Source organism: Capricornis sumatraensis, chromosome 19 (assembly GCF_032405125.1).
Source record: "Capricornis sumatraensis isolate serow.1 chromosome 19, serow.2, whole genome shotgun sequence".
NCBI classification, from domain to species: domain Eukaryota; kingdom Metazoa; phylum Chordata; class Mammalia; order Artiodactyla; family Bovidae; genus Capricornis; species Capricornis sumatraensis.
Genome location: NC_091087.1, coordinates 25,256,073 through 25,325,406, shown reverse-complemented (window position 1 = coordinate 25,325,406; position 69,334 = coordinate 25,256,073). Strand labels below are relative to the sequence as shown.

Genomic DNA, 69,334 nt, shown 5'->3' with positions numbered 1-69,334 from the left:
CCTCCACTCAGACCTGGTGTCCTGCCTGCTCCCCATCCTCCATCTCTGCTCCAGACACCTGCCCTCCCTCTGTGGACACAGCCCACAGATGTGCTGATGGTCCGGTCATGGCCCTACCTCCGTTCATCCAGGAGTTTCTTAAGGACCTGCCTGGCATTGCTCACCTGGGTCCTCAGCCTCTGGTCAGCCTGGCGCCAATCAGGTGCTTCATAAACATCCGCTGAGCTAGAAGCCCCATGTGTGGCCGCAGCTCTCAGTGTCCAGCCCATCTCCCGGGGCCCCTCCACTCCAGTGAGCTCCCCACACCCAGCACATGCCTGCCCCTTCTGGGGCAATGGAAAAGGGTGCTGCTGTTAGGCCTATGGGTTTGAGTTCAAGGTCCTCCTTCTCTCATTTTTTTGAAATGTTTCTCATTGGATATCTCCCACTTTCCTATCTGAAGGGAAATTCCAGAGGCTTCTCTCTAAGTGACTGCTAGTCCCCTGGGTACATCTCAACAATGGCTTTCTACTGAGGTCCATAAAGTTAAAGCTATGGTTTTTCCAGTAGTCATGTATGGCTGTGAGAGTTGCCCATAAGAAGGTTGAGTGCCAAAGAATCGATGCTTTCCAGTTGTGTTGCTGGAGAAGACCCTTGAGAATCCCTTGGACAGAGGAGTGTGACCAGTAAATCCTAAGGAAAATCAACCCTGAATATTCATTGGAAGGACTGATGCTGAGGCTGAAGCTCCAATACGTTGGCCACCTGATGTGAAGAACTGACTCATTGGAAAAGACTCTGAAAGATTGACGGCAGGAGGAGGAGGAGGAGACAGAGGTTGAGAGGGTTGGATGGCATCACCGACTCAATGGACATGAGTTAGAGCAAGCTCTGGGAGGTGGTGAAGGACACGGAGGCCTGGCGTGCTGCAGTTCACGGGGTTGGGAAGAGTTGGATATAACTGAGCGACTGAACAACAACGACTCAAAGGTATCTGCCATCTGCCTCTGGGGAGGCTGAATCCTGTGCTGTGGCAGCTGCTGACCTTTGACACTCCCTGGTGAAGGACAGGAAAGCCTGACATGCTGCAGTCCATGGGATCACAAAGAGTTGGACACGACTTAGCAACTGAACAATAACAATGACCCTGCAATCCCATCTTGGGCATATATGCAGAACTGACTCATTGGAAAAGACCCTGATGCTGGGAAAGATTTAAGGCAGGAGGAGGAGGGGATGACAGAGGATGAGAGGCTTGGATGGCACCACCAACTCGATGGACATGAGTTGGAGCAAGCTCTGGGAGTTGGTGATGGACAGGGAAGCCTGGTGTGCTGCAGTCCATGGGGTCGCAAAGAGTCAGACACACTGAATGACTGAACTGAATATTCACTGCAGCACTGTTTACAGTAGCCAAGATATGGACGCAGCCTAAGGTGTCCCTGTCACAGCCCTGGAAACCCTTCAGGCCCCTGTTCTTCTCTCTCAGTTCCAGTCCAGGCCCCTCCTCCATGGGAAGGTTGGCTCCATGCCTGCATCTCTTCTGGGTCAGAAGACCCCTACTGGGCTGCCTCAGGGCCACTGGGAACCTGGGATCCCCCTCCCCCCGCCCGTCATCTCCACTCTGCCCCACCCCCACCCCAGTCTGGGGTGCATCCTCAGGGCTGTCGCTTCCCAGGCGTCCTGCAGGGGCCTCCTCTTTCAGCTCCTGCCCTTAAAAGGGGGTGATCATCCATCCATCCCCACCCCCTCCCTGGGATGCCCTGAAAGGCTCCATTCAGCATCAGACACAGCATCCTTGTTCACTTCCAGTCCCTTCTTTCCTGGCTTGGAAGCTGCTGACCAGTCTCCCAGGCCAGGAATATCCTCATCAGGTAGGACTTCTAGATCTTTCCAGACTCCCACCTGGATGGCAGCTTTGGAGCCCAGCACTGTGTTAATCTATTCTGTGCTTGCTCAGTGTGGCCCCACCTTGGAGTCATGCTGGCTTGGGGTCTCCCTTCCTCAATGAGGAAGAGTCACATGTGAAGGCAAATATGGGGGCGGGGATTCACAACAGTCCCTACTTCTCATGTCCCCACAGCCTTGCTCTCACCCCAGGGCTCCTCCCTGTGCACCCTTGAAGCCGCCCTTCTCTGGTGGGGGCTGTGTCCCCTCAGATGGCAGCTCCTTCTCGTGATGGCTGCAGGGTGGAGAGGCCAGGACACATGTGTCTTCAGGGGCTGTGGAAGGAGGTCGTGGCCCTGAAGGCATGTCCTGCATCCCGGAGCTCAGGGCTCCCACCCACGGGCCCTGCTGATGTGTGGGCTGTAGAGCAAAGCGTTCAAACTCACAGCTTTGGCATTTCCATATGGGGTTCCCCTTCCAATCTTCTGACCTTAGGGAAGGCACTTGATTCCCAAGCCTTAGTTTTCTCATCTGTAAAATGGAGTTAGCAGCACAATCCACAGTCCCTTTTCTGAAACCCTTGGGGTCAGATATTCTTTAGAATTCAGAATTTTTCAGCTTCAGACAGGTGACACGGTACATCTACTCTCTATGACATCAGACCCCACTGGGGTCTCAAAGCACCTTCTAATCATACATTAGTGTTTCTACAACTGAACTTTTGAATAGTCACAAGTGAAATAAAGATCATAACTTGTCTCGTGTGTCTTCAAGTCAGATTTTGTTAAAAAAGAATTTTTCAAATATTTGTTTTCAATTTTGAAATATTTTCTCCATAGATAATGGCACTCACAGCCCAGAGAGATACAAAAGGTTCATGTTTGAGGCCAGAGGTTTGGGATAAAACAAGTCTCCTGATGAGGTCAAGGGTGATGGGCGGGGAGAATCGTTCTGGAGTGGCTGTGGTCACGGTGGTGGTTTAGTCACTCAGTGGTGTCCAAGTCCTGAGACCCTATGGACTGCTGCCTGCCAGGCTCCTCTGTCCATGGGATTTCCCAGGCAAGAATACTGGAGTGGGTTGCCATTTCATTCTCCCAGGGATCTTTCTGACCCAGGGATCAAACCGGCATCTCTTGCGTCCCCTTCCCTCCTTCTGCTCTGTCTCCTTCCTGCTTAGTGTGGTTGCCCAAGTCCTATTTTGCTTCTTTCTCTTGCTTCTTTCTTCTTTTCTGCATTTTCTGCTTTTTGCCCCTTTTCTGGTCACCCTTGGTTTTCTCGTCTCCTGTGTCCTGACCACCTCTCCCCATCTTCCTTCTTCTGATCTATCAGGACCTGAGACTCCTCCCTTCTCTGCCCACCACTCCCTCCTGCCTCCTAAGGTGCTGACTGCACAGCACACAGCCCTCTGTGTGATTCGGCCCCCCATCTCCCATGGGAGGGGAGTGTACAGGGCACCTGCCCTTTAACTTCAACTAAAATCTCTGGAGGTCTATAATTTTCAGTGGCAGGAGTCTTGAACCAGAGACCCTGGGCCCTGGGCCCCACCTGGGTGTTCCAGCCCCACCTGAGATTGGCTCCAGAATTTGTGCAGGCTCACTAAACACCCGCTGCCTAGAGGCCATCTTAGAGGAAGCCAGGGGTAGATACTGCCCATCCCAGCTACTCTCTGGGGAATCCAAGTAGGAGTGGTGAAGCAACACAAAAACTGTGAGACCCCTGACTGCAGTGTGGGAGAGGGGCAGCGGTGTGGGCCTGCTGCCTCAGTGATCAGCACAGCAGGTCCTGCCTCTGCAGGGAGAGGAGCAGGGCCCCTGCAGCCTTAAGGTGTGTTAGCCTGGGATTTTTTTCTTTTCTTTTTTTCCTATCTTCTGATCAGGAGGGCAAAAATTACTGGGTGACTCTGTTCTTAAAGGGGAAATTTCTCTTTAAGTTCTCTTGGGCAGGTTTCTTTGTAAGGGGGTGGGGGTTGCTGCTTCCATTGTGAAAGAAACTGCATCGCTCGAGTATGAGGGGGCACACACATGTGTGTTTCTGTGTGCTGACCACTTCCTGCTGCAGATTTTTGATTCTCTTGGACTCAGACACAATGTGATCTACAAAATACATATAATTTAAAATTTTTTCTGGAGCTTCTGGTTCCCAAAGATCCTGCTGTCAATTGTAGAGAAAACTCTCTTCCCTTCCATTTACAATGTCCTTTTTAACCTCAACATAAAAATGAAAGAAAATATAACCCCCCCAAAACAAAATCTGCATACTCTAATTGCCCCAGATTTGCCTAGAGCTCAGAACAGTCCTAGCCAATTTCCACCCTCACCCAAACTTGGGTCTCTGGGAGCCCCTCCCACTGACTCCCACCCACCCCTGAACCAGAGCCTATGGGTGTGAGCCAGCCTGTGACACAGGATGTTGGGCCCCACCCCAGTGCCAACTTCCTGTCCCCTAACTCTTAAAGGGGCCATGACAGCACCTGGATGCCTCTCTAGAAAGATATGTTCTGTGAGCATGCTCAGTGCACATGTGTGTTTGTGTGTGTGCATGTGTGTGTGTATACATGTGTGTGTGCCCGTGCGCTCCTCTGCATTGAGACCAAAAACCCTTTACAGTAACTGGTGGCAGTGAAGGCCCCACAAATCTCCAGTCTCAGCCACAAAGCCTCAGAGTCCAGCATCCTGGCATCACCAGGATCAGAGTGGCTCCAGGCAAGCAGAGCTGTAGGGGAGGGGAGGGGAAGGACCCCCACCCCCACCCACTGCTGCCCCTCACTCCTGTACTGGAATGAAGCATGTGATCTTCACCCAGAAGCAGGTGAGGGGGAGGGGGAGGGCTCCCAGGAGCCCTCAGGAAAACTCATCTATTAAAGCAAGGCAAGAAAAATTTCAACATAAAAATTTTCTTTCCCTTCGGCCTCCCCTCTCCCCTCTGGTGTGCACTGAGCATCTGCGCTACGTGTTAACCGCACTCCCCAAGGGCAGAAATGCCTGAACCGCCATAAAGGTGAATTTTCCTTGTACAAGCCATGTAACTCCTTAGACGATAACGCTACTTACTCACTGAGCACCTGGCTGATGTCAGTAACTGTGTTACCAGCATTCTGCTTATTTTACAAGATTCTCGTTTCTCTTTAACAGATCTAGGATTGAGCCTGTGATAAAAAAAAATAACAGTGACTAGATTCCTCCGAACGATTCATATAATATATGGTTTTATAAGATCCATGATTGTAATAGTGTGGCTCTAGATACGGGAAGAAGCAACAGGAGGGAACCATTTCCTGTAGGCTGAAGAGGCTAGTAAGACAGATGGGCCAGAGGATTAAGGCTCATGTTGGACTTCCCTAGTGGTTCAGATGGTAAAGAATCTGCCCGCCACGCAGGAGATCCAGGTTCAATCCCTGGGTCAGGAAGATCCCCTGCAGAAGGGAACCCCTCCATCCCCATGACCTCTGCCAAATATGCTTGCTGGTGAACGTGTTTCTTGTCATAACATGGTTCCACCGAAACTTGCCTGTGGTCCAAATCTCCAGTGATGCTTGTCAGAAACACACATTTCAGGCTTTCCTGGTGGTCCAGTGGTGAAGAATCTGCCTGCAGTCACATGTTCAATCCCTGGTCCAGGAAGATTCCACATGCCTCTGGGCAGCTAAGACCGTGGGCCACAACTACTGAGCCTGTGCTCAGCAACAAGAGAAGCCAGCACGGCAAGAAGCCAGCACACTGCAATTAGAGAGTAGCCCCCACTCAGCACAACTAGAGAAAGCCCGCACAGCAACGAAGATCCACCGCAGCCAAAAATAAAATACGCAAATAAATAAAAAGAATTTTTAAAAACCCTGAGGGATGGAATGGGGAGGGAGGGGGTTCAGGATGGGGGACACATGTACACCCATGGCTGATTCAATATGGCAGAAAACACTACAGTATTGTGAAGTAATTAGCCTCCAATTAAAATAACTTCATTAAAAAAGAAACACCTGAACTGCTTCCAGGCGCCCCCACAGTCTGAGGTCTCCCAGACTCCCTTGTTCCTGCGCATTCCTTGACTTTCCACTTCTTCAGAGTCCAGCTCAGCAGCCCGAGTGGTCTTGCCCTGTTTGGAGAGCTTGTGCTTCCTTTAGAGAATGCAAAATCCTTTCTACTGGATCTACAGAGAGGCTGACCCTAAGCAGGGGAAGGGGAAGAGGAAGCCCAGAATGAGAGGGAGGAGGATTGTACGTCTATGGATGGATTCAAAGTCACATATGGTCCTGCCTCCTGTTAAGTGGCCCCACAGCTCTGGTCTGGTCCCCCAGGGATGAACCTTGAGTAGTTGGAGAGCCCAAGAAATCTGGTATCTAGTTTCAGTTCTACCACAGGACAAGTCACGACCACAGATGAGTCTTGTCCCCAGTCTGAACCTCAGTTTCCCATTTGTAAAATGAGAAAATTGGACTAATGTGGTTTTTAAGCTGTGTTCTCTGGAGCCCTAGGTTTCTGATGAGGCAGTGGGGTTTCAAGGTGGTGCTGACCTCACCTAGCACTTTCTCTAAACAGAGCAGCCTTGCCTAAATCAATCTCCTACTCAAGATCTCACTTGAGACTAAGATTGGAAAGGTTGAAAACAACCCATGTACTCATCTTTAGGATGCTGTTTAATAAGCCAAGGTACAGACAGGAGAAGGGATACTATACAGCTGGAAAAATATAAGGATGCTCTCAAATAATGATCATAAATATCTCCAGGATATGCTAAGCAAAAGGAGTAAGATACAAATCTACGTGCAGTGTGCTATTTTTTATGTAATAAATAAGGGAAAAAATAAAAATAAATACAATTGTATTTGCTTGATTTGTATTAAGAAGCTTGAGAAGGACTCTGGAGAGTTTAGCGGAGCAGTGGTCCTGGAGGGGTAGGGGAGATGAAGGGAGAGTGGATGGAGCCACAGGTAAAACCAGGTTTCTCAATGTGTAGCTTTTTTAGAATATATTTATTTTGAGACATGTAAATATATTATCTTTTTAAGAAAACGAAACTGAAGTTTGAAAAAATGCATCAGGTGGAGAAGGGTCAGGGGAAGGATGGTGAGCAGATGGTCTCCATGTTCTCTGCAGCCTTGATGGACAGACTGGGGGAGGAGCTGAGAGATGCCCACACCAAAAAGAGATGCCTGTCTTCAAAGGCAGAGGGAAGGGAGATGACTTAGGTCCAGGGATCTGGGGCGGTGGGGGGCGCTGTGGCCTCCAAGCCAACCTACTAGGTGACCAGGGCCTCCCCCAGCCCTTCAGCACACACATTTGATGGAGAAGCCCCCAGTGCCCAAGCCTCAGGCCCTTCCCTTGCTCTCTGCCTGGCCTGGGCTCCCTGTCTCCCAAGGCAGCGGCCAGAGGCTCCCTCCTCAGCCAGCCAGCCAGCCAAACCTGCGATTGGACTTGTGCTGCCGCAGAAGGAGAAGGGATTTGATTTGTCAGTTCCCTACATGATTAGAAACTTGCATACATCTTTTCCTTTAATAGTATTCAAGTATTAGACCTATCACTTAATCCCTGTATGACTTTGGCCAAGTTATTCAATCTCCTTGTACCTCAACTTCCTCATCACAAAGTGAGCAGAATAACAGCCCCTACTACACACAAGATCACACATGTGTAGCACCTAGAACAGTGCCTGGTGCCCCAAGAGCCCCGATAAGTGCCGGCCACTGTGTCACTTGGTCCTGGCGCTGGGCTGTGTGACAGGCACTGGCTCAGGGAAGGAGAGGAGCTCTGTCAGGTGGGGGAGCTCAAGGAGGAGGATGCTGAGGTCAGACACAAGACGTCTTATTCCAGCATCGGGTAAGAATGGACTCATCCCTCCTTCCTTCCTTCTTTCCATCACTCCATCCATCTCCTCACCCACGGGAAGACACCAGGGCCTGCGGCAAGCTCTGAGAATAATGAGGTCACAGTGGAGCAGCCCTGACCTCAAGGATCTACAGGAGAGTGAGGAGGAGGAGAGAGAAATCCAGCCAGCACCACCACAGGTGTGTGGGGACCCAGGTAGGTCAGGGATCCAGAGGGCCCTCAGGAGCGGCTCTTCCTTTATGAGGACCAGTGGTGATGGTGCTGTTCATGGGTCCCCACCTCCCCCAGCCTGATGCTGGGCACCCTGTCTATGGGGTCTCAGTCCCCTTCTCAGCCCTTTGATGGACGGGACCCTGATCTCACAGAGGGAGACACGGAGCCAGGAGGGCTGACTGAAGCTGGGTTCTCTCTAGAGCATCAGCTTGTCCTTCCCCGTGACGGGGCTTCCTCCACTGAGAGCTGGCTGTGCAGGAGGCAGGGGCCCGGGGTGAGGGCAGGGCCACAGCACACGCTGTCCTCTGGGGTCTTGACCCTCACCTTGGGGCCACCTAGGAGGTAACCTCCGCCCCGCCCCCCCCACCGCCAGCTCTTCCCTCCCCTGGGGCATCCAAGCCCCAGAGCCAGAACCAGGACTTCAGGTTAGAGATTTCCTTTGGGAAAGCTTTTCCTCTGGGAACCCTGGCTCCTCTGCTTTCCAGGAAGCCTGAAGCCCTGGAAGGACTCGGGCTGGGAGTCACGGAGCCTGGGGGTCACCTTCCAAGCCAGGCAGCACTACTGCCCCGGCTGCCCTGAGCCTCAACTCAGCAGCTGATGAGGGCATCTAGAGGGTCCCTGGAGCTGCCCTCCATTCATGTTAAAGACCCAGCCCCACAGACTGCCTGCCAGAGGATCCCTCAGGCTGGTTCTACCTGCAAGTCAGTAAAATGGTTCAAGGTCTCCACCTGGTGGCCGCTCACAGCCAGACAAGCAGCTGCACCCAACAGGTTCCAAAGTTCATTAACAATCAGCAGAGGTCCGGACTCCAAAACGTGGGCAACAAGGTAAGGGAGAATCCAGAGAGGTCAAATTGCACTTCCCCCTCACCTTTCCTAGCCAGGCTTTCAGGGGCCAGTGGCACAAACGGGAGGCTGCCATTGTAAAACAGACTGAGTGTAAAGCCCCGGAGTTTGGAGTCGGATGGGCCCGGATTTGAATCCTTGGGTTTAACCTCACCTGGAGCCCCTCATCCCTGCAGTGGGCTATTGAGGACACATCCAACAGGGCTGCGCCCTCTCTCTGCATGAAGGCAGCCAAGGGACTTGGAGAGGGTGAAGTGGGACCAGTGGCCATAGTCCCCCTGGTAGTACACAGCCCTTAGGCCAGTGGCTCATCCTCGGCTGCACAGCACAGTCGCCTGATGTGGGAAGCGCTTCTCAAAGCATGGTCCCTGGATCAGCACAAGACATCAAGGGGGCACTTGTCGGGAATGCAGATTCCTGGGTTTCCCCCGCCCAGCCCTGCTGAATCAGAAACTCTGGGATGGGGCCCAGCAGCCCCCATGTGATGCTCAAGTACCAGGGTGATGAAAAGGCACCTTATGTGACTTGAATGTCTTACGCATCAGGATCACCTCTGGAGGTCAAAATACTAACAGGTACCTACCTCACCCCCACGCCCCACCCCAACCCCCACATCCAGGGATTCTGGTTCAGTGAAGCTGAAGAGGGACCCAGTCAGGGATTAAAATAACAACTCTGCAGATTATTCTACTACACAACGTTGGACCTGGGTGTTATCCTCAGGAAACAGTTCCCCTTTCTGGGCATAAATGCAGCTAGAAAGGCAGGTGGAGGTAATTAATTGTATTAATTGTCACATGGACTTCTTCTCAGACTCGTAGACTCGAGACGTTCAGGAAACTGACACTCCTTAACACAGACACCCCTTAAGTGATGGGAACACTTGAGCCCCCATCCCAGTTCATGCTCGCTGCCCTCTCAAGTGCCAGGTGGGATCCACCAATGCCCGGCTCAGAGAGAAGAAAGAAAAAGAGGAGGACCCAAGGGAGTGGAGAAAATATAGAGCTGTTTTATTGCTAAAAATGTATTTTACAAAAGCAACAGAGGTTTTGTTCCGAAGAGACAAAAGGCCTCTTGTCCTCGGGGAGGGGCTGGACTCCACCAGGCAGGCAGCCCTCACTGCTCTCGAATTCTCCTGGAGATGCGGTAGAGCTCCATGGCTGCCCTGGCGTCCTCCACCGAGCTGTGGCCCAGCACGCTGTCCTGCAGACACAGGACAGAGAGGGGACAGGGGATGAATCCAGGCGCCATGGGACCCGGGCCTTCCCTGCTGACAGCCTGAGTCCAGGGCTGCAGTGGGTCAGGGTGAGTCTCCATAGCCCCTGATACACAGGCTCAGCTGGTGGCTGGAGCAGGCCAGGCTTCAAGCAGTTCTCACAGGAGCCCAGGGCGCGGGGAACATGGACACAGATGTCTCCAGAGTGCTCCTTGCTCAGCACGTTGAGAACAGGGCTCTTCAGTGAGGCCCGGAGCTGACACTCTGTCCTCGGTCCCTGGTGCCGCAAGCCCTGCAGAGGGGCCCAAACTCACGCCCATCCCCTGCCTCCTGCATATTCCTGCTCCCCAGACAAGCTGCCCCCCAGTTCCGCAGACTGGGGCTCAGGCTCTCCCCTCCCCAGGCCCCTCTCTCCTGCCTCCTCCACTAAGACACACCTGCACCCTCCACTCAGACTTGCTGTCCTGCCTGACCCTGTCCTCCATCCCTGCTCAGGACACCTGCCCTCCCCGCTCAGATGTGTTGATGGACAGGTCATGGGCCTCTCTCCCTTCAACCAAGAGTTTCTCAAGGGCCGGCGGGACCTTGCTCACCCAGGTCCTCAGCCTCTGGGCCAGCCTGGCCCCAAGCAGGTGCTTCTTAAACATCCGCTGAGCCCAAGTGGCCGCAGCTCCTAGTGTCCAGCCAGCCTCCCTGGGCCCTTCAGCCCTGGTGAGCTCCCAGCACTCGCCTGCCCCCGCCTGGGGCTCGGAGTTAGGGCCCCGAAAGCAGTATCAGCCGCAGCCTGATGGGCTCTGTGTGTAATCGGTGCGGCTCCCTGGGGACACCCGAGGTCTGCGCTATACACAGTTTCCCGAAACGGGCTGGAGGGTGAAGCCTCAGTTACCCACAGGGAAACTGGCCTACCTGAAAACAAACTAAATCACCTTGATGAGCTGCCTTCCCTTCCCTGGCCCTCGGCCTCACCCTACAGGCTTCCCAGGTCAGCGCTCAGATAGACGCGGTGCCTGCCAGACAAGCAGCCCGCACCTTCTCAGAGCACACAGCCTCTCAGGACTACGTGGGGAAGTTGGGGTGAGCAGAGCATCTCTGGGGCCACATATGTGCTCTGGAGGCACTGGGGGACTTTAGAGTCCTGCAGGGAAGGCCAGCCCCCCACCCCCGCCAGGTAACGGGGTGGCCCTCACCTGGATGCGCCGCCCAAGGAGGCGCTGGCTCAGCACGCGCAGGGAGACCCGCCGGCAGTACTGCAGGCCGGCCTCGCGCCACAGCTGCCGGTCGGCGGCCGTGTCGTAGATGGCGTAGCTGCTCATGTTCTCCTTCAGCGCCTTGAAGTCGTGCTTCAGGTCGTGGCCCACCACCAGCTTGCCCTTCAGCACCTGCAGGATCTGGCGGGGAAGACACAGGCCCCACACGTCACCCAGGGCCCTTCCAGGTGGGTCTGGGACAACGCGGTGCCATCAAGGGGGCTGGCCTGGAGCAGCCCCTCCTGGACTTGCTGTGTGAGCATGAGCAGACCACCATCCCTCTCTGGGCTTGGGACATATCTATCAGGGAGAAAAAGAGGCTGGAGCAGGCCCTTCATCACCTTCAACAGTTTAGTTCCGCCCGAAGGCCTATCCCAGCTTCTCTGGTGGTTGCCTTGGGGGTTTCCCTGCTGGTTCAGGTAAAGAATCTATCTGCCTGCTAATATAGGAGACGGGTTCGATCCCTGGGTTGGGAAGATAGCCTGGAGAAGAGAATGGCAACCCACTCTACTTTTCTTGCCTGGAGAATCTCATGGACAGAGGAGCCTGGAAGGCTACAGTCCGTGGGGTCACAAAGAGTGGAACAAAAGTAAGTGACTAACAGTTTGTCCCATGAGCCAGGCACTCACTGATGTTCATCACATACATTGTGTTATTTAATCCTTTCAACAACCCTCTCGTGGCAGGTGGGATAATAACCTCCCAGAGATGCCCACTTCCTAATCCCCAGGACCTGTAAACATGTTACATGGCAAAGGGAAATTAAAGCTGCAAATGAACTTCAGGTTGCTAATCAGATGACCTTAAAAGAGGGGCAGTTTCTGAGGCTTCTCTGGTAGTCCAGGGGTTAAGAATTCAGCTGCCAAATGCAGGGGACACGGGTTTGATCCCTAGTCCAGGTACTAAGAGAAAGCCCACATGCAGCAACAAAGACCCAGAGCAACCAAAAGTAAAGCTAGGGAGAGTTTTTGGATGATTCAGAGGGGTCCAGCATAATCCCAAGGTCCTTCTATGTGAAGGTCCAAGAGATCTGACTTGAGAACTTGACGGTCTGTCTCTGGCTGTGGAAGTGGAGGAAGAGGCTGAGAGTCAGGAACACAAGAAGCTAGGAGCTGGGAAGGACAAGGAAACGAATCCTTCACCAGGCCTCCTCCGGGGTTTCCCTGGTGGCTCACAGGGTAAAGAATCTACCCACAATGCAGGAGACCCAGGTTCGAGCCCTGGGTCAGCAAGATCCCCTGGAGAAGAGAATGGCTACCCACTCCAGTATCCTTGCCAGAAGTCCATGGACAGAGGAGCCTGGTGGGCTATAGTCTACGTGGTCACAAAGAGTCAGGCGTGACTGAGCACCTAACACACATCGGAGGCTCCAGAAATTAATACAGCCCTGTGGACACTTCAGTCTCAGAGGAATGAGACCCCATTGGGTTTCTGAACCACAGAACCGTAAGATGATAAATCTGCATTATTTTAAACCACCCAGTCTATGGTTTTGTTATAACAGCTGTAGAAAACCAGTACAGCTATGAGGGAGGGCTGTGTTTAACTGAATTTTGCAGTTGAAAACCACTGAACTATCAAGAAGTGGAGTACTTTACTCAAGGTGATTCTGATGATTTTTAAATATTTGCAGATTCCTTGACACTCCTCTCAGAATAGACAGAGCCTAGGACTTCCTTGGTAGTCTAGCCATTAAGGATCCGCCTGCCAATGCAGCAGGCATGGGTTCGATCCCTGGTCTGGGAATATCCCACATGCTGCAGAGCAGCTAAGCCCAGGCGACCCAGCTGCTGAAGCCTGAGTGTAGAGGCCATGCTCTGCAACAAGAGAAGCCTGTGCACCACAACCACAGAGTAGCCCCTGCTCATCGCAACTAGAGAAAGCCCACTCGGAATGCAGGAATGAAGAAGATCCAGCTCGGCCAAAAATAAGTCAAATTTTTAAAAGAAAAGGAAACATGCCATCTGATTCCCCTCACCTTGAATATGAGCCGATCTGTCTGATGTCTCACCGGTCGATGGAGCCAGTGTCCCAGGATCCCTGAGTCACCCTGAAACCACCATGCTGCGGAAACCACCCTGAGTTACGGAGTTGTGCCCAAGGAGCCCCAGCCACACGACAGGTGGGTGAGTGATCCACCCCGTAATTCCAACCCCGGGCCGGCCAGGTGCCTCAGCCGATCAGCTGTCCCTGTCCAAGCCCTGCCCAGATTGCAGATGCGTGGGTGACATAAATACTGACATTGTTTGGAGCACTTGGTTTTGGGGTGACTTGCTAAGCATCATTCGATAACTGGGACAGTCACACAGGTAGTTCGTGGCAGGGTCAGCCCTCAAAGCCAGCGGGCATGGCTCCCGTGCCTGCTGGTCATACCATGTTATATGGAAGAGCCTCCTGCTCCCAGTCTCTGCCAGCACCCTGGGCAAGCTGCAGGGGGCTACCCGGAGAGTGCCCCAGCCTGGTGCCCTGCCCGTGTGCCCAGGCCACCCCTCTTGCTTCTGTTCTCACCTCCTTTCCCACGGTGGCCAAATGGACAGCCTCAGTCACTGGCCACACGGAGGCATCACCTTTCCTTCTCTTGGCTGTCCCTGGGGAGGACTGGGTTGGGGGAGTGCTTGGGGCAAGCTGTCCTAGGTGCTGTCTGGGCAGCAGCTCATAGCCATCTCAGGCCCACCTTGGACAGCTCTTCAGCAGCCTTCGTCTTTTCCTCTGTGCCCAGGAAGGAACCTCTAGGTGGCTAACACCTTCCAGTGTCTTGCTTCTGCTTCTAGCTGCTTCTCCAGACATCAAGTGGGACCTTTGACTTGCTCCCCCTTGTGGCCACTTTGCAGAAGAGAAGCCAAGTCTCTCAGAAGTGACTTCCTGGCAGTCCAGTGAAGAATCCACCTTGCAATGCAGGGGATGTGGGTTCGATCCCTGGTTGGGGAGCTGAGACCTCACACACTATGGAGCAAATAAGCCAGCATGTGTCAGCTAGAGAGACCACCCACTGCAAGGATAGATCCTGGATGATGCAACAAAAATCCTGCATGCTGCAACTAAGACATGATGCAGGCAAATAAGTAAATTTTTTTAAAAGTGAGGGGACCTGTCCACAGTCACAGCACTGGAGACAGGGTGGGTCCATCCCACCATCAGCCCCTCCATTACTGAGGTTTTGTTGGGAATGGTGGCTCAGGCGGTAAAGAGTCTGCCTGCAATGAGGAGACCTGGGTTTGATCCCTGGGTTGGGAAGATCCCCTGGAGAAGGGAATGGCAACCCGTTTCAGTATTCTTGCCTGGGAGAATCCCCTGGATAAAGGAGACAATCCATGGGATCACACAGAGTCGGATACAACTGAGCAACTAACACTTCCTCCAGACAGACCCCTGCCCAACCTAGGGACTGGAGAAAAAGCTCCAAGAATGAAGCTGGGCCACTCCTGAGAGACATCAGTGCTTGTCACACTTGGGCTTAGGGATCAGCTAGTCAACCTTACCAAAATCTGGATTCGACTGGGGGATTCTGACTTTCTAACAGGTGGTGCGGATGCTGGAGGTCTGGGGGCCCCCTGAGCGATGAGGGCACACAACCTCTGAGCAGAGGCTGGAGGAGAACACTTCGTGTGAAGGAAAGGGCTCGGGCAGCACGCAGGGGAAGGCCCAGGGCCAGGGGATGTGGCTGTGCTGGGCAGCTGGGGGTCACATACCTTTCCTTGCTGACATCTTTTATGTTTCTGAACAGTGGGCCTGTTTTCTTGTCTAGGAGATGACTCAGATCTAGTTCACACAAGCCCGGAGGGGGCTGTGACATCCCAGAGTCAACCGCAGTAGCCGATCCCAGGCTAAGAGGGCCAAGTCATCATGGGATGTATTCCCGGGAAATTCATCACTTCCTGAGGGTCCCCACAGGGGGGCGGGCATGGTTACATTCAGGACCATGAAACTCATCATGAAGTGGACAAGAAGTAGAAGGATGAAGAGGCAGGAAAAGGAGGAGACCTGTCTCTTCAGCAGAGAGATGTCAACTCTTCAGGACAAAGATTCTGGGACTTGCTGTGTGGTCTCAGGGAGGTCAAGGACCATCTCTGGGTTTCAGTTTCCCTCTTTGAAAAGGGAGAGCCTGGAGAGGTGAGCCCCACGGACTTTTTGAGGCAAGGCAGAGAGGGAAATCCAGGGTGGTGTGGAGGCGAGCTGGCAGGGCCTCCGGGCTGTGTGAGCTGCTGGCTGCCAACCTGCCCTGAATCAGTATCATGAGGCAAATGTGTCCTATGCACTGGGTGGAGGCTCAGGTTCCTGGAAAGAACTGGAGGGGGTGGGGGAAAGGGACATTCATCTATCCGTTCTCATTGCCTGGCTTTGGGTCAGGTACTTTCCACACCTCATCATGAGGCCTCACAACAAGAGTGTTCTTAATGTCATTTTACAGTGGAGAGGGCTGAGGATCAGAGAGGGTAAGTTAACTGCTGAGATGCCGTGTCCAGACCTCCCTGAACTTGTCACTATCATTACAGTTGTTATTATTACCATCTGTTGAGAATCTAGGGATTGTGTTAGCATTATTCATTTCAGAGTTGAACTTAACAATTTCTGTTTGGGGAATAGAATAGATATATGAATGGCTGGGGCTTCCTAGCCCCAGGTGGCTCAGTGGTAAAGAATCTGCAAGGAGACACAAGAGATGCATGTTCCATCCTTGGGTTTGGAAAGTCCCCTGGATGAGGAAATGGCAACCCATGCCAGTATTCTTGCCTAGAAAATTCCATAGACAGAGGCACCCAGAGGGCTATGGTCTATAACGTTGCAGAGAGTCAGACATGACTGAGTGGCTGAGTGCACACACACACATGTGTATGGCTGAGGCCCTTCACTGCTCACCTGAAACTGTCACAGCATTGTTTGTTAATTGGCTATGGGCATGCTCAGTCATGTCTGACTTTTTACCCTATGGACTGTAGCCTGCCAGGCACTTCAGTCCATGGGATTCTCCAGGCAAGAGTACTAGAGTGCGTTGCCATGCCCTCTTCCAGGAGATCTTCCCTACCCAGGGATCAAACCCGGGTCTCCTGCATTACAGATGGATTCTTCACCAACTGAGCTGCTGGGGAAGTCCCATTAATTGGCTATACCCCAATATAAAATCTGTGGAAAATTCTGAGAGAGATGGGAATACCAGACCACCTGACCTGCCTCTTGAGAAATCTGTATGCAGATCAGGAAGCAACAGTTAGAAGTGGACATGGAACAATGGACTGGTTCCAAATAGGAAAAGGAGTACATCAAGGCTGTATATTGTCACCCTGCTTACTTAACTTATACACAGAGTACATCATGAGAAACACTGGGCTGGATGAACCACAAGCTGGAATCAAGATTAATGGGAGAAATATCAATAACCTCAGATATGCAGATGACACCACTCTTATGATAGAAAGTGAAGAACTAAAAAGCCTCTTGATGAAAGTGAAAGAGGAGAGTGAAAAAGTTGGCTTAAAGCTCAACATTCAGAAAATAAAGATCATGGTATCCGGTCCCATCACTTCATGGCAAATAGATGGGGAAACAGTGGAAACAGTGTCAGACTTTATTTGGGGGGGCTCCAAAATCACTGCAGATGGTGACTGCAGCCATGAAATTAAAAGACGCTTACTCCTTGGAAGGAAAGTTATGACCAACCTAGACAGCATATTCAAAAGCAGAGACATTACTTTGCCAACAAAGGTCCATCCAGTCAAGGCTATGGTTTTTCCAGTAGTCATGTATGGATGTGAGAGCTGGACTATAAAGATAGCTGAGCGCTGAAGAATTGATGCTTTTGAACTGTGGTGTTGGATAAGACTCTTGAGAGCCCCTTGGACTACAAGGAAATCCAACCAGTCCATGCTAAAGGAGATCAATCCTGAGTGTTCATTGGTAGGACTGATGTTGAAGCTGAAACTCCAATACTTTAGCCACCTGCTGCGAAGAGCTACTCATTTGAAAAGACTCTGATGCTGGGAAAGACTGAAGGCAGGAGAAGGGGACAACAGAGGATGGGATGGTTGGATGGCATCACTGACTCAATGGACATGAGTTTGGGTGAACTCCGGGAGTTGGTGATAGACAGGGAGGCCTGGAGTGAAGTGCTGCAGTTCATGGGGTCACAAAGAGATGGACACAACTGAGTGGCTGAACTGAACTGAACAATGCAAAATAAAAACTTTTTAAAAAAAAAACAGTGATGTAATAACCCTAAATAAAATATCATATAACAGAAAAAAATAATTAATTAATAATTTCCACTGCTGAACCCATGACAGCCCTCAGTAAAGATTTCTGATTCCAGAATATGGGTCATATAAGGCGGGGATTGTCATAGCATCTTACCCACAGGGACAGGGAGTGCTGGGTGGTGTGTACCATGCCACTCATTAGGGGAATGACAGGCCCAGGAGCAGGAATCTGCCCGCATCCTCTTTCCACTGTGTTTCCCCTCTAGTCCAAGTATTTCCCAGATGGGCCTGATCAAAAAATCACCGGGGGCCCTTGTTAAAAGACAAGACAAGTAGGGCAGGGCCCTACTCCAGACCGGCTGAAGCATCATCACCAGGAAGGGGCATTAGCAAATGTTCCAGGGTATTCCTCCCATCTGCCGAGTTTGGAAATGCCAGCTCTGATGTCTGTCCAGCCCCTCAGAGCCCGCTGCTCCCATCATGCATCGGTCTTTCCATCTGTCCGTGCATTCATGCCTGGGGCCAGGAGAGGTGATCATAAGGCACTCTGAAGAATGCTGCCCTTGTGGAGGTCCCCTACTCTCATCGTCAGGAGTGGCCCTCGACCCCCTCTTTCCTCCTGTCCCCTGCCAGGCTCTCCGGGTGTCCTGGCCCCTAGCTTGGGTCTGCTTCCCACAAGGCTGCTTAACCCATGGAAAACCTGGATGACAAAGTTGTCCTCCTTCACCTGGCTGAGCCCCAGAAAGACATTCCAGGTGTGGGGACCCCAACAGGGTCCTTGACCCAGGCAAGGGCTATGTCACTGGTATAGCTGAAACAACAGCCACCGTGGCTTCCTTTCTTTCTGTTTCCCACCTAAACTATGATGACTCACAAGGTTCAGTTTCTCTATGTGTGAACTCACAGCATCATTCTCATTCTCCAATCCCAGTCATGGGGTGGATGCTACTCACTGTACCAGGTTAACATTAGAAGAGCATTTATTTACAAAAGTATGTCACGGACTTTCCCTGGTGGTGCAGTAGATAAGAATCTGCCTGCCAATGCAGGGGACACCGGTTCAATCCTTGCTGCAGGAAGATCCTACATGCCGTGGGGCATCTAAGCCCACGCGCCATACTAAGCCCCCACGCCTAGAGCCTGCGCTCCACAAGAGAAGCCACTGCAGCGAGAGGCCCACACACAGCGATGAAGACGCAGCGCAACCAGAAATAAGACAAATAAATAGAAAACTTAGGGGTTTTTTTTAAAGTGAGTTACCAGTTATTGACCATCATCATTAGATTAAAACATGAGTTAAAAGAGTGTTGAGGGGCTTCCCTGTTGGTCCAGTGGTTAAGAATCTGCCTTCTAGTGCAGGGAACGTGGGTTCCATCCCTGGTTGGGCAGCTAAGATTCCACGTGCTGAGGGGCAACCAAGCCTGCAAGCCAGAACCAGAGAGACGTCCATGCACCACAATGAAGAGTCCGTGTGTCTCGACTCAGAGCCAAGGCAGCCAAATAAATAAATATTTAAAAAAAAAAAAAAAGAGCATTGACCTGTCAGGTGAGAGCTCTGAATCTGGGCACTGAGTTGTAGCCCAGCCTGCTGTGTGTCCTTAGCAAGTCACTGCCTCTCTCTGGACTTCGGTCTCCTCACAGGTTCCCTCCTGTGCTGACAGCCTGGCTTATGGGGCTCTCTGCAGACCAGGGTTCTCAAGCTTGGAACTACTAATATTTGGGACCCGATACTTCTTTGTTGTGAGTGTGTGTTCTGTGCGTTGTAGGATGTCTAACACCATCTCTAGCCTCAAGCCATTGGATATCAGTGACAGCCTTCCCCGCCTCACTTACAACAATCAGAAATGCCTCCAGATGTTGCTAAAAATGTCCCCTTGGGGGCAGAATCATGGTGCACTGAGAACCACTGTGTTAGATGACAGTCAGACCTTCAGGTGTCAGAAGATAACAAGGCAATTACCTTGCATTATAAAAGCAGTGTCGGAACTTCCCTGGTGGTTCAGTGGTTAAGAGTCTGCCTTCCAATGCAGGGGACATGGGTTCGATCCCTGGTCAGGGAACTAAGCTCCCAAATGCTGCAAGGCTACCAAGCCCACGTCCCACAACCACTGAGCCCAGACAACCTCCACTACAGACCCCGAATGCTCTAGAGGCTGTGTGCCCCTTCAAAAAAAATACCACATGTGACAGCAAAGATCCTGAGTGCAGCAATGATGACCCAACACAGTCAAGTAAACAAATATTTAAGATAAATAAAAGCAATATAACACCATTACAAAAACTAAAAAAGAGAACAGGGTGCGGGAGGTCCCCTCGAAGCTTCAGTGCCTTGCGGCCACATTGCTCCTGGGTGTCCCAGGTGGGCTAGCGGGCTTAGCAGCTCCTCAGAGCCTGCCTGGCTTCTACGACCTGGTCGATGGCTCACTGCTAGCCTGGTCCACTCGCCATTCCCATGGGAGGAAGAGACAGGTTGGTGAGCCGCCTTTGGAAAATGCCTGCAAGAAACCTCGACTCACCTGAGAGGTGTCACCTGACCTTGTGGGTCTGATAAATGGCTAATAGACTTCTGCCCTTTGGCGAGTCCCCCCATACATCTCGGGTTCTATGAGCCTGGCCTTTGGGATTAAAATACTGAGGATGATGAGTGGGGTCAATGTGTCTCGATGTCTTCGTTCATGAAAACAAACGACGGGGCCTTCTCTGGTGACTCAGTGGCGAAGAATCTGCCTACTAGTGCAGGGGAGACAGGTTTAATCCCTGATCCGGGAAGATCTCACAGGCAGCAGAGCAACTAAGCCCGTACACCACATCTATTGAGACTGTGCGCTGGAGGCCAGGAGCTGCTACTACGGAAGCCGTCTTACCCTAGAGCCCACCCCGTGCACTGCAACTAAAGGGTAACCCCGCTCGCCACAACTGGAGAAAAACCCTTGCAACAGTAAATATCCAGCACAGACAAAAATAAATAAATAAAAAATTTAAATATATATATATATCTTAAAACAAAAAGAAAATGATGGCAGTTGCCTTATCCCTCAGCTTTACTCTCATGCTGCACTGACACTGTGTGTACACCAGGCACAGAGAAGACTCTTGAGAGTCCCCTAGACTGCAAGGAGATCAAACCAGTCAATTCTAAAGGAAATCAACCCTGAATATTCACTGGAAGGACTGATGCTGAAGCTGAAGCTCCAATACTTTGGCCACCTGATGCAAACAGACGACTCATTGGAAAAGACCCTCATGCTGGGAAAAATTGAAGGTAGAAGGAAAAGAGGGCAACAGAGGATGAGATGGTTGGATGCCAACATCGATTCAGTGGACATGAACTTGGGCAAACTCCTGGAGAGTGAGGGACAAGGGAAGCCTGGTGTCCTGCAGTCCATGGGATCACAAAGAGTCGAACACGACTTGATGACTGAAAAACACCACCAGGCTCTTAGCATTCACAGTTAAGTGAATCCACAGGATTCACACACTGATCACAGGATTGGAACATCACAGAGGAGGTCCCGGGGACAGAATTTGAGTCTTTGCTCCTCCCCTTCCTTGGACAGTCTGCTCAGCCCTGTGTCTTAGTTTGCTCATCTATAATATGGAGTGATGAGACTACCTTCCAGGCTGTGGTGGGGAGTAAAGGTAGTGGTGTGTTGAAAGCGCTTAGAACAGGGTCTGGACACCTTGCTGGATAGACCTGCGCTACTTTCTCACATCACCCCTATGTCACAGAGAGGTTTAGCAACAAGCTGGAGGACATGGGGCAATCAGGAGACAGAGCTGGGACTGGACCCACGTCCAGCCAAGTCTGAAGACACTGTGCTTGCTCCCTGCCCCCTGCATGTATTACTGCATCTTGACAGCACAGGCCAACATGAAGGCAGAGGCAGTTCTGGTCCACGCAGCTGCCAGGACTCCTGTGCATGTTAAATCACCTCAGTTGTGTCCAACTCTTTGTGACCCCATGGACTGAAGCCCACCAGGCAAGAATACTGAAGCGGGGTGCTATGCCCTCCTCTGGGGAATCTTCCTCCCAACCCAGCGACTGAACCTGCGTCTCTTAGGTCTCTCTCCTACATTGGCAAGCGAGTTCTTTACCACTAGTGCCACCTGGTAAGCCCCAGGACTCCTGAAAATCAGTTTCAACTCCAGTCCCACAAACATTCTCAGGGCACCTGTTATGTTCAAAGCAGTCTCCAACTTGGGGTAGATAAGATACCCTGCAGGAACTGCAGAGCTAGGCAGACCCATGTAGGGGGTGGGCAAGCTCTAAAGCATGCTGTCTCTGGGACTTCCCTGGCGGTCCAGGGGTCAGGACTCTGCACTTTTACTGCAGGGGCACGGGTTTGATCCCTGGTCGGGGAATTGAGATCCTGCATGCCAAGAGTGCGGGCTATAGCAAGGAGGGTGAGACTCCCACTTGGATAGAGTGGGGGGTGGAGAGGGTGAGGAGAGAGGAAGAGCATCACACAGGACTCCCCTGGCCTGAGCCTGCCAGGACGGCAGTATTTCTAGGGGAAGGATTGGGGAATGGGAGGGGGATGGGATAGGGCTGAAGTACTGGGGGGTGATGGCCAAGCTGAGAGAGATGCCAGAAAAGGTAGGTAGGTGGGGTTTGGGGGACCATGGACGTTGGGTTAGGGGTACTCTAGGCAGCGGGCAGCCTTTGCAGGTATTTGAACCAGGGGGTGGGGATGAGAGTGGGGACTGTGATCTGAGCCAGGCCTGGGGAAGTTCCTCTGACAGCCGGGTAGGAGAGATGAGCAGGGAGCTTACCCTGTGCAGAAAACGAGGACCAGAATCTAAGCCCGTGGTTCTCAGGGGAAGTTGCAGAGGGGACTGGATGTAATATTTGAGTTTCTGCCCTGCCCTCTCCAGGAGCAGAGCACATGGAGTGACAGTCAACCCCGAACCAGGCACTGTGCTTAGAACTACAGACCACATCGCCACACCCAGCGTTCACAGGCCAGGGAGGACACACTAGCTCCTCCTTCACTGGAGAGACAACAGAGGCTCAGAAAGCCTCAACAATAACTTGCCAAACGTCACACCAACCAGTCAGTGACCGAGCAGGAAACGCGAACCCCAAGGTGGGTCCCAAGAGCTGCCCTGCCTTTGATCCCGCCTCCCTCCTGGCATGGCTGTGAGTGTATGTGTGAGTGTGTGTGCTCAGTTGTGTCCAACTCTTTGAGACCCCATGGACTGTAGTCCCCAGGCTCCTCTGTCCTTGGAATTTTCCAGGCAAGAATACTGGAGAGGATAGCCATTTCCTTCTCCAGGGGATCTTCCCGACCCAGGGATTGACCCTCTGTCTGTTGCGTCTCCTGCATTGGTGGGCGGATTCTTTACCACTGGAGACACCTGGGGAGCCCTCTTGAATGGCTATTAAGCGCCTACTCTGGGCAGCACTCTGTGTTACACACTGGAAGGGCCTGGCATCATCTCCAGCTGAAAAACAAACGCATTTCAGCACCAAGTGTGGATGAGGACCGAGCTGTCCTGACTCCCAGGCCGGTGCCTGAGGGCGTCCAGGGAACTGCATTTCTCTGCCACCTCCTCTCCCCTGCACTGGACTCTTCTGCCCCTTCTTCCACCTTGGGGTGGGGAGGGACAGGGAAAGAGGAGAAGAGATGCCATGCTGCCCACCTGACTGCTCAGTGGGGATCTGAGTATGGGCAGCTCCACGCAGGGGCCCTGGGCCTCCCATCGGCGCCAACAGCCCCACCTCTCCTTCGTGTTGGCCTCCCCTTCTTGTTCTCGGTCCTAACAGTTCCTTCTTGCCCATCCTCCGGATGCTGCCAATGACTAAGATCCTTGCAGCTGCTCCTCAGTCTCTCTGACTCTCCTCTCTACTGTCGTCTCCTTCCTCACTCCCATGCAGTCTCCCCAGCACCCCAGTTCAGGTTTTCCTGACAGTGGTTTTGATCCTGCCATGCTCTCGCTCAAGAACCTTCAGCGGCTCCCTATGACACACTGAGTTGCAGGCACTGAATCCTCCCACCCCTTTGGCAAATGGTACCAGCTTCGTGCAGCCTTTCTAGAACCACCCTGATGTACTGTGGGTTCCTCTGGGCTCCGTAGTATCCTGTTAGCAACTCTAGAACGGTGCTGTCCAATAGAAAGAAACATAGCGTGAGCCATGTGTGTAATTTTAAATCATCAGCAGCCATATTTTAAAAGTTAAAAGAAATAGGTTAAATTACTTTCAACATGTTTTATTTAACCTAACATACCAAAATATCATTTTAACATATATTCCATGTTAAACATTATTGAGGCCTTTTATGGTTCTTTTTTTAATTCAGGCCTTTATAATCCAGTGCATATTTTATATTTACATCTCAGTTCAGACCAGCCACTTTCAGCGTGCTCACTAGTCACAGATGATGCTCTCTTGGACACACAGGTCTAGAGGTTTTGAGCTTTTTATATTCTATTTATCTGAACTTGTAAAAGGTACTCAGTGATATGGGTTGAATATGTTGCCCCTCAAATCCACTTGTTGAAAGCCCCAGCCATCTCAAAATGTGACCTTTTTGGAAATGGGTCATGGAAGATGTTATTGTTATTGTGTCATAATGGAGTATGTTGGTTCTGTAACACAGGGGTGCCCAACTACCAGTGTGCTGCCTGTTAGGAACCAGGCCACACAGCAGGAGGTGAAAGGAGGCTCAAGCAAAGCCTCCCCTGTATTTACAGCCGCTCTCCATCACTCACATTACCACCTGAGCTCTGCCTCCTCTCAGATCAGCGGTAGCATTAGATTCTCAGAGGAGTGTAAACCCTGCCGAGCTTGAATCATCCTGAAACCATCCCCCCAGCCCCATGGAAACATTGTCTTCCATGAAACCAGTCCCTGATACCAAAAAGATTGGGGACCACTGCCCTAACAAATATGACCGGTGTCCTTATAAAAGGGAAATCTGGTACAGGGGCATACACTGAGGAAGAATGCCGTGTGAACATGAAGGCGGAGGTCGGGGTGACATTTCTCCAGACCAAGGACCATCAAAGACGGCCAGCAGGATAAGAATCTGCCTGCCAATGCAGGGGATGTGGGTTCAATCCCTGGTCGAGGAAGATTCCACATGCCACAGAGCAGCTAAGCCACAAATATTGAGCCTGCAACTACCACGCCAGCGCGCTGCAGCTACTGAAGCCTGCGTGCCTAGAGCCAGTGCTCCACGCCAGTGAGAAAGAATGGCCTGTGCACCGCAACGAAGACCCAGGGCAGCCCAAAATACATCAACAAATAAACAGATGGCCAGCAAACCAACAGAGGCTAAGAGAGAGACGCAGGTCAGGTTTTCCCTCCTCAGAAGGAGCCTTCTGACACCTTGGCTGGGAACTTCTAGCCTCTAGAACTGTGAGAACAGACATTTCTCTTGTCTAAACCACTTTGTGGTACTTTGTTTCCGCAGCCCTAGCAAACCAACATTTAGTTCAGACACTCTATTTCCTCATCTGTAATATGGGAACAAGGGAAGAATCCTAACAAGTAACAGGTTTATTCTGGTGTGTGTGTGTGTGTGTGTGTGTGTGTGTGTGTGTTTTGGGCATGCCGCCCAGCATGTGGGATCTTTGTTTCTCGACCAGGGATTGAACCTGCACCCCCTACACCAGAAGTGCAGAGTCTTAACCACAAGACCACCGGGGAAGTCCCTAGTTAATGGGTTTTTAATACTTCTATAGGCACTCTTTCCAAGCCCTTTCTCAGTCCTCACAATAATCCTGTGAGATTGCTACTGTTATCACTCCTGTCAGGGAAATGGGATACAGAGAGTTCAAGGAACCTGCACAAGGTCACTTAGCAGGTAAGGGGCAAAGCCAGGATTCAAATCTGGCCCTCTTGGCCCTGACCTAACAGCTCCAGAGGACGCTCCTGGCAGGCTGCTTTATGAGGCGTGAATGAGGAACTCAGGGAGCATCTGGTGAATAGCCAGTGCTCAGGAAACAGTGGCTATTGTTGTGGCCTCATCTCTGGCACAGGGAGCACGCACATGCGCAGTACATGGGACTAAAGTGAACCCTGGGCCTTTGTGTTCTTCCTGAACTTCCCCAAACTGAGCTCACCTTCCCAGAAATGACTAAACCCTGGTGCCGCTTCTAGAGAGGTTGAGTTTCCTTTTCACTGAGTGATTCAGAGAAACAGAAAGTAAACTGGAGGTGTCGCAAGTTGGAAGGCAAGAGGACTGGGAGGCTCTGGCACGCCCCACCCACCTGGAAGGACGGATGGCCTGTGGGGGTCTGGGAGCAAGATCTCCAGGGGGCTCAGGGAGGGGCCCCCTGCCGGTAAGGGCCTCCAAAACCATCCATCCCCACTTCCCCTGCCGGGCTCCCCGGAGGCAGCCGGTGTAGGGGAGAGAATGGGGAATCTAGCCCCCAAATCAGTGTGCAGGGAGCATCAGGCAGGACGGTGTCCCCATCATGAGACCAGCAAGGTGGACCAGATGCCGTGAAGGCTGCTCCTAGAGGCGAGCCTAAGGTTGTCTGATGTCTGATCCTTGGGGATGCGATGGCCACACCAATGGGTTTCTCACACCCTGGTTGGTGCAGGGGTGGTGGGGAGTCGGACATGGCTGGAATTACAGGTCATAGGTCAGCACCCACGGGCAGCACCGGAGGAGCGTGTATATGTGGGGGCGTGTGCGTGTTGGCCCGGCTGGCATCCAGCCCTTCGCTTACCTCCAGCCTGGCCACGGCAAACGGGGTGGCCCCCTCCATGTTCCGAGCTGTGATTCCACTGACCGGGGTCCTGTAGTCGGTGATGTCGCCCTCGGGCCGGATGAACTTGTCGTACAGCACAGAGCCGTGGTAGTCCACAAGGCTGCAGCGAGCCAGGCCGCTCTCCCGGAAGGGCCCCAGCCCCACCATCTCACAATCCATGGCTACCACGTCCACGCTCCTCGCCATATTCCACCAGGGCCCTCAGGTGTGCTGGACGGGGCAGCAGGGGAGCCATCATTCGAAAGGCCGGCCGAGGTCCCAGGCGTCCTCAGCCACCTCTCAGGCAGCCTACACCCTCTGCCCTGCCCTTCGCCACAACCACCTGGCGCAGAGAGAAGCTGGCTCCTTGCCACCCCAGCCAGCCTCTTCACTCGGTGATCCCATGGCCTCTCCCGGGTCCTGCCAGGCAGCCTCGGGATCAAGATGCCCCCCTCCCACCATCACCCCTGACCACCGCCCCGGAGAAACATCTGGAAGCCCCCATCCTGTCCCCCACTCTCACCTGCCTGCCTCTCTGATGCCCCTTTCTCAGCTACTGCAGTTGCTCTTAGCAGTGACTCATCTCTGACTTCAAGCAGGGAATCCTGACCCTGTTTCAGTTTCTGGTTTGCTATCAAGTGAAGTCAGGGGCGGAGGCCGGGCATGTGGGCTGGGCTGCCTCATCTCCCAGGGCTGCCGGCCTGTCGGGAGCTCCGTAGCCTGAGTCAGGACTGACGAAGCTGGCCGCTGGCTCTGTGTCTGGGTGTCCCATCTTTCTTTGCCCCTGCCCCTCCACCTACTCCCTCAAGCCCGCCCCTCCTCGGTGACACGGCTGATGTGAGTGTTGTAGATTGCCACATCTGTCTCTTGTTTCTCACCCTCTGCTCGGAAAAGAAACATCCCCGGGACTGGAGCCTGCGGATGGTCCCACAACTTCCAGAGCCGTCACCAAATCTGATGCTCTGTGAGGTCTTTCACAGGGGCAGGGAGAACTGGTTCTTGGGACGCTGAGGTTACTCACTGGGAAGGGCAGGAGAAGGTTGGGACGCAAGGAGGACTAGCCCCCACCGCTGACCCAGCAGAGGCAAGGAGAAGGTGAGGGAGCCCTAGGGCCTCCACCGGCTCAGGGGTGTCTCAGAAATGGTCATGTCTGCCTTTGAAGGGCTCTGCCTCTGAAGGGCTCTGCCTCCAGCTATGCTGACACTGTTTGAGGACAAGGAGAAGCAGGCCTGGGGGGAGTCCCCACCAGCCTGGCTATATTACCTAGGGATTATAAGCCTGGTGTGCTGCGGTCTATGGGGTTGCAAAGATTCGGACACAACTGAGCAACTGAACTGAACTGAACTGATGCTCTGAGAAATGGAGTATCTCCTGCCATATCCGTAGACAAGGATGTCACCATCATCAGCAGGGTAGCCCTCCAGTGTGAACTGGTGAACCCTAAGGGCACTCAGGAAGGTAAGGGTACCTGCAATCTAACAGTCATCAGAGTGTAGCCAAGAGTACCTGCAATCTAACAGTCATCGGAGTGTAGCCACTCTCCGATGGTGAGCCCAAGGGAGCTCAGGATGTGAAAAGAACACAGGATACTGGCCCGGGATAGCGGAGATGCATGTGAAAGGAATGACTCCAGACAGCCCAGATTCTTGCGTCTTCCCATGCATAGAAACACACTGAATTCCTTAAGTTGGGATATCTGTGCATGCATGCAAGCTATGTCAGACTGTTTGCGTCCCTATGGACCACAGCCAGCCAGGCTTCTCTGTCCATGGGATTCTCTAGGCAAGAATACTGGACTGGGTTGCCGTGCCCTTCTCCAGGGGATCGAACCCACGTCTCTTACATCTACCTGAATTGGCAGGCAGGTTCTTTACCACTAGCACCACCTGGGAAGCCCTTGGGATACTGGTTTTCTTTAATTAACAATAATCTTTTGAAGTTCAGACTACCCACAACTTTTGCAAAACTTTTGTTACAAAAGTTAAAAACTTTGTTTGTTTTTTTTGTGAAACTTTGTCTCAAAACCTCTGTGTAACCTGACTCCTCCCCTCACCTCCTTGGAGCAGCTAACTCTTTCAGGGCCGCTTCAGATGCCGTCTCCCTGGCCTGAAATGAAAGTCACTCAGTTGTGTCCAACTCTTTGCAATCCCATGGGCTATACAGTCTATGGAATTCTCTAGACCAGAATACTGGAGTGGGTAGCCTTTCCCTTCTAAGGGGGATCTTCCCAACCCAGGGATCAAACCCAGGTCACCCGCATTGCCAACAGATTATCAGCTGAGCCACAAAGGAAGCCCAAGAATACTGGAGTGGGTAGAAGTCCTAAAAATCCCACTGAATAAAACATAACTCTCAACTTTTAGATTTTTTTTTTTTTGTCGACAGCTCTCCCAGGCTAGGACTCTGACCCTTTAGAACAAGTCTAGTACATAAGGAGCACTCAGTATCGATTGAATAAAAGAGTTACAACTGGGGCAAAAATAAAATCAGCTTTAATGAGGAAATTGTCTGTAGGTACTGGGGTGAGTTGATCACCCCCGTCTTACTTCCTACCCCAGATCCACATGGAACAAGATTTGCTTTCAAACTGTGACTAAAATTTGTGGCTTGGAAAGGAATTTCCCCAGGTTCTTAATGTATTCACCAAGAGACATCCAGCTTCATATAACAGACCTCAAAAAGAAAACCAGATACTGAAATATGTTTGAAGAGTACGGCATTGTTCCTGTGTGTTGTTCTTGGTTCAAATTTGAGTTAGAGGTTTTGGTTTCCATTCTGAATGAGCAACTTTTCTTTGAATTCAGACTGTCTGGGGATTTCTTGTTCCTCAAATGCATAAAGGATTGTTACCCTGATTTACGAGAAGATGCAAAATTCTTGCTACTTGAACATACATTGAAAAGTAACTCCCTAAAGAAGGCTGAGCCCTGAAGAGTAGAGAAGACTCCTGAAAGTCCCTTGGATAGCAAGGAAATCAAACCAGTCAATCTTAAAAGAAATCAACCCTGAATATTCATTGGAAGGACTGATGCTGAAGCCCCAATACTTTGACCACCTGATGCAAAGAGACATTGGAAAAGATCCTGATGCTGGGAAAGACTCAAGGCAAAAGGAGAAGAGGGCGGCAGAGGATGAGCTGGTTGGATAGCATCACCAACTCAGTGGACATGAATCTGAGCAACCTCTGAGTGCTGATGGACAGGGAAGCCTGGCGTGCTGCAGTCCATGGGGTCGCAGAGTCGGACACGACTGAGCGACTGAATGGCAACTGTGTGCTAAGGTTGGACACAGGAACTGCTAAGAACCTAGGGGAGGAATGCCTGACTCCAGCCAGGCGATGGGCTGCAGGGTTCCTAGTGGTGATGCTGCCCAGGCTTATCTAGTGTCACTCATCAGCCAGACCAAGTCCCCAGATCTCTTCGGGCCAGGCGACAGCAGGAAAAGGAGTCACTCCCGGCACAACTCTCAACCTTAGCTGACACATAGCCTGCCAGTTGGCCCATTGGCAGGTCACATCCCTCTGCCTACAGGCAACCTGCCCTTTGAAATCCAGCTCTCACAAACCCCTAAAATATGTATGTGAATTCCAAAATTACGTACCATAGATGGAACCACCTCAAACAGTCAGATATAGCAATTCCGTGTGGTTCAACTTAAAACATATCAAACTGTACTAGTGGAATGAATACATTTTTAAATACACAGACACAAAAAGAATGAATTAAAAATAAACTATATACCAATAAACGTGAAAAATTAAACATTAAATCAGGGGAGTGCAAATCGAAACCACGGGTAACCACCTCACGCCTGTCAAAATGGTTATTACCAAAAAGATCACATAACATACTGGTGAGGATGTGGAGAAATTGGGACATTCGCGTAGCCATTGGGAATGTAAAACATGCAGTCACTGTGTAGAACAACGTAAGATCCCTTAAAAAATTAAGCACAGAACTACCATGAGCCAGCAATCCCATTTTTCTGGGTGTATATCCAGAAGAACCGAAAGCAGAGTCCTGGAGAGATACAGTAGCATTATTAACAATAAAAATGCTTGTCCATGGATGGATGGCTAAACAAATGACGGCATGTACATCCAAATGAATGTTACTCAGCCTTAAAATGGAAGGAAATTCTGACACATCCTACAACCTCAGAGATGAACTCTGGGGACATTTTAAGTGAAGTAAACCAGACACAAAACGGCTAATACTGTAGGATTCCACTTATCATTGCTCAGTCATGTTCCGACCCTGCAACCCCATGGACTGCAGCACACCAAAGTTCCCTGTGCTTCACCATCTCCTGGAGTTTGTTCAAACTCATGTCCACTGAGTCAGATTTCACTTATATGAGGTATCTAATCAAACACACGAAAACAAAGTGGAATGGTAGTTGCCAGGAGCTGAGGGGTTCTTGTTAATGAGCATAGCGTCTGTTTTGTAAGATAATATCAGTTCTGGAGACGAGTTGCATAACAATGTGGGTATTAACACTATTAACTACACTTAAAAATGGTTAAGATGGTAAATTTTAAGCTGTTTATTTTATATTTAAAACTAAAAAAAAAAGAATTTAAGATAAAAAATGAGTGCATAGCTTCAAAGAGAAACAAGTTTAATAAACTTATGCTCTATAAATGATAGGGCAGTTACATAAAAAATAAACTGCATAAATTCTGTAGCTCTAATATTTTCCTGCCACATTCCAAAGCACCATCTTGAAAGCCACCCACCTCAAGGGCCAAAGCACCCAGCAAGACTCGGTGCCCTGGGGTCCCACAACCCCTCCACCAAGCCCCCTCCCACCTCGGCTGGAGGATTCAAAAGGCCATTTCACCCATTTTTCCAGTTGAGTTTTATTCCAGAACGGTTTTACAAAGCTGATTTTAAACCCAGTACATCTCCACATGCGAACAGCTCCATCCCTCAGCCCAAAGCCCAAAGCCCTTAAGCAACTGCTCAGCTGTGAGTGTGGCATCCGCTAGGCTTTTCAGGAGCCTAGAACAAAGTCTTGGAAGCCGATCAGCAGCTGATCAGTGACTCAGCCAGCGCCCAGAACAGTCTGCAGCCCTGAGTTTGCTGTTATGTTTTCAGGAGTGTCTCTCACTCCCTGGCCCTGCTGCTTTGCTCAGATTGATGCAGCAGCACAGGGAAGAGTGAGCTGTGCTCGGTGGCCCGTGCCCCACCTACTGGAATAGCCACAAGAACAAGTCCTGTCTGGGCAAAAAATGCACAGCGTGAGAGATGTGAGTTAAGTTTTATTTGGGTGCAAAATGAGGACTGCAGCCCAGGAGGCAGCATTTCAGAGCTCTGATCTGAGCAGGCGAGGAGTGGAGTCAGGCTATATAGGAGTTTTGAAACATAGGGCAAGTGGTCCAAACATCAAAATACAATGCTACTTAAAACCAGAAATCTCAGGTTAAGGAGTTTAGTGCTTTTCTATGCATGGGAAGATGCGAGAGTCTGGGTTCAAGCTGAAATCACTCCTTTGTTTTGCGCCTCAGCTCTCTGGGGCCGGTATCCTGAGCTTCACATCCTCAGTGTTCTCAGGGCTCTGCTGCAGGGAGTGGCTAGTCCAATGACTGCTAGATGACAGGTATTCTTTTCAGCCGAGTTTCCTCAGGGTTCACCAGTTCACTGTTTAAGGGCTGCAATCTGCAATTGCTGGTGACTGTGACTTCCTTTGTTTACTGATAAGGCTGGAAATATTTGGGGCCAAAGCCCTCAAATGGCCCCAGGGTGTGTTCAGGTGTTACTTGGAAGAACCTAACACTAATCCTTAAAGAAACACAGCTCAAAAAAAAAAAAAGAAAAAGAAAACACAGCTCAAAAAAAAAGAAAAGAAAACACAGCTCACAGAGCCTAACAACCCTGTGAGGTAGGTGGTACCCTTATTCCCATTTTACGGATGAGGAATCAGACTTAGGTGAAGTCACACACTTGCCTAGGTCCCAAAGCTATTAAGTGGTGAGCTAAGATGGGGCTCAGAGTTTCTGTGTGACTTGAGCTCTCAGGTACCCCAATACCACAAAACTGGTCCTTAGGGAAAAAGGACAGAGGGGTGGGGGATGAATCCTGACAGAGAACGTTTTTAGTAATTTAGAGAAAACCCACCCACTCACCCAACCACAAGTGACTGGGGGCACCCACCAAAGTGCAGGCACTACACAGCGGTCAATGCCCAGTCTAACCCTGGCAGACCTGCCCTCTGCACCCCTGGAGACCTGTGGTCTTGCTCTCAATACAGAAAGACCCCAGTGGGCAATTCTGCTGAGGGGCCCCAGAGTTTAAATCGCTCCACTGTTTCTCAGACTTCTGCTTCAGGATCGAGTGCTGGGTGGGCAGGAGGAATGCCTGCCTTGGGTCAAGACACACATGCCAGCCTCCACCCAGAGCTTATCTGCCTTCCCTCCTCCCAGAAGAGCACCCGGTGACTCCTGCCCGCAAGCAGGTGAGGACCCAGCTCCCCGTGATCTGAGGTCTCTGTTGTTCCATTGCTGCCAGAGTTCCAGTTCAGAAAGGGACAAAATGGCCTAGGAAGTGAAGTCGCTCAGTCGTGTCCCACTCTTTGTGACCCCATGGACGGTAGCCTACCAGGCTCCGCTGTCCGTGGGATTTTCCAGGCAAGGATACTGGAGTGGGCTGCCATTTCTTTCTCCAGGGGATCTTCCCAAACCAGGGATCAAACCTGGGTCTCCTGCACTGCAGACATTGCTTTACCGTCCTTAACTGTATAGCCTCAGGGCATGTTTATTTTCTAGAAAGTGACTCTGGAGGAAGAGGTAGCTGGTGACAACAGGAAGAACACTTTGCCCCAGGTCACTGGGTGGAGATAAGGGAACTCTGGAATATTGACACCCCCACCCACCACACCCAAGGAGGGAGACCTGATCCCTTTAGAGAGCACAGCATGAGGGTGGGGGCGGCCTGATGTCATCTGTCGGTGCATTCCCTACTTCTGCTGGGTTCTAGCCCACCTGCCATTTTCACGGGCATCTATAAAGTGCCATTAGCAAAACCACAGGAGTTGGGGAGGAAGGGCTGACAGCCCTGGAGAGCGGAGGGCTGTGCTGTGGGCAGGTGGTCCCGACTCTTCAGACCGCGGGGGCAGCCAAGCGTCCTGCCCCAGGCGCTCTCCCGGTCCCCGCTCCCCAGGGGAGCTTCTCCGCCCTCACTCCCTCCGGCCCGGCGCCTCCCCCGCGTCTCCGCTGGCGCCCTGGGCCGGGTCCTCCAGCCAGTACTGGTCCTGCATGTACTGCTCCACGTCCGTGCTGCTGTCCGTGCTGCTGTCGGGCTCTCTGTCCTCAGGGGGCGCCCGGAGGCTGCTGGCCGCCTGCTGCTCCCACTGCACCTCCACCAGCCGGTAGAGCTCCATGGCGGTCATGGCGTCTTCTACGGACGAGTGCCCGTGCTGGCCCACCTGCGGACGAGAGCCCACGTGTCACTGCCCGCAGTCCTGGGGGGCAGCCAGCCGCCCCGGGCTCTGGGTCCTGGCCCAGGGACGTGTATTCTCAGAACACGGGTGCACAGCCTCGTTCAGTGAGAAGGACATGGGTCCCAGTCACACAGAAGAGCGCTGGAACGCCAGCAGTATCACAAGCCATCTGTTTCGCCTATTTCCTTAAATCTAAAAACTGGTTTAAAAGTCCCTGATTCTGGGCTTCCCGGGTGGCTCAGTGGTAAAGAATCTGCCTGCCAATGCAGGAGATGTGGGTTCATTCCCTAGTCCGGGAAGATCCCACAGGCCGCAGGCTTCACCCACGCCCTGCAGAGAAGTCACTGCCTTGAGAAGCCCGGGCACCGCGACCAGAGAGCAGCCTCCACTCGTCGCAACTGGAGAAGGTCTGCAGGCAGCAGCGAAGATCTCCTTGACGCAGTCCCAGGGAGAAAATAAATACATTGCACCCAATTCAAAGGCTCTCAGAGCGGATGGAATAATGAATGTGAAACACAGGAGGACCAAGAGTGACCAGGTACCCCTGACCGCTCCTGGGTGTAAGAGGTGGAATTCTACACGTGAACGAGAGAACAGAAGCAGGACTGGGTGGGAGATGGATCTAAAGAGAGCAGCCTGGGAGCAGGTGGCTGACGGTCACAACCTACTGGAGAGGAGCGTGGAGAGAACACACCCAGGGTTATGTGTATACCCGGGAGTGCCTGGACCAGGCTGGGGAAGTGGCAGGCCCCGCACTGCCTGCCCATGGGCCCTGGCTCCCCCTCCCGCTCCCCTCCAGCCCCACGCACCTGGATCTTCTTGCGCAGCAGCTGCAGGGCCAGGTCCTTCAGAGAGACACGATTCCGGACGTGGAGCCCTGGCTGGCTGAGGAGGCTGGGGACGGAAGTGGTATCCCGGGTCTGGCCCCGAGGGTGGATGTACTTTAGGGCCTGGAAATCGTTGTGCAGGGCGTGGCCCACCACCACCTTGCCCTTCAGGAGCTTGAGAATCTGTGAACAGAAGAGGAGTCAGGAAGGGCCACATCCTGACACCCTGAGCAGTGGTCCAGGGACCCCTGTGGGGGGAGGCAGTGTAGCCAGGGGTGACCATGAGCCCCACAGTTAATCAGGCTGCTCAAAGTTTGAATGCAGACCCTTGACTCACTACTCACTATCACCAGGGGCCTGTTTAAGCTTCCCCCACACCTGCAAAATGAGAAAGCTGGCAGCCGCATTGGTGGGGTGGCTGTGAGCACTAAGGAGCTCTTAGATGGGTAGGTTACCCCAGACAAGCATATTTCCTCCTGGCCCAGCCTCTTCTCAGCCTGGAAGACTTAGCCACCCCCAATCCCCTCCCGCCCACTTCCGCCCCCAACTTCCACCAGCTCCTCTCGCAGCAGGTCTCAGCTTTAAACATCGGGAGGCTGCCCCAGCTGTCACCAGGACCCCTGCTGTTCCCTCCTTTGGGGGATTAACCATGTTGTCCAAGTACATGTTCAGCTCCGCATGGCCTGTTCCGCCGCCCCTCAATGTAAGCTCATTGTAAAATGCAGGGACATGTGTGCCTAGACTAGCGGTGCCCAGTGACAGCTCAGCTCACAGGAGGGAGTCCGGGGAGATGTGCCAGGTGAAGTCACAGAACTGTGCCAGGCACTGGAGACAGGCGACCAAGGACAGCTCTTTCAGCACCAACGCAGCAGTCCTTGTCTTCTGGATTCTGTCCCTTTGCCCCTCTGCTGTCCAGGACTCCCGCCTCTCACCCTCGGAATCTCTCTCTGGCTCAGCTCAGACCATCTGCACAGGGTGAGCCTCTCTTTCCTGCCTTCCAAGGGAAGCCAAATCCAGGCCTACGGGCCTGCAAACCCCTTGAACCCTCTTCCCTGGGCTCGCATCTCCTTATCACCTGCTGCCAGCCTCCCACAGCCACCTCTGCTGGCAACACACGGTTTATCACTAAACTCAGCTTTCATAGCATATGGATAGGCACATTTAGACTTCAGTGGTAGGGATGGGCCACCACCCCACACACATACACACAAGCCACATGGTGTGAAAGGACTCAGCAGACCCCATTCATACTGGCCCAGAGTGTGGGCCAATCCAGCACGGGCCTGCTCTTGGCAGGCCAAGAGACACCCCTAGGAGCTGGGGGTCACCACCCGTCTGCCTTCCTGCTGCCTCTATTCCTAATCAGCTCACTTGAAACATCCTTTTAAAAGAAATGCTTACACTGTATGTGCTGTGAAAAAGGAAGACACAAGATGACTTGTATCAATATTCCCTAAATGTACCTCATCCCAAGAATAAACCAGAAATGTTAAGTATAGCTTTGCTATAATGCTTGGTTTAAAAATGCAGAATGGTCCAACCTGGTTGATATGACTTGAGAATAATGCAGATGTTGCCCTTGATAAACACTGAATGAATGCAGAAAGCATACCCAGGTTAGCAGAGCCACGGGGGAATCTCAGAAGTCTACCAGCCAGCTTAGCTCACCTGCATGCTTCCCATACCGTAACTTCAAGTAACACCCTTAACCGCTCCACCACAGCACAAGCCACCATCCTCTCGACAGCTACTTCCCTGAGTGCTCCAGGTCTTATCAAGGCAAGTTCAGTTCAGCTCAGTCGCCAAGTCAGGTCCGACTCTTGGCAACCCCCGGGACTGCAGCACATTAGGATCCCCTGTCCTTCACTATCTTCCGGAGTTTGCTCACAAAGCACCATATCAGTAAATTTATACTTTCCTTAACCACTGAACCTGTGCAAAACTGTGCTTCCACTGTTTCCATAATTGGGACCTCCTGTTTTATCTGGGGGGTCATTGATAAAGTTTAAGTGTTGTGTCTCTAACCCCATTTTCCCCATCAGCTCTAGGGTATTTATCATGCAGGTTTGTATAGCACGATAGTTTTTAGAAACACACATCAGTTCCCTCCCAAGACCTAGAGACTTGCAGGATCAGAATCTCTAGGGAGAGGATCTGGGACAAGAATCCAAGATTGTTAATAAGGATTTAGGTACATTTCCTATGCTCAAGGGTGTTTGGGAGTTCCTGGCATGTTAGTGTGGCCCCAACCACAAATTAATTTTCCTCAAAGCAATGAGTCCCTTGGACAGCAAGGAGATCAAACCAGTCTATCCTAAAGGAAATCAACCCTTAACATTCATTGGAAAGACTGATGCTGAAGCTGAAGCTCCAATACTTTGACCACCTGATAGGAAGAGCTGACTCATTAGAAAAGATCCTGATGCTGGGAAAGATGGAAGGCAGGAGGAGAAGGGGATGACAGAGGATGAGATGGCTGGATGGTGTCACCGACTCAATGGACATGAGTTTGAGCAAGCTCTAGGAGGTGGTGAAGGACAGGGAAGTCTGGCATGCTGCAGTCCATGGGGCCACAAAGAGTGGGAATATGACTTAGTGACTGAACAACAACAAAGCAATGAAAAACTAACATAAAAAAATACCAAAATATTAACACCTGGAGGTGACAGCACTAAGGGCCTTACACATTTTATGCAGACACGTAGTACTTTTATAACAGAAGAAGAAAATGCAGAGTGTAAGCTGCTTCCCATCTTGTGGGAAAGGCACAGCCTTTCCACACACACCACCACGTGGGACAGCCAGCAATCGCTCCATGCAGGTAAGGCAGGATTTCTACTCACCCTTTCCTATGGAGAGGAAACCCAGAAGAAGCTTAGTAAGGTTCCCAAGGTCTCTCTGCTTCCAGTGGCTACGTGTTAGCTCAGACCCGGGCTCAGCCCCTGCCCTGCCCTCACCTCTTTCTGGGCCACCTGGAAGGGGATGGCTTTGCGCATGTGCTGCCGGGTGATGCCGCTCCAGCGCGTGCGGTAGTCCACGATGGGCATCTCAGGCCGGACGTACTTGTCGTAGAGGACCTCGCCGTAGTAACTCACCACGGAGCAGCGGGCCAGCTCGCTCACCCGCCCTCGGGGTCCCGTGCCCACCATCTCGCAGTCAATGGCCACGCACTTGCTGGGCAAGGGGCCGGCAGAGTCCCTGGGGGCTGGCTTTCTGTTGCACCCAGCACCTTCAGATTCAGCCCGCGGACGCTGCCTGGCACTGCCGGCCACTTCTGTGCCCGGCGGGGCCCCGGGCAGCATAGGCAGAGGGGAGGGTCCTGGCTCCCCGAGTGGGCTCAGCAGCCCCTGCTCCTGCAGCAAGGCCTTCCGGGCCATCAAGCGCTGGTGCTGTCGGCTCTTCCTCCTGTGCTTCCTCCGAAGCACATCCTTGGCATTCCGGCTGGCCAGGGAAGGGCTCAGGCACTGCACTGACTCAGGAGCTTCCTGGGGTACCATCCGCATCTGTGCACCCCTCAGGGCCAGGGAGGCCTGGGAGGTGATCTGCCAACAGGGCAGCAGCCTGGGAGAGGAACAGGGCAGAGGGGCGGGGTGAGGAACAGGCCCCGCCAGCCCTGCCCCCCCACCCGCTCCCTCCAGCCAGTGCGCAACTGCTGTCCAGTGTCTCAAGATCCCAGACAAAGCCAAGGACCTGCTTTAATGATAACTGCACTCATAGGGTCAACATCCCCTGCAAAATCACTGTCTTAACTACTTTACATGGAATCACTCAATCTTTCCCACAACTCAGAAAGGTATTATTATCCCTGTGTTATAGGTGCAAAAGGTGAGGCATGAAGGCTTAGTAATTCATCCAATTAATAAACAGACAAAGGCTGATGTGAACCCAGAACCCAGGCTTTCAAATTCCACGCCATAGCCTACCTCCAACATTGTTAGCTTAAACTAAAAATTATGAAAAACTTTTAGAGAGGTTTAAGAGAAAATAAACAAAATGAGAAAATAAAGATTACAGAGATGTTACATGTATACGAAATCCCATTTTGGATAAACAAACAAAAGCTTTATGCAGTGTAAAGGTAGAACCTTTCCTACCCATAGTAGAACCTAGAGAAACTATCTCACAGGAAGCCCACAACAGTTGTATTTTTGATATGTGTTAACCAAAATGACATATCAACTGACTTTCTAATTCACTCGTCATAACACTGTCGACAAACATTTAACATAGTTGGACTTGTAGTGTAATCATGGAGGCCTACAGGCATAGGTGTGTGCTGGTAAGCCAGCTCAAATCTAAAAAGGAGAAACAGAAAAAAGCCCTGCTGTACAGTGCTGTAGACTTCCGTGGTACCTCCTCCAAGCTCTCCATGCCTGAACGCTGGGTTGACAGGAGATGCTGTCACACACCACGGTCACAGGAGACAGCTGTCTGCTCCTGTGGGTTTATAAACCCCATGCAGTAAGACTGGCATCTTCCCGATCATCAGGGATGCAGCTTGGGAAGCCTCATCTCATTTGCTGTGCTAAGTCGTAAGTCAGCTGGTAGATTTTGAACAGACCAGAAAACCAGCGCTTTGAAGTAGTCAGAGCAGGGACTAATTCAGCTCAGAATAAGTACCTAACCAATTCAGGTTCTTTGCATGTAAACCCACCCTTCCCTTGTGAATAGGAAATGGTAAAATCCATGTGTATTTTAAAAAATTATTATTATTTTAACAGTTACTGGAGTATAACTGATTTACAATGTTGTTATTAACTTCAGCTGTATAACAAAGTGATCAGTTACACACACAAATATTCCTTTTCATGTGCTTTTCCATTATGATTTATCATAGGATATTGAATATAGTTCCCTGTGCTATACTGGGGGCTTCCCCAGTGGGTCAGTGATTAAAGAAAATCCACCTGCAATGCAGGAGGCGAGGGTTCTATCCCTTGGTCATGAAGATCCCCTGGAGGAGGGCATGGCAACCCACTCCAGTATTATTGCCAGGAAAATCCCATGGACAGAGGAACCTGGTGTGCTGTAGTCCATGGGGTCACAAAGAGTTGGACATGACTGAGCATCTGAGCAGCAGCAGCAGCACTATCTATACTTGTTTATCCATCCTATATGTAATAATTTGCATTTGCTAATCCCAAACTCCCAATCCTTCCCTTCCCCACCCCATTATTTCAGTCTCCTGGTTCATTAATCCGTCTTTCATCTAGACTGTATACTTTGATGTAGCCTTTAAAATCTTTATAGGTGACCAATTTTAGTTGCAACTGTATTCATGAAAATGCTGTTTCCTAGTACATCTGATTAAAATTGAGCTGCTCATTCTTAACTCCTGAATCAACTATTCTTCACAGTATCAAAGGGATTTTCTGTGGAGTCAGTACAGTGTCATATCCTAGGCTTTCGACTGGTTAGTATATATTTTTATTGTGGCCAAATCCCCATTACGCTACATATTTACATTTATTATATGTATATATTACAAACTCCCTGCATACACCCACACACACACATAAATATATGAAAGGACCCATGACTGTCATCAGGCCAGGTATTTAAAAAGCAGAAGCGCTAAGTTAGAGAAGGCCTGGCAGTGGAGGAGATACTTTGAAGGGTTTCAGAAAGGTCTACCAGTCAGCCCAGGAAGGGAAGGGCATGCAGACAGAAAAAAACATGGACACAAAGTCCAAGAGGCAGGACAGATTCATGGTGGGAAAGCAAGGATTTGGATGCAGCAACTGGAAAGAAAGGAGGTAGGGGCGAGGAGACGGGGACAGTCAGGGAGAACTGTCCCTGGAGAAAAGTCAAAGTTGGGGCTTCATCCAAAGGTAGGTGGGGAAAAAAAAAAAAAAAAAACAAAGGTAGGTGGGAACCATCAATCTCCAGAGTTTTAGGGAGAGGGGGACAGGATCACAATTGCCTTAAAGGAAGAGAATTGGAGAAAGAACATAGGACTCTGCACAAGAGCAGCAGAGATTAAGAGAAATGGGAGGAGAGATGAACTACCTACCATGCGGTGATGCCTGGGCCAGACGGGAGTCTCCATGACATCCTCCCTCTGCTTCCTGATCCCTTCCCCCAAGAACCCTTCTCCTTTTTAAAGGGGCTCTCAACTATAATCACCTTCTTCATATTCACAAGTCACCTACTGAGGCTGACAGATACAGAACCTCAACTTGCCTTGGCCCAGTAATGGGGAGAATGAGGTCTAAGAAGACAGAGAGCCACTAATAACTGCCTTCTGTAGGGGAGGAGGGACCTTGTCCTTCTATGAGATGGCCAAGGACCCTGCAAGGTCAGGAGGCCTGGACTAGGGTCGATGGCCTCCCTAAACCTGTTGACAAAGTTTCAAAGAGGCCAGAAATTGGTGGCATGGTGGTAAAGGATTCACCTGCCAATGCAGGAGATGCAGGATCCCTGGGTTGGAAAGATCTCCTGGAGAAGGAAACGGCAACTCATTCCAGTATCCTTGCCTGGGAAATCCCACGGACAGAGGAGCCTGGAGGTCCGTGGGGTCGCAGAGTCGCATGGAGGAGGGGGAAAAACAGGTCTCGGGGCTCTTTGCTCCAAGAAATGAAAGCAGTCCTCTTCTACATGTCCTGACTTAGCTGACACATCAGAACCAAGAGTTAATCATCAAGGGCACACAGTCCTCATCTTGGGCTGCCACACGGAGCTCAGTGAAGCTAGGAAGAAGCTTCGCTCAAACAACAAATGTTTCAGTGAAGCAAACAAATCTCTCTCCCGCCCAGAACCAACATCTGAATCAGCAGCCAACAGGCCTTTGGGCAAAGGAACTCCAAAGTCAGAATCGCCAGTGGCCTCAGGGCCACCAACTTGCTGGCTATCAGGAAGATGGGCAGTCTAGACCCTGCTCTGGCACTAAAGAGCTAGATGAACAGGACCAAGACACTGTCTCCTAACTCAGGGGTCCCCAACCTCTGGGCCACAGACCGGTACCTCCTGTCAGATTAGCAGCCCCATTAAATGAGAAAGAACCATAAGGCACTTGAATTATCCAGAAACCATCCACCCTGCCTTCCCAGTCCATGGGAAACCATCTTCCAAACCGATCCCTGGTGCCAATAAAAGTTGGGGTATGGCTGACCTAACTTAAAACTAGGGTTTATTAAACCCAGTGTCGAACTAGGTTGCTGCTGCTGCTGCTGCTGCTAAGTCGCTTCAGTCGTTCCCGACTCTGTGCGACCCCAAGACGGCAGCCCACCAGGCTCCCCCATCCCTGGGATTCTCCAGGCAACCCACCTCCAAAAAGCAGCTCATTATCAGAAACAATTAAGACGTCTGTTTAAAAAGTCTGATTTCCAAGCCTACCCCCACACCTTCTTAACTGCCATTTGGGGAAAAGGGCCCTCGAATCTGTATTTCAGACTGCGCGGCCCCGCCCCCCGCAACAGGACACTAATAATCGCCGGAATTTGGGAAAAGCCGGCTCGATGAGATCCCCTGTGCTGCTGAAAAGTTAAAATGAGACAACAAAGTCCGAGGAGATCCTGTTCAGTCTCCCCTGGCCGCCGGCGTTCCGGGGAGTGACGTGCGAGCGGCCCGGCCTCACCAGGGAGGGACTGAAGCACTGGTCACTCAGGGGTCGCGGTTGCCCGGCCAACGCCCACCAGGCCCGGCCCCACTGCCCAGCGCCACCCACTCAGACCCGAGACCCTAGAGCAGGGCGCGATGCGGGCCAAGAGGCGCCCCGGGCCGGGCCTGCACTCCCGGGGCCCCGGGAGCAGAGCCGGCCCGGCCGGGAGTCCCCGGCCACAAGTCGGGGGCGGACACACCTCGCGGGGCCCTCCGCGGCCTGGACATGTCGCGCCAGCCCGCCCCACCCCGAGATCCCCGGCAGGGTCCCCGAGATCACCTGAAAGCCCCACGAGTCCCCTCACGCCAGCACGTGGCGTCCAGGCAGCCGGCAGCCGCTACACGCCCGGGCAAGCCCGCTGCGGCCGCCCGCCTATTGGCTAGCTGGACGGCAGCCCCCTCCTAAGGCCTCTTCTGATTGGTCGGAAGCCTGGCTGGCTGCCGGTTGGCACTGGGCGCATAAGGGGCGGGGACTCCAAGAGGGGCGTGGTTTGTGCCCGGGCGGGCCCCACCCGCGGAAAATTTTAAAGCCGACGGGAGGGGACTGTGGCCTTTTTTCTCGCCAGGGTCCGCTCCCACCTAGGTCCCCAGGCTCCAATTCATCCCCCTCCCTGGGTGAGGATGTGGACTCTTATGAGCTCCGTGCCACTAAAAGCAGAATGACTTACTGTGTACACACCCACATTTGAAAAAGGTGGCCCCTACCTCCTCCAGTGTTGAGGAGACTGGGTGAAAGAGTAATACACCTGATAAGCACTAAAGAAAGATTTTTTAAAATTAGGATTGCTTCTTCGGCGCAATTTTTTTCATTGGTCCTTTTGCAGTACTTTATTCATAAGTAATACGTTCCTGCCATGGGCTCCGCAATGGGATACATAGAATAAGCTTCGTTGGTGGAGATTCTAGTTGCTCACAGTTTGGCACAGTAACAGAAGTTAACAGCTAACTTACTGCAACGTGAATAATAAAAACAATAATAAAGAGCTTGCATTTATTATTGAGCATTAACAATATGCCAGGCAAAACACCCGTTTAGTCTGACGAACTCTTTGAGATATTATCTCTGTTTCACAATTAAGGAGACTGACATTTAAAGAAATTAAGGAAAAACAGCTCGAATCCAAACCAAGACCCTTACCTATGAAGTCAGATTCCTTCTAGCTCCATTTTGCAAGCAGCAGTGCCATCGCAAGGTAACGAGAGGTTCAGGGGTGCTGGGCCTATTTCTGACCAGAATACAGATTTAAGGGAAGCAGGACAAAGGATAAGGCCGCTAGAGAGATGAGCATTCCTACTCAGATTCCTGATGGTTTGGAGGAGATGGAAAGAGTTTCAGCCAGAGCTGGTTCACCAGCAGATCTACCTTTGAGGGAGCTCACTCTGGCTGCAGTATGAGAGGAATGGGCCATGCCTGGAGAAAAAGGAGTGGGAGCAGGTGACTGTGGACACTACGGCAGGATAAGATCCTAACGGCCAAAGTGGTGCACGTGTGTGTGCCTGCTCAGCTGTGTTTGACTCTTTGCAACCCGTAGACGGTAACCCACCAGCTCCTCTGTCCACAGGGTTTCCCAGGCAAGAATACTGGAGTGGGTTGCCATTTCCTTCTCCAGAGATCTTGCCGACACAGGGATCAAACCTGCATCTCTTGTGTTCCTGCCTTGGCAGGCAGATTCTTTACACCATGTGGGAAGACCAACCAGAGTGCTAGGTAGGGAGGATAAAGAGCTTGGGACAGATTCCTGAGATCCTTAGGAGGCAACGTTGAGAGGACAGACAGAGAAGGGAAGGAATGCAGAGCAGCTGTTTTCAGACAAGGTGACTTTGTCAGAGGCAACTGTGGGGACAGGAAGGGTTTTAAGAGAGTCAGTTACCAGAACCTCGACTCCTGTGGGACTAGACCTGGGAATGGAACTGGAGTCTTTGAAGTCCAGCTTCCCTCTCCCCTTGTATAGTCAGCTGTCTCCCACTTTACAAAGGAAAGTCACAGACACACACCCAGTCTAAACTTTGCTCTGCAACATTGCCCTAGGAAATAAAGGAGTCTCCCAATCCTGAATATGAATTGGGTTTCCCAGGTGGCTCAGCAGTAAGGAATCATCTGCCAAGCAGAAGACATGAGTTCTATACCTGGATCAGGAAGATCCCCTGGAGAGAAATGGCAACCCACTTCAGTATTCTTGCTGGGAAATCTTATAGACAGAGGAGTCTGGTAGGCTACACGGGGTCACAAGAGAGCTGGACACAACTTACCAACTGAACAGCAACAACAATGGGTTATTATCCAGGACTGGCAAGAAACCCTTCTACCAGTCTATTGGTTTCCGATTCTTTGCTTTTGCTATGATCCAAGGAGGATTTAATCAGGTTGTCAGCTAATAGGTCATTAAAAACATTGTTTTGAGGCTGGATAATTATCAGGAATCAAAAGAATTGAGTCATTGCTAGGAAAACTTCCTTCCACTTCTGTCTTTTATCTGAACAATGTTTATTAGTGCTTACATCCATAAAAACAAAATGGAAGACCCAACTCTTTCTCATTCTCGCAAAAAGTATATTCATCCCTGGATTTACAAATTTGATGGAAAAAATAACTGGTTCAATCTCTTAAAGGGACACATTTCCAATGGCATTTCTAGTGAAAATTTACTTTTTATGTTTAAAGATTATTGCTCGGACAATGAAATGCTGTGTATTTATCATTTTCTCATTTGCAATACAAATAATTGCAACAATATCTCAATCCGGAAGGAAAAAATAAAACACTGAGACCCCTATGGGTCACAAGACAGAAAAAAAGAATCACATTTGGAAACTTTATGGGTCACAAGACATTTTTCTAGTGTTAACAAGTTCAAATGGATGTACAGTTTCGTGGTATTAAAATGTGATCAGGTTCTCCAGAAAATATTACCAAACATGAAAACAGATGATGCTAGGATAAAACGCCATAGCAGAAGGTGAATGGAAATATAAGTTGAAGAAGAACAAAGAATGTTGCACATAAATAAAAAAACAAATCCAGATTAAGTAAGGAGAAACTGTTTGAAAGGATTAGTGGGGTGGATGATTGGGAGGAGAGATTTATTGCAATAGAGAAAATGCTCTGCTAATTCTTAAGAGTTAGGCAAAAAGAGTTTCCTGTTATAGGGAGGAGAAAACAGGGCCAGAAAGAATACACTGTGGAAGCAAGAGTGACCAGATCCTTTTATATCAGTAGATATTAGATTTGGAGATTGTTTTACCCTGCTGCTGCTGCTGCTGCTGCTAAGTCGCTTCAGTCGTGTATGACTCTGTGCGACCCCATAGACGGCAGCCCACCAGGCTCCCCCGTTCCTGGGATTCTCAAGGCAAGAACTGGAGTGGGTTGTCATTTTCTTCTCCAATGCATGAAAGTGAAAAGTGAAAAGTGAAAGTGAAGTCACTCAGTCGTGTCTGACTCTTAGTGACCCCATGGACTGCAGCCTACCAGGCTCCTCCGTCCATGGGATTTTCCAGGCAAGGGTACTGGAGTGGGTTGTCATTGCCTTCTCTGTTTTACCGAGGCCAGCCTATTCTCTGGAGGGATCCAGAGGGATTATAAACTGGCTCTGGGTGGGCCAAATTTCAAGGGACCTGAGGGAAGAAAAGAAGCTTAACCAATGTTTGGTTATAAGCACTTTATTCCAATTGATCCATAGGTCCAACAGTTTAGTTAATCATCAATGAGGCAAAGAAGAGGAATTTAGAGTGGTGGTGCCAGGACTCAATCCAGGAGTCTTACCTCAGTCATATGGGGCACCGTATTTCTTTGCAGCAACTATTTTCTGGAACACAAAAGGATAGGGGAAATTTCTTCTCTATTGATGTTTTCCAGGAGCACAGGGCTCAGATAAAATTTAACATTGTCAGTAAGAGCTTTTTTCATGTATTTTAAAAAATGGTTAATGTTGGTATCAAACTGCTATGATATATATAGCAGTTTGAAACAAATCTTTAAAATGTTTTAAAGATTTTTTTTTACATAGATCATTTGAAAATTCTTATTAAATTTGTTCCAATATTGCTTCTGTTGTTTATGTTCTGGTTTTTTGGCCACTAGGCATGTGGGATTTTAGCTCCCCGGCCAGGGATCAGACCAAAACCTCCTGCAAGGGAAGACCAAGTCTTAACCACTGGACCTCCAGGGAAGTCCCTGTTGTTCAGTCTCTCAGTCACATCCGACTCTTTGGGACCCCGTGGAGGCAGGCCAGGCTTCCCTGTCTTCCACTATCTCTTGGAGTTTGCTCAAACTCATATCCATTGAGTCAGTGATACTATCCAACCATCTCATCCTCTACCTCCCTCTTCTCCTTTTGCGTTTAATCTTTCCCAGCATCAGGGTTTTTTCCCATGAGTCGGCTCTTCACATCAGGTGGCCAAAGTGTTGGAGCTTCAGTTTCAGCATCACTCCTTCCAATGAATACAGACACATTAAAAAAAAAAAAAAGTCAATATTTCCAATACATCTTTTATAACTACCAAGGATTATGACAAAACATTATCAAGCAAAAAAGTTGGAAGTCCACAAGTGTACAACACGGATGGCCCAATACTGGCATATCTTGTCTGTGAACTCCAAACTTTAGGGCCCTCACCCTCCCATTCCTTAAATGAACCTACCTCCTCCTTCCACAAAGAGTGGGGCTCCCCTATAACAGACCCCTTTGAGCCGGGCTTGATGCGGGAAAGTCCGTGATCCAAGTCCTGCCCTTTCTCCCTCTACCTTGTCAATCAAGCAGCACTTGAAACGTGTGACTTGACTTGTGTTTTGCCCTTACAAACCATCAAGCCAAACTCTCGAAGCAACATTCTGCCTTCCTTGCATGCCTACTTTTAAGTCTTTTTTTCCTTTTTTAATGAGGACCATCTTTAGAGTCTTTATTGAATTTGATACAATACTGCTTCCATTTTATGGTTTGATTTTTTGGCTGCAAGACACTGGGGATCTCAGTTCCCCGACCAGGGATTGAATCCACACTTGCCTGCGTTGGAAGGCAAAGTCTTAATCACTGGACCACCAGGGAAATCCCTCATGCCTGTTTTGAGGACTATCCGGGATGCTATGGGGATTCCCATGTGGCTGCATCCGGTGCAGACAGGAGGGTGGTTGTCCATCCAGCCATTGTTTGCGGCAGTGGTTCTCTAAGGGTGGTCCTCAACCAGCAGCCTAGGAATCGCCTGGAAACAGGTTGGACCCACTGACTTAGAAATTCAGGGATGGGTGGAGCCCAGGCAGTCTGTGTTTTAACAACCTGATTAACAGCTTCCTGATGCATCTTCAAGTTTAAAATCCGATGTGTTAGAGGGTGTGAAGCTGGCATAACTCTGGGAGCCAACGTAAGTAACTTACTCATTCTATTCAAGCACACTCCTGCCCTACTAGCATTCTTGACCCCACGGTGACTTTGCACCTATCTGCGGTACCTCTATATCTTCCCCTGATTTCAGACGCGCGCAGCAGTAAGCGGCAGCAAGTGGTAGCTGGAAGCAAGGTCTTTAGTTTTCCAGACTGGGAGTCCTAACCCCTGGACCACAGGAGCCAGCAGTTAGGGCTAAGGTCCCTAGTCTTGCCTGTCTACTCAAGAATGAATTCAGGCAAGGAGACAGAAGGTAAAGAGTAAAAAGTTTATTGAAAAGAAAAGTACGTGTGGAAAGACACCTGGGCGAGCTCGGAGAGACAGCCGCACCTTTGAAGTTTGAATCTTTTATAAACAAGGGGACAGTTTTCTAGGTCTTTGTATTCCCTCAGGCCAATCATCTTGCTTTGTACCACCCGCTACACTCTGGTTAATTTGTCTCAGGACCCTCCCCTGGGGTGCGCACGCACACCTTACTAAGATGGACCTCGAAGTGAAGGCTTCTGGGAGGAGCAAGACTCATTATGGCCTGGAATTATCCTCTGACTTTTGACTCCAAGGAACCTTTCTGCCCATGTGTTCTATTTCCTTTATCCTTTACTCAGAGTTTTTGCCTCTCTTTATCCTTGCCACGATTATTCCCTTGAGGTGTTTACAAGAGACAAGGACTGGCTATTTACCCTATTTCTGTTGCTACTTCCGTTTCCACGAGCAAACAGGGAGCTGATTGTAAATTCCTCTGCTGGAGCCCACCTATCTCAGGAAATGCAAAGAGGAGGCTGGCTGATTCGGAATTTCCCAACCTGGAGCCCATCTATCTCCTACCTCACCCCCAACTCCTGAGGTTTCCAGTATTTTTAGAACCGCGTCAAGGCTCAAGTGACTGATTTTTCATTTATTTATTTATCTTTGGCAGTGTTGCGTCTTTGCTGCTGTGAGGGCTTTCTTCTACTTGCAGCAAGCGGGGGCTGCTCTCTAGTTGAGGTGTGCGGGCTTGTTGCCGCGGCTTCCCTCGTGGGAAGCACAGGCGCTAAGGTGTTCGGGCTTCAGTAGTTGCCGCTCTCGGCTCTAGAGCACAGGCTCAGTAGTTGTGGTACACGGGCTTAGCTGTTCCATGGCATGTGGGATCTTTCAGAATCGGAGATCGAACCTCTGTCTCCTGCGTTGGCAGGCGGATTCTTTACCACTGAGCCCCCCGGGGAAGCCCCACATGACTGATCTTTAATAGAAAACTGGCAAGGTTTGATCCAGGGGAATTTTATTCTCCACCATTAGTTTTTCCATTTTAGACTACATTTTCTTCACTTAGAGAATTCATCTGTAATTATTCCTCAGTTTTGGCTGAACATTGGAATTGTCTGCGGAGTTTTAAAAAATGTTGACACTTGGGTGACAGCCCCAATATTCCGATGTGACTAGCCCGCAATGTGAACTGAATTTTGGAGGTTTTTTAAAGCTCACCAAGTGGTTCTAGTTTGCAGCCAAGACAGAACGGGCGCTAAAGCGCAGATACCTGAAGGACCCAGCAGACGGCGCTACCTTCCTGCTCATCCTTGGAAACGCGCGTGCTCATCGGGCTGCTAGCTACAAAAAAACCCCGGCGATGCGGTTTAGGTAAGGGACCCCAGATACCTGATCCTTGGATCAAGAACCATTTTTTTGTTCTGAGACTCCTAGAAAGTTACCTTAAGAAGTAATAAGCTGTCTGCTTTTCTGAGTAACCTAGAGGTAAGTCAGACAACCCAAGTCTTGGTTTCTGCATTTTTAAAATGGGAAATTGTGGGAAGGGGAAAGGGAGGTGGGAGATTTGGTCTATAGTCGTTCTTTAGATATATTGAGCCTCTTGAAGTGGGCAAAATACTCACCTGGGGGGAAGGATAAACATTTAAATGAGGTCCCTGGGTTGGGAAGATCCCCTGGAGAAGGAAATGGCAACCCACTCCAGTATTCTTGCCTGGGAAATCTCATGGACAGAGGAGCCTGGTGGCTTACAGTCCATGGGGTCACAAAGAGTCAGATGTGACTTACACTTTCAATACATGGTGGATCTCATTTGTTCCTAGTTCAAGGACGGGTACCTGTGGGTACCCTCAGATACCAGAAGAGAAAAACTATGAAAGAAGAGGCAAAGAGACTACTGTTGAGCACTTACATGTACCCTTATATATTATCACACCTCTCTCGATTAATTATCATAGCCTGGCAAGGTGGATACGGTCAGTTCCCTTTTATAATTAAAGACATCTGAGGCTCAGAGATGTTAAGTCACATACCTCAAAGTCACAAAGCCACTAAGTAATGCATCCAGGATTGGAACTGGGGTGTGTCTGACTTGGAAGCCAGGCATCCCTACCAACCCCTCTAGAAAGTGCCTCACTCCCTCCGTTTTGCACCTTGCCCCGTAGCAACAGCAGCACTCTTGTCCATCTCTCAAATCAGGAAAGCACTCACAACCCACCCTGCCAGATGTTTGTTTCACAGAGGCAGGATCTCTCTCCCATCTGTCTCCATAGCAGCTCTGGATACTGAAGACCCCTGGGAGAGATTTGATCCCCCTCCTCTCCCGGTTCTCCACTTCTGCCCCCTTCTACCCAGTCCAGCCCCCTTTCCTCCAGTGAAGGACATGCACCTGCTGAGTGACAACAATTTGCAGCCTTCCCAAGTGTGAATGAGATTTCTAATAGCACTGGCTGCCCACCTGCTTCAGGCAGGATTGGAATAAAGAGAATTTAAGAGGCAGGAAATGGGCACTAGGAGCGCCAGTTCAAAGGAGCTGAGACAGTGACCACAGCAACCTCTGGATGGACATGAAGGACTAATTGGTTCAGAGAGGTCAAGTGCCTGGCCAAAGGTCACACAGCTGGCATGTGGCAGAGGTAAACGTGAGCTCAGCAGTGGTTGCAGTTTTAGGGTTCCCTAAAGGAGTAGAGCTCCCAACCCAATTTAAATTGGCAAGATGTGTTAGTATTCTTTAAATAAATTAAAAAAAAAAAAAGACTTTCCAAGAGTCTTTTTGCCTCCGAGGCTGCTGACCAACACTTCCCTTTTCTGACCCAAGGATCCCAGGAATGCCTCCTCCAGGGTGGAGAGGAGGCAGGGAATATACTTTGAAAGGACTTTGTTGTATTGTTCAGTCGCTAAGTCTCGTGTCCGACTCTTTGTGACCCCATGGACTGCAGCATGCCAGGCTCCTCTGTCCTTCACTATCCCCCAGTTAGCTCAAATTCATGTCCACTGAGTCAGTGCTGCTATCTAACCATCTCATCCTCTGCCACCCACTTCTCCCTTTACCTTCAGTCATAGGAAGGACTGAGGAGGACATTTGAGTTTGCTGGCTGAAAAATTTGTCCTTGTGGAGAGAATCATCACTGGAACTTGGCGACCATCCCAGGGCAAGGCAACGCCTCCCCCCGCCCCCCCCCCCCCCCACAGAGACATAGACAAAGGCTGGGAAATGGTTTTGATGACCACTGCTTCTGCCATAGTGGGGGACTGCTGTCCAGGCTCAGCTGGAGTCGTGAGCGTCCTCACCTCAGTTTTCCCCTGGTGATGCATCTGGACTCAGCAGCGCAGAGGCAGATTCCGGGGTCGGGAAGAAGGTCTGTCCACACAAGTCCACCTCTCCCCCTGGGTAGGCAAGGCAAGGTCCAAGCGGGCCAGGGCCAGGCGTGTCCTCCAGGTGACCGAGCGCAACAGCATCGCAGGCACCAAGGTCATGAGCACGTGCCTCCTTGGGGAGGATGGAGACCCTGGCCACCCCTCGCCCCACAATCTAGTCAGTTCTTGTTTCTGGAAGAGTCCGCCTGAAGCGTCCTGCCCAGAGGGGCGCTCAGGGTAGTTTTGGAGATGCTTGCTAGGAGACAGAGAAGGCGCAGAAAGAACCTAACGGAAGGACAGCCGCAAAGGGAGTGCCCGGCCCCGCCCCCGCCCCGCTGCGGTGGCCGGCACCATGCGGCAGACTGGGACTTGTTGTTGAGCGCAGGAGACAACAACAAAATCACTAGTCTTCCAGATGGGGCTGGCTGCTCCACGGCGGCAGCGTACACATGGCCCATCCCGCCAGGCGTTCGTGACGCTGGACCCACCCCGCGCCAGCCAGCCTGACCCTGCAGCTGCACCAGCTTGTGCCCAAGCCCGTCCCCTCCCCCACCCCAGAATTCTCCAGAGCCTCGAATCAGTTGTGGGGAGTAGGGATTGTTTCCCTATTTTCTTTTGCATTGGAAGGTTCCATGTTCTATAATGAGAATACTTCCTTAATAATGATAGGGGGTTGTAATTTTTAAAGGGTTGCAGCAGGCGGCTCATCTCTCAGCCTTGCTTGGGTAATCACAAAGCTCTGTGCTATTATGGAGAAGGGAAAAACAAAGAGCTCCAGGTTATGGTGACCTGTCTCTACCAGGAACCCCCATCTCTACCCAAGTCTACAGTCAAGGCCTTGGGTGACAATCCCCTCTGTACTCACAGAGCCACAGCTCTGAATGAAGTGGGAGTAGGGGTGCTGGGCCTCACAGACTAGAAAGGGGAGGAAAAGGGGGAAGCGGTGCGGGGGACTGGGTAGGAGGAGTTCTAGTCCTGCCCCCCCACCTCCACCCCGTCCACCCACCCCCCAAGCTGGGCTCCGTGCTTCATTTCCCCAGGCCTGGACCCTGATGAAGGGGAGGGAAAGGGCCCCTGCCAGCCAGGCAGGCCACTAATTGTCCTGGCAGGGGATATCCGCTTCTTAATTAGCCAAAGCCACAATATCCTGGCGGCTCCAAGAGCACGGCCCTAATTGTATTTCTGCAGCAGCTGAAGGATAATTACCCTTCCCTTTCGGTGCTGCTTTTAATTCTTTCTCTTCTTAATTACAGGCTCTTCCTCTATAGCCCAACCCTACGTCTCTGGGCTGGTTCTCTCCGCCCAGGGTGGGGAAGGGCTGGCCCAGAGCAACTGAAGAGGAGGGGATGTGGAGGAGACCAGCAGCACCAGCTGGGAGGCCCAACCCCTTCCAGCAGTCAGCCTGATACAAGAGAGGGGAGAGGGGTGTCCATCCCCAGGAGGCTAAGACTGGCCCCCTCCACTCCGTAGCAAGGTGCTAACTCTGCAGCTCTAAGGTGCAGGGCCTTGAGGGCTCCCCATCCCAGCTAAGTCATCAAGGAAGAAAGAGGGATTTATTGCCATTAACTTCTTGTAAAAGAAAATAACTGTGTGTGTGTTTTAGTCGCTCAGTCGTGTCCGACTCTGCGACCCCTTGGACGGTAGCCTCCCAGGCTCCTCTGTCCATGGTATTCTCCAGGCGAGAATACTGGAGTGGGTTGCCATTTCCTTCTCTAGAGGATCTTCCCAGGTCTCCTGCATTGCAGGCATATTCTTTACCTTCTGAGTCACCAGAATGGTTAAGACTCCAAGCTTTCACTGCAGAAGGTGCAGTTTCAATCCCTGGTGGAGCAACTAAGATCCTGCATGCTGAGTGCTGCAGCCAAAAAGTTTAAAAACAAAAAAACCTAAGTCTCTTTGGCTCTGTTGAGAGAGGACTAGTTATCATCCTTGATGTACAGTTTCAGAGACAAGAGTGCTAATATCAGAGGGCATGGCTAACCAAGGTGAAGGTTCACTGGAGGGGCTAGAGCCCTAGGTATTCCCAGGAAAAACTGGCCTTTCCCAGCAAGCTCTCAGGTAAACTTCAGATAGTAATAAATAAGCTAAAAGGTATTACAAACAGAGTTTGGAGAGACTCCTGGACACTGCCATATCCTGCTATGCAGGACTGTCCAGTCCAGCCCATGTGAGCAAATCTTGGCTCTAAAGTCACCAAGGGACTGTCCTGCTATCAGCTCACCATGCAAGCAGGGACTATTTTGCTGATGATTATTTTCCAAAGCCTCACAAGAGCCTGGCTCATATTAGATGAAACTGATCAGCAGTGAGGCAGAGTTTAGATAAAAGTATAATCATGAGGTGTGAACACAATAAACCCACTGTCATTGGCTTTTTCCTTGCAGGACCAATGGAGATGGATTTGAACCTGACAGAGGCCCCAGTTTTCTAAAATTTTTAAACTCTGGGCTCCATCTGGGTTGAGGGGAAGATGCAAGAAATGAAAGGCTGCTGAAGCCTCAGAGAAATGTACCTTGAAAAACTGCACTGCCCTTGAGCCCATCAACTCCCTCTCCCCACTTTGTTTCTTTCCTCTGAATTTAGAACCATCCCCTTAGCAACGCTTGTTTCCATGGTTTCCTCCTTAACAAAGATCCCCAAACCCCTCCTCTCTTTTTCCTTCCGACAGTAAGGGGTGATAGGGATCCTCAGGGTGGCCATTCCATGTAACCATGGAGACAATTAACGGAGCCTTCATTTATCTTTTTGTGAAGAGAGCTAGGGAATATGGGAAGAGAGGGTCGGGGGAGGGTGCAGGCTACAGCTGCCATTGTCATAAACACGAAGTTGAAGGACGTGTCCTGACACTAGCCTGCAGGATTCAGTTCAAATACTTGCTGAGTCCCTACTTTAAGTGTGACTAAGCTCTAGGGAATCAAACGTATACGTGACATAGCGCCTATTATTGAAAGGCTTAGAGTTTGGTCATTGCCCCAGTCAGACTCTGGCATAGATGGGGTCACTAAAGGAGGTGGCTCTTGATAGCACCATCATGGTGGAGATTCTGTCCACTCCCAGGATCCCCTCCAGCCAAGAACAAGAAAAGACTGACCAATGGGGTCTGTACTTACCTTAAGGTTTCTCAGGCTGTTGTCAGATGATTCCTGTCTTGGAAGAGAAGGAACTTTGACACGCCCTTCCTTTTTGAGAAGTGGAGACTAATGTGGGCATCCCTAAGCAAGACTATCTGGAAGAGGGAGAAAGGAAAAAAAAAAAAAAAAAGACCGACCTGCCCAACTCCAGCACCATGAGAGATTTGGGTAATCTCTAGTCCCAGGGATCTCTACCACCTACCTGTCACAGCCTTCCTGGAAAGTTATGTCTTCTCTTACACCAAATTAGAGGGTCATTGTCTCCATCTATACACCTTTTTGTCACTGAAAATGCAGGCCAGAAGACAGCTGTGAAGAATTAAAATAGAAAAACAAACAAATAAAACTACCAGGGACATCAAAGTTGGACAGAATGAATCCAAATGCTGAGATATATGTTCATCATAAGGAACAAAGCTCTTTCCTCTTCTAGCTTCCCAACCTCAACTCTCCAAATTTTCACCAAATCCCTTAGGGACAAATTCTATACTTCTAAGGGAAATCACAAAGATCCCTGGACCATTGGTGTGCTGATACTCGTAATCTGCATGGACTTGGAAGAATGATCATAATATATCTTAAAATGAAAAAAATTCACAGAATAATGTGTAATTCAGGACTTCCTCATGGTCCAGTGGTTAAGAATCTGCCTGTCCAATGCAGGGAACAGGGGTTTGATCCCCAGTCTGGAAAGATTCTGCATGCTGCAGAGCAACTAAGCCCGAGCACCACAGCTACTAAGCCTGAGCTCTAGAGTCCATGCTCCACAACAAGAGAAGCCAGGATAATGAGCAGCCTGCACATCACAACTAGAGAGTAGCCTCTGCTCATCACAACTAGAGAAAGCCCAGACAGCAATGAAAACAAAGCTTAACCAAAAATAAAATAAAATTTTTTGAAAAAGAATAATATGTAATTCAGATGTGTTCGAGTAAGCTACAAATAACTAGGTTACAAAAGTCATCTTTGCAAGTCAAATGAATCTGAGTTGGCCAAAGCAAATAGCACATCCTGGGTCTCAGAACTCTGAGTTCCATCCTTTGCTACTGGATGGTACTAAAGCAGATTCAATCATTCTGGGTACCCTGCTCACTTAGCTAGTCAGAAGAGGATAAATGGCATCCTCTGATTGGTTGACAAGGCAACATACACCAACCAATGAAAGAATACTTCTTCTCTTCTGGCCAGTAAGATCTCAGTTCTCCTCTTGAAAGGAAAGTAGACCCTTTGTCCATAAAGAAAATGAGCAGAAAAGGAGTAATAATTAAAAAAAAAAAAAACAAAACACTGTTGCTATGGGATTTTATTGATGTGATCAATGATAGCTGCCCCAGATAATTCATAAAGGAAGGCACTTCTTTGGGAAGAAAAGTAAAAAAAAGCAGACCAGCTGTCTGGTCTGAACTAAAAAGAAGTTTCCATAGTAACGTGTGAGGGGAAAGCATTTTAATGTAAATGTCCCCAAAATTATATCTAGCCAGCCCATGGAGGGTAATTTTGGCGTTCAACTTAGTCTGGAATTAAAATGATTTTTTAAAAAATTTACATTAGCAATGAGTGAAAGAAAAGGTGAAAAGTGAAGATATGTGTGTCTGTAATGCAGAGCAACAAAGATAAAAATGATAGTTACTGCCTGGAAGAGAGATTTCCTCTATTCCTCTGTTGTCAAATGATAGCTCAGTTTAAAACAAGGTTTTATTGTAGAAAAAGAAAGTTCATGGCTCTCAAGAAGTATTCTGAGTAAAGTAGCACACAGAGCTCAGGTTGTTCTGACTTACTGGCAATTTCCCCTTAAGTCATCCTGAGAATGTTACATCTGCCTTTGAGAAATTATGGGTAAAGTGATTTTCTACCCAGATACTGCGAATGAATGCAGGCAGACTAGTCTGATAGGTGAAAAGCAAAATCAGCGTTTGTCAATCCAGGGAAATGAAAAGCTCAGAAGATTAGAAGCTTTAAGTGCTTCATTTCCTAATTATGAAGGCAGAGCTGAAGAGAAAGAAAATAGAATTTTGAGGAATCTGATGCTGGTGATGCAAATGGCTTTTGCTAAGGGAGTCCCATTTTTACCACCTGTGGTTTCTGTGTGGTCTGTGGTCTGAAAAGAGGGGGTTGATCAAGAATTCACCCTCTCCAGCATGAGGGGTGTTTAGGGAGGAAGGAATCACTGCCAAACCAAGGAAAAAGCCTCTCTCTACTGGAGACACTGTTGGACAGTGTCCTCTCTCCCTCCAATTCATGAAGAACAAAGGTGTCTTTCTCTTGTAAAGGGAAAAAAGCAAAGCACACAGGGCTGGGGTGGCAGCGGATGAGCCCTTCTCTCTAAAGGATCATAGGAGAAAAATAAAAGCCCCAGTAAACCCCAGAGAAAGGACAGGGTAAGATATGATTACCTTTCTGAAGGAGGTGGGAGAGAGGAAAGGAAGGACTGAGGTGGCAGAAAGGTACTTGCTTTGCCAGGCACCTTGATTTAAAAGAAAAAAAATTTGCCTTCCAGGATTTACTCTTAACCCCCAGGAATTTTGAGGAAGCGGTTGTTGACTCACATCCAGACCAGGGAAGGAAGGAGCTCCAAAGCAGGTATTTTCAAGAATAAAGTTGCTTCCAGATAAATCAATAGCCAAAGCCCCTCTACTCACTGTAACCACGGAAACAAGAGGCTGGGCTGGTTGCCTGGCAACCACACTCTAGTTGGGGGGGTCCTGTCCCCCTGTCTTCCTCCCCCACCTCTGTTACCTCCTTTTGTGATAACATCTTCCCTTGGATGGCTATTTTCCTTCTTGGCAAAATAGTCATTCATCTCCTAACACAAAGAGCACTCCGTGCTCCTTTGGCTAAATGGACCTCAACGTGCAATTTGGACAGATTTCATCTTCACTAAGTTGTTCCAGCCCTGATAAAATGTGGTTTTTACCTTGGCCTCCATAGCTCGATATCTTCTCCTACCATCCCACTCTTTTCTCTTCATTTACCGGCGTTAAGGCCTATGGAGACTTCAGGGAGAGTGAGAGAGAAGGGGGGTTTGCAGTAGAGGGAGTGTGACTTAGATGCCCTGACCTTCCACAGGACACCAGTGCTGAGGTCCCCGGTAGAACCACTGTCCCACTTGTGCCTAGGCTCACCACTTACAGGAGCACATCTTTCCTCTTCGACATCCTGCTTGTGCTTGGCACCAAGTTATTCCAAATGCTTTTAGAGGAGGGACGATAGAATGCCCTCCCAGAATTTGATACTTAAATTCCTGAAAACAGGGAAGATGAAACCCTTCCTCTCCTTTTAACTCCTGAAAATAGGGAAGATGAAACCCTTCCCCTCCTTTTCTCGGTGAACCCTGTCTCGCCTCCTGGCCTCCCTCGCGAGGGATCTGGGGAACTGGGCTAGGAAGCAAAGTACTGGCGGGAATCCACCCTTGGGCGAAGACCGGCAGGGCGCTGTCCACTCTCTGGTGCTGAAGCTGAAGTCTCGGACTCGCTGTGGAGGGGCTCTGGGGACCATCGGCCGACCCGTTTTAACTCCGAGGTAGGGACGTAAAGTGCAGGCGCTCAGTCTGCCGCCAGGGTAAAAGGCGAGACTAGGACTTGTCTGCACTGGATGCTCTTTTTGCAGTAGACTCGACTCCCTGCCCGGCTCAATCCCCCGCGCCTCTCCTTTTCCTTTCCCGGGTTAGCGGGATGATTTGCCACAATCACAATGCGGCAATTTGCAGTGGGATGATTACCCGGTGGCCTCCCAGCACTTACACGTTTTCTCTTTCGGCACTAGGCTCTCGGCGTCTGCACGCAAGGTCCCGGGGGCTCCTGGCTGTCAGATCTCGTGGCGGGCGGAGGCCGGCAAGGCGGGGAGGAGAGACCTGGCACACCTCATCCCGCCGCTTTTCTGCATGCAACAGGTCGGCTTGCATCCGCAATCTGAAAAGCGAGGAGCACTGGAGACGGGGCGGCGGCCACGGTGGGCTTGGGGAGGTTGTGGCCGGAGACCGCGCACTCCGGGGTCTGGGGGTGCTGCGCATCTCGGATGGGGCGCCGGACCCAGCCAAACAGACGGCAGACCGCGTTTCAGCATCGCCCGGCGGAGTGGGTACGAGAACTAAACGCCCCCACAGCTCCGAGCGGGTAGAGCACCCCCTTTGGAGCGCTGGGGTGCCAGGTTTAGGAGCCGCTTCCTGCTTTCCAGGCGCCCTTACCGTCTTCCCCGCCCCGCTTCGTGAATTTGGCGGCAGCTGCGGCACCTTTGGCAGATGCCAAGCCCGGTTGCCCCCTTTCGGCCCCCCAAGGCAGCCCCAGGCTCATCCTGGGGAACCTCAGTTCCGCTCTGCTGTTCCTCCAACCCCACGCCCTTGCCCTGAGGCAGAGAACTGGACCGGGGATCCTGGTGGGGATTTTACCTGGCCTGGGTCGCCACGGCCTGGAAGAAAGATCGCTGCTTTCCACTCCTCTCTGGAAGAAATCCCCTCACCACCGCGCCGCCGGCTCCTCGCTTCTCCCCTAAAAGCTGCATATCTGGGGGCGGGGGTGCGGGTAGGAGTGGGGAGGGCTCGGGAGGGAGCTGGAGCTTAAGGAAGAAAACCTGTGAAGCATCCTTGAACACTTGCCTCTCTCCGGTAATCGGTGCTGTCCGGGGCAGTGGCCGCTCCACCCGGGCGAGAGGCGGATCCAGAGTCCCGGCAGGGTGCCCTCGGTGCCGACACGGTCGCTGCAGCTGCGGGGGCCGGGGGAGAATAGCTGCTTTAAAGGCGAGACAGACCCAGAGGTAGCCAGTCAGCGCCGAGGACGCCCATGACGTCACCTAGAAGGCAAGCGAAGAAGGGAAGTTGGGGGTGTGGTCACCGCACTTCCCATCAAAAATCCGCTGTGGCCATGGCAACATCTCGCGGAGGTCGCGGGCCAGCAGCTCTCCGCCCTGTCTCTCCTGTAGAGCGACTGGGCTCCGGGATTCCAAGCCCCTGTATGGCTGAATGCTAGAGGAGGGTTCCAAGCCAACTTTTCCCTAACAGGACAGGCGCTAGAGCTAGCCTCGAGTCCACCTCTCTGTTCCGGCCCCGGGTGAGGGCAAGAGAAGGGCTGCCTAACCCCCAGGAAACGCTGGAAGGAGGATAACGCAGAAACTTGCATTTCCACAGGGGCATCTCCTATAGCTTCACTTCCCCCAAATCGCCCTCGCCTGAGCAGGTCAGACCCGGGTCACCTGACCGCACACAGAGATTACTTCTCCCCGAACTCAAAGATGCAAACGCTTACCCTTCGTATCCACTCTTCGAGGATGCGCTGTGCCCGAGCCAGCACACCCAGGCAGCGCCCGCGCGGAACCATCTGCCCCAATCCCCGCCTGGGTACGCGGGTAAACCGAGGCTCTGAGCTTACCTAATTGGTCCGGAAAACAGCCTAACCCACGAGAAAACAGCCACGGATCTAGGGTTCGCAAACTGGTGGCCAGCGGTCTAAATGGGGGCACAGAAGTGTTTACTGGGCTCTTAGAATTTTTAAAAATGTGAAGTACTTCTCTTCAAGATTGAAAAGGTTCACACAGAAATCTGGGATTTCTATCTCTTGAACAGGGGGGCTGGCATGGTGCAAGCCATGAAAAAACAATGACCCTGTAGTAAGGGCTGAAATCCAGTCCAGCCTAGGCCCTTCTCTCCTTTTTTATTTTTATTTTTTTAAACGTAATTAATTAAATAATTTTGGCTGCGCTGGGTCTTCACTGCTGCACACAGGCTACTCTGCAGGTGCGGTGCACCGGCTTAGTTTCCCGGAGGCATGTGGAATACCCCCAACCAGGGATCGACCCAGTGTCCCCTGCATTGGCAGGCAGACACCCTACCACTGGACCAGAAGTTCCCACCTCTTCTTTTTGTCAGTGTCACCAATGTTATCTTCTTTTTTTTTTTTTTTAACAGTAGGGGGGATAGTGAAATATTTTTGTCCCCACCTCACTTGCTCACTTTTTCAAAAACGGATTTAGTTATTATCACTTATTATCATGAATGATTCTGTACATTTTGGTCAGTAACCATTTAGTTATTTATTCAGTTCAGTTCAGTTGCTCAGTCATGTCTAACTCTTTGTGATCCCATGAATCACAGCATGCCAGGCCTCCCTGTCCATCACCAACTCCCGAGTTCACTCAGACTCATGTCCATCGAGTTGGTGATGCCATCCAGCCATCTCATCCTCTGTCGTCCCCTTCTCCTCCTGCCCCTAATCCCTCCCAGCATCAGGGTCTTTTCCAATGAGTGAACTCTGCATCAGGTGGCCAAAGTATTGGAGTTTCAACTTCAGCATCAGTCCTTCCAATGAACATCAGGACTGATCTCCTTTAGGATGGACTGGTTGGATCTCCTTGCAGTCCAAGGGACTCTCAAGTGTCTTCTCTAACACCACATTTCAAAAGCATCAATTCTTCGACGTTCAGCTTTCCTCACAGTCCAGCTCTCACATCCATATATGACATACTGCCGAATAAATTACCCTCAAATTTAGCAGCTTAAAATAACAATCTATTGTGCTATGTTTCTGAGGCTCAAGGATTGGGGAGAGCCTAAGCTGGGTGGTTCTTACTCTTACCTGGTTTTAGTAAAGGTGTCTCACCTGCTCACTTAATGTTACCTGTCAGGCCCTGCAGTCATTGAGTTTTCTGCCCCCTCCTCCTCCCCAACCCCTACCCCCCTGTCTGACAGGAACTGGTAATGGCTCCACTCAAGCTGAAATTTTTGCTTCACTATCTGCCCTGCAGGTCCAACCTTTGGCTGACACTTGGACATCTGTCAAAGAACACAGAGCAGGGTATTTCCTGCTAGTAAAGCTGTCTTTTCTCCCCACCTTCCATTTTCACATTTCAATTATGCAGCTTTTGGTAACATTTAAAAAACATTTTTCATTGATCACCTAGAGATTTGTTTACATAAGACATTCTTTGCATTTCCATATCACAGGAATAACACCTCATTAATAAAAATACAGAAAAATAGAGGGAAGAAAAAAATTTTATCACTCATCCCCTAAGCAATGTTTTACATTTTCTGATTGGCAGTTTACATATAACTATTAAAAAAAATTGTGAAATCAACCAACCAACTAACCTGCAAACAAATGAACAAAATCCACCACCATCAACAACAGAGCCATATAGTTTTGTCTCACATATTCGCTCTCACACAGCCACACTTACTGCAACAACCATTTAATGTGTATTTTGAATATATGCAAAAATTGGGAGGGCAATTATCTTTTCTCCCCCTTAGCAGTAGAAGCCCTCCTAAGGAGAAAGAAGTTTTTATTTATATGTACTTACTATCCAGGCAATTCTAGTTGAAAGCAAAGCTAACTTTGTACTACGTCAACTCCCAGTCTTGCCTAATATGGATTACTTCTAGCTTATTCAGGCAGAGGACCAGAATAGATTCTGCATCACCGTTTCGGTGGGAAACTGTTAGGTTTCTGGTTAGTACATGGAGTCCTCCAGCATCTCATCATTTGGCCTGATTTTGTTCCTTCACCCAGCATATTTTTCTTAGTGCCATTCTCTTTGTGAATTTTAGAACTCTAGGCTGTCGGAAGTATTGAGAGTAACAATATTAATGTTCCATTCATTGTCTTTCTAAACCACTTGAGAGTTCACCAACCATTTCACATGGTGTATCTCTGCTGATTCTAGAAACTTTTTGTTTTTTAATTAAATTTATTAATTTTTAATTGAAGGATAATTGCTTTACAATATCATGTTGGTCTCTGCCATACATTAACACAAGTCAGTCATAGGTATACGTATGTCCTCTCCCTTTTGAACATCCTTCCCACCTCCCACCCCTTCCTATCCCTCTACGTTGTTACAGAGACCTGGTTTGATTTCCTGAGTCATACAGTAAATGCCTATTGGCTATCTATTTTACATATGGTAGTGTAGATGAAGAAACCACTTGTTTTATAGACGAGGAAACAGAAGTCAAATCACTTAATTCACCCTGAGTTATCAGTACTCTTTTTGCTGGACAGACCCAATTCTCTCCCTTATATGAATCATTAAAATTATTTATTCAGCAGCTGAGAGGATTAAACAGACAATGTACAAAAATGGAAAAACAATGACTATACCAACAGTTGGGAAATTTTTTTCTGCTTTATCTAAAACAGAAGTGTGAATTATGACAATATGGGATACAATTTTTTACATATGATGTTAACAAAAAATAAAGATGTCTACTTCCCAGTGCTGGATAGGGTATGGTGAAATGAGCACTAATAACTTTTGGAGATTTTAAGTTGGTTGAATTCATGGGAAGGTAATTTGTATCAAGTTGTATCAAGATCCGTAAACATATTGACTACCTTTAGGTAGGGAATTTTTCTGTGAATCTATTCTAATAAAATAATCTTAACTACAAGAAAATATAAATGCATAAAAATGTCCATTATAGCATTATGTAATTTTTTTTAATGGAAGGAACATAGATATCCAACAATGGGAGACTGGCAATTGTCTACTGAATAGATAGAATGTTTTACCAATTCTAAAAACCTATGCTAATGTTGAAACATAAGCAAAATAATGCTCATGATATAATTTTAAGGAGGGAAGTAAGTAGAACATAAAATTGCCTTTACAGTTATGATTAGCTCATGGCTTCCTGCATTCAGAAAATATAGGACAGAGTACATCAAAGTGTGGTAAAGTTTCTGCTAAAGTGAAGAGATTATAGGTGGCTTAAAAATTTTTTTTCTTTTATCACTTTTTCAAAATTATCTGAAGTGTGACTGTGTTCAGTTCAGTCACTCAGTCATGTCCAACTGTTTGCAATCCCATGAATTGAAGCACACCAGGCCTCCCTGTCCATCACCAACTCCCGGAGTTCACTCAAACTCACGTCCATCGAGTTGGTGATGCCATCCAGCCATCTCATCCTCTGTTGTCCCTTTCTCCTCAATCCCTCCCAGCATCAGAGTTTTTCCAATGAGTCAACTCTTCACATGAGGTGGCCAAAGTATTGGAGTTTCAGCTTTAGTATCAGTCCTTCCAAAGAGCACCCTGGACTGATCTCCTTTAGAATGGACTGGTTGGATCTCCTTGCAGTCCAAGGGACTCTCAAGAGTCTTTCCAACACCACAGGTCAAAAGCATCAATTCTTCGGCACTCAGCTTTCTTCACAGTCCAACTCTCACATCCATACATGACCACAGGAAAAACCATAGCCTTGACTAGATGGACCTTTGTTGGCAAAGTAATGTCTCCACTTTTTAATATGCTATCTAGGTTGGTCGTAACTTTCCTTCCAAGGAGTAGGTGTCTTATAATTTAATGGCTACAATCACCATCTGCAGTGATTTTGGAGCCCAGAAAAATAAACTCTGACACTGTTTCTACTGTTTCCCTATCTATTTCCCATAAACTGATGGGACCAGATGCCATGATCTTAGTTTTCTGAATGTTGAGCTTTAAGCCAACTTTTTCACTCTCCTCTTTCACTTTCATCAAGAGGCTTTTGAGTTCCTCTTCACTTTCTGCCATAAGGGTGGTGTCATCTGCATATCTGAGGTTATTGATATTTCTCCCAGCAATCTTGATTCCAGCTTGTGTTTCTTCCAGTCCAGTGTTTCTCATGATGGACTCTGCGTGTAAGTTAAATAAGCAGGGTGACAATATACAGCCTGGAAGTACTCCTTTTCCTATCTGGAATCAGTCTGTTGTTGCATGTCCAGTTCTAACTGTTGTTTCCTGAACTGCATATAGGTTTCTCAAGAGGCAGGTCAGGTGGTCTGGTATTCCCATCTCTTGAAGAATTTTCCACAGTTGATTGTGATCCACACAGTCAAAGGCTTTGGCATAGTCAATAAAGCAGAAATAGATGTTTTTCTGGAACTCTCTTGCTTTTTCCATGATCAAGCGGATGTTGGCAATTTGATCTCTGGTTCCTCTGCCTTTTCTAAAACCAGCTTGAACATCAGAAAGTTCACGGTTGATATATTGCTGAAGCCTGGCTTGGAGAATTTTGAGCATTACTTTACTAGCATGTGAGATGAGTGCAATTGTGCGGTAGTTTGAGCATTCTTTGGCATTGCCTTTCTTTGGGATTGGAATGAAAACTGACCTTTTCCAGTCCTGTGGCCACTGCTGAGTTTTCCAAATTGGCTGGCATATTGAGTGCAGCGCTTTCACAGCATCACCTTCCAGGATTTGAAATAGCTCAGCTGGAATTCCATCACCTCCACTAGCTTTGTTCATAGTGATGCTTTCTAACATCCACTTGACTTCACATTCCAGGATGTCTGGCTCTAGGTGAGTGATCACATCATTGTGATTATCTTGGTTGTGAAGGTCTTTTTTGTACAGTTCTTCTGTACTATGACTATGTAGTAACTGTGTAGTTTCTATAATTAAAATGTAATATGATACAAATATAAGAATAGATGACATTTCTTTGGGATCTAGCACTGTTCCAGGTGGGCCTAGTTGGGACAAGTATGGAGACTGGGTCTCAGACTCTGTAGGTTACTTCAGAGTTTGCCCAGGGTATTCAGTGACCACAAGAGTGTTTGACCTTATCATTCAAGTGCTGATACTGGACACTTGGTTGTTAGAAGACTCAGATGTATCATCAGCCCAGCTGATTGGCCTCATCCTCCTTCCCAGGGAGCTTGGTTCTGCTCCTAGTATCTACTTGTTGACTATGCATCCTTCCAAACCAGAAGTAATAATGATGATGATAATTACATTTTCCTTACATTTTTAATAGTACTTCACATTTTTTAGTGCTCTCACATTCAATATTTTACATAAATTTATAACAGCTATTAATAAAAAACAAACTTAAATATTGCAATATTTAATTATCACAATAACCCTCTTAGATTAGGTATTCTGTTCTCTAGTTTTGTTGAACCTCTGTTTAAGAAACTTGCCAGGTGGTAGCATAATTTTATGAGGTTTTAAAAAATAAATTTCATGAATAAAATTTAGGTATTTTACATATTAAAAAAAAAAAAAGAAGAAACTTGCCAGGAACCACACAGCTGATTAGTGATGATTCCATCCACAATTTGACTTTTAGACATTCCCTCTTTATAGGAAATAAACATTTTTGCGATGGATAAAAATTCTTCTTTAGAGTAAATTTTAACTGGAGGACAGATAAGAAGCTTAGCTGACTTGAGTTCCAGCATCTCTAGCCAAATAAAGATAAGCTTGGGTACTGTTAGTTTCCTCAATGTCCTCATCCATTTATTCCTTGGAATTTTCAAACCTTAGTGTGTGTGTGTGTGTGTGTGTGTGTGTGTGTGTGTGTGTGTGTGTGTGTATCTGTGTCTGTGTTGGTCGCTCAGTTGTGTCCAACTCTTTTCAACTCCATGGATTGTAACCTGCCAGGCTTCTCTGTTCATAGAATTCTCCAGGCAAGAATACTGGAGAGGGTAGCCATTCCCTACTCCAGGGGATCTTCTTGACCCAGGGATCAAACCTGGGTCTCCTGCACTGCAGGCAGATTCTTTACCATCTGAGCCACCATGCAAGCCTTAGCCTAAAACTCAAAATATTATGGGAGGACTTCCTTGGTGGCCCAAGTGTTAAGGCTCAGCGCTTCCTCTGCTGGAGTCGGGGCAGCAGGGCAGGTTCAATCCCTTGTCCAGAAGTCCCACATGCTGTGGTGGAAAAAAAAAAAAAAAGATTATGGAAAGGTCAGGCATTCTGAAGGTGTTACTGAGTTTCTAGGTTGGTTAACATTTCAGAATGAAGCTTTTCTATCTTGTAAGCTAACAAAATTAGATTACAGCATCTGAGAGGCTCACCTGCTGTTGGTAACTAAGAAGGCCCCTGTCCCATGACAGCAACCACACATCTCAAATGTGGAATCAGAGAACAAGTGCAGCGAACACAGTTATCTCACCTGTACACACACGGTGGGCATCACAGTGAATAAGGCTCTCTCAGTGTTCATCCCAAATGAGTAGCAAGTATTTCTCAAGCCTTCCTAGATTCCAAAACAGTGAAAATTTAATTTCAAGGATTAACCCAACACTTAGTGAGATGGCATCATATCTAAAGATGAGAGACTATTATTCTATAAAGAGAAAATAAATATAACATTGGCAATGAAAACTGGTCCTTTGAAAGGCAGTTCTAAAATGTAGACTATACTTACCTGTGAGACATTCAAATCTAATAATGGAGAATTATAAATCTATAAATAAATATATGTTATAATTTGATGGTTCAGCTAATCTGGGCAATTCTAAAAGTACCACAGACACACTGTAAGTAATGGAAAATTAATCATTTTCACCAAGTGTGGAAAACTGTGCAAGACCAGGAGATTTTTTTTTAATTGAAAAAGAGGTGATTATATACTTATATGCCCATGTTTATGGCAGCATTACTCATAAAAGCCAAGAAGGTAGAAGCAATCCAAAGTATTAGCTGCTTAGTCATGTCCAACTCTTTGAGACCCCATGGACTATAGCCTCTGCCCATGAGATTCTCCAGGCAAGAATACTGGAGTGGGTAGCCATTCCCTTCTACAGGGGAATCTTCCTGACCCAGGGGTCAAACCCAGCCAGGTAGATTCTTTACCATCTGAGCCACCAGGGGAGCAACCCAAGTATCCTTCAATACATGAATGAATAAAAAATGCAGCATATTCATCAATGGAATATTAGTCAGCCTTAAAAATGGAGACAATTCTGACACACACTGTAACATGGATAAACCTTGAGGACATTATGCCAAGTGTAATAAGCCAGTCATCACATTCAAAGATAGTAAGACAATCAGTAAGCTTTAAAAAATTAAAGTATAAAATTAGGTGTAAAAATATACCTAGTTTTTAAGGTCTTAAAAAGAAGGAATAGAAACCATACTGAAAGAGTGGGCAATTATTTTCAAAATGAAGAAATATATTACAGAGAAGCAGAATCTGAATAAATGAAACTTCTTTAATGGATAGGTTAAGCAGCAGATTAGTTTGTGCTGGAGAGAGAGAATTAGTGAACTGAATGATAGTGAAAGAAATTATTTTGAATTTAGCTGAGAAATAAACTGATACAAAATAGGAAATAAATATTAAGGGGTAAAAATGAATAAATGAGAAAGCCTAAAGTATTTCTATTAGCTATTCCAGGAGAAGAAAATAGAGAAAGAGAAGCAATATTAGAAGGGACAATAGCTAAGACTGTTTCAGAATTTATTTAAAAAACAACAACAACAAAAAACCATTACTCTTCAAGTTAAAGAATCCACAAGTCCTGAGAATAATAAATGAAAAATAAATTCACACCCAGACACTTAATTGTGAGCCTACAGAACATCAAGCACAAAAAGAAAATCGTAAGAGTAATTAAAGATGAAAGACACATTAATAATAAACGACAATGTGTGCGTTGTTAGTATTTTTAACTAGCTCTTATAATTAAGGTCAAAATGACATTTTCAATGTGCTGGAGGAAAAGAAATGTCATCTAGAATTCAATACACAACTAAACAATTATTCAAGAGTAAATTTGAAATGAAGAATATTTTAAAGAACCTGAAACTATAGAGCTTAACAGCCTTTCTTCATTACAAGAGCCACAAAAGGATGGGCTCTTTTGTTGTTTACCTTTTGGCTGTGCTGGGTCCTTGTTTCTGTGTGTGGGCTTTCTCTAGTCGCAGCAAGCAGGGGCTACTCTAGCTGGGGAGCGTGGACTTCTCATCGCAGTGGCTGTCCTTGCTGTGGTCTGTGGGCTGCAGACACCGGCTCAGTAGCTGTGGGGCCTGGGTTCAGGTGCCCTGAGACACGTGGTGTCTTCTCAGACCATGGATCGAACCTGTGTCCCCTGCGTTGGCAGAAGTATCCTCCACCACTGAACCACAAGGGAAGTCGAAGGATGAGCTTTGATAATGAAAATACTGAGGGTCAAAAGAAGGAACGAGATGAAAGCTGTAGTAATGACAATAGAAATTAGAAAGTATGAGGACTTCCCTGGTTAAGACTTCCAGTGGTTAACACTGTGAGCTTTCGTTTCATGGTGCACAGGTTTGATCCCTGGTCAGGAAACTAAGATCCTGCATGCCTCATGGCAGCCAAAAAGAAAAAGAAATTAGAAAATGTGTTCATAAATCCAACATTACATATAAAATATAACAATAATGATTTCATATTTCAAATGGGTGGGACCAAAGTATGAGAATAACTCAAGAAATTATGCAAAATGCATATCATACAGGCCACGTGAAAAACAGGAGGGTAATTATAGAGTTTACGAGCTCAAATTTCTTGTTTTATTTCAGTATATCTTTTTTATTAACTTTCTATTGTGCTAAATCAGGTATGTTAAGAAAACACCTTAAATTACAAAAATGATGTTTAACTTCCAAACTAGTAGAGGGAAAAGAAAGAATGAAGGAAATTAGATTGACCAGTAGAAAATTAGAAAGAAAAAGAAAAGAAGAAAAAATCCAAGGTGAATCAAAAACAATAAATAATGTGGCAGAAGTAATTTTAATATTTCTAATCACAATAAATGTATGTATTATATCCTCCTATTAAGAGACAGAAACTTTCAGACAGCTTCTAAAAATTCCAGCTATAATCAAATTATGAGACATTCATAATCACATGGATATAGAAACTTTGAACATCAAGAGTTAAGAAAAAGTATATTTGGACAATACTAACCAAAACAAGCCTGGTGTAATAACTAGCGTAGAATTTAAAGCAAAAAGCATTAAATGAGGTATGACAATGATTTTAATGATTAAGTAATTGGCCAGGAAGATATAATTGAAAATTGAATTGGTGAATCTTTAACAAAAATCCAGCATGCTCTGCCCTAAAACATATAAACCATCAGCTTCAGATGGTTTTATACCAAATTCTACCATAACTTGGAGGAACAGAATATCTCTGTATTACAAAACCACTCTTACCAGAAAAGAAAGTAAGGAAGGAAGGAAAGGAAATAGGAAGGAAATAAGGAAAGAAAGAAGGAGAAAGGAAAAAAGGAAGAAAGAGAGAACAAAAGGAAGGAAGGAAAGACAGAAAGAAACAACAACAAACCACAAGGTATATGAGGAATAAAGGTAGTGGCCCTTCTAATCTATAAACAGAAGTGTGAAAGTGAAAGTGAAGTTGCTCAGTCATGTCTGACTCTTTGCGACCCCGTGGACTGTAGCCCACCAGGCTTCCCTGTCCATGGGATTCTCTAGGCAAGAATACTGGAGTGGGTTACCATTTCCTTCTCCAGGGGATCTTCCCGACCCAGGGATCGAACCCAGGTCTCCCACATTGGAGGCAGACGCTTTA

General features: G+C 49.1%; 2 protein-coding genes across 2 annotated transcripts; both read right to left on the bottom strand.

Annotated features, from left to right (window-relative positions):
- Positions 1 to 9,809: 9,809 nt before the first annotated feature.
- Positions 9,810 to 26,699, bottom strand: ISG20 (interferon stimulated exonuclease gene 20). The gene is made up of 4 exons (XM_068991455.1): positions 26,624 to 26,699; positions 26,080 to 26,331; positions 11,147 to 11,347; positions 9,810 to 9,946 (listed from the first exon to the last, which is right to left on the bottom strand). Exons 2-4 carry the CDS (start codon positions 26,305 to 26,307, stop codon positions 9,860 to 9,862), a joined length of 516 nt encoding a protein of 171 aa, XP_068847556.1. The 5' UTR covers positions 26,308 to 26,331; positions 26,624 to 26,699; the 3' UTR covers positions 9,810 to 9,859.
- Positions 26,700 to 33,045: 6,346 nt separating this feature from the next.
- On the bottom strand, positions 33,046 to 37,864 carry AEN (apoptosis enhancing nuclease). Its single transcript, XM_068991128.1, has 3 exons — positions 37,325 to 37,864; positions 34,350 to 34,550; positions 33,046 to 33,525 (listed from the first exon to the last, which is right to left on the bottom strand). The coding sequence occupies exons 1-3, from the start codon at positions 37,862 to 37,864 to the stop codon at positions 33,277 to 33,279; spliced, it is 990 nt and encodes a 329-aa protein (XP_068847229.1). The 3' UTR covers positions 33,046 to 33,276.
- Positions 37,865 to 69,334: the final 31,470 nt, after the last annotated feature.

What these genes read in the sequence shown, in the direction of transcription:
- ISG20 (XM_068991455.1), bottom strand. Translation starts at nt 26,307, where the DNA reads ATGGCGAGGAGCGTGGACGTGGTAGCCATGGATTGTGAGATGGTGGGG. An exon ending in TTGCCGTGGCCAGGCTGGAG is followed by an intron (nt 11,348 to 26,079) that starts GTAAGCGAAGGG and finishes CTTCCCCGCCAG; the next exon opens with ATCCTGCAGGTGCTGAAGGG. An exon ending in TCCTTGGGCGGCGCATCCAG is followed by an intron (nt 9,947 to 11,146) that starts GTGAGGGCCACC and finishes CTGTGTCTGCAG; the next exon opens with GACAGCGTGCTGGGCCACAG.
- AEN (XM_068991128.1), bottom strand. Translation starts at nt 37,864, where the DNA reads ATGGTACCCCAGGAAGCTCCTGAGTCAGTGCAGTGCCTGAGCCCTTCC. An exon ending in TCCAGGTGGCCCAGAAAGAG is followed by an intron (nt 34,551 to 37,324) that starts GTGAGGGCAGGG and finishes TTCTGTTCACAG; the next exon opens with ATTCTCAAGCTCCTGAAGGG. An exon ending in TGCTGCGCAAGAAGATCCAG is followed by an intron (nt 33,526 to 34,349) that starts GTGCGTGGGGCT and finishes TCTCGTCCGCAG; the next exon opens with GTGGGCCAGCACGGGCACTC.